Here is a 71,135-nt window from a genome sequence, read left to right on the forward strand (position 1 = left end):
ATGATTATGAAATCCCAAGAATCAAACGGTTCAAATGATGTGAGCATTTTATCGGATAGAAATCAAGGTACCATATATTAACATAGTAATTTTTATTTTTATGATATATATGTTTCTTCTTCTTGATGATCTATTATTCAATGGATCCATGTGTGCCTTTCTCTTCACTCTAGAAGGTAGATATTAATAATGCAAACCCTCTCTCACACTTTTTTCCTCTCTGCCACTCCTTGCCATTTATAAATTATATCTCAAATTGATGAATTAATGAAGAAGCTTCATAGAAAAATATTATAAAGAAAATAATCCTACAGGGCAAAAACCCAAAAAAATCATTGAATCATACAAACTGGTATCTTTACCAAAAGGCCTTTTCCCCTCTCCAGTTGTTGCATCTCATTTTCTTTCCCCCCATCAGGAGAAAATCATTGAACCATGTTATACGATGACCAGACCAACTGGATAACTGCAACTAGTCACCAAGCTGGAATGAACCGGTTCTACTCTGTTAGAAGCCTTATGTCACAAAGAGAGAATGAGTCACAGTCTTTAACTGCCAATGAAGCCCAGCCAGTGAAGGACAATTGCCAAGATGAGCATGCATATCGCAAGAATCATTCCTTGTCTTCCCAAAAGCCAGTTCTTAGTCTTCTTTGCACCTTCAACCCCTCTCTGTACCCTATCTGCCCACCGCATCTGAAAACAAAAACACACATCTGAATCTGCAAATAGCTAGCACTTTAATTATCAACACAAACATACACACCCCATGGGTGAACCATCAACCACTAATTGCTCCCATCGATGGATTGTGTACGTTTGTGTATGTGAAGTGTAAAAACGTACCATTCTATCCAAGTTTTCGGGTGATAAAGAAGACATTGCTTGTTGTGCCCTTTCTGCATCCTCCCGTGAAAGCTTTACTCCAAATTGTTCGCTCATGCTTGCCATCGTTTCTGGGCTCATATTCTTGATCATTGATGTAAAAATCTGCCCATTTGAACATGTTCTAAGAGTTTAAAACAAAGGAGGAAAGAAGACAGCCAAACTGATTGAAAAATATTAACCCACACATACCTGACGCATTGCTGGATCATTCATTTGATTTCTCATCTGTTCTTGCAAATCAGCAGTTGAGTTTGGAAAATTTAGCAAAGGAGATGACCCCATTTTAGAATTTGCATGCAACTGACGAGAACTACTTTCTCCTACATCAGAATTCCCATTAATTGCGGAAATTCCATTGGCCTTGGAGAATTTCGACCCATTCTCTGATCTTCGACCATTTGTATCAACTGCTTTTGCTGTTGAAACAGAATCTTTCCCTCTTAAAGAAGCAGCAACTTCAAACATATTCTGAACCTCCTCTGGTGACATCTTACTCATCAAATCAGTTGCAGTTTTGAGCATGTCAGGTGACACATCTGGTGGAAATGATCCTGATCTGGAACTGTCACCTTGATTCTCTGTGGTCCCTCCAGGAAAATATGAACTTGTCCCCTGAAAAGATGAAGCCATGTGGAGCATTTTTTGAAGTTCTTCAGGTGACATTTTGCCGATCATACTCGAGGCACTCTTAAGCATGTCTGGGGGAACCCCTCCAGCACTCAAACCGGCCAGAGTCTCAGGGTTGGTATTTGAAATAAAATTTTGAAATGACCTACAAAATATAGATAATATATTCACAATCAGGTTCACTGGATTTACTGACACTGGATAGGGTTCAAAAGCCAAAAAATACATTAACAAGGCAAGAAGAAAGGGCAGGGACCAGACCACAGTAAACAAGTTCAAAGTGTGATAAGAAAAAGGTCCAGTTGAACCAGATGATCATTAGAGAGCCAGCTGCATAGTTACTAGAGTTTGCTAATCTCAGAGGTTCAAGATAAATACCAAACTTCCCATTTGTAGATGTCAGAGCGGTATTGTTAGAGTTAGACTGAGTTTTTTCCCGATAAATAACAAATTAATAAAACAAGCAGAAAGTACAATGGAGGATCAACACTCCACCCACAACCAGGGGAGAGGGGTAAAAAAAACAAAAGGAAGCAAAGTCTGCACCCTAAAATCTCAAAATGGTATACTCTCTTCAGTACATAGGATGAACAACACCCTGGTTTGCTAAATCATCGAAGCCAACAATGGACATTTGCTTCCACTGGAATACCTAGGAAAGCAAGGAAAAGAAACAAAGAATGTGTCTAACGAGATATAAATGATGTCAAGGCCAATCAGTTTTTGCAGCCAATGGCAATCACTGAATTCCCTTCCATTATAAGTCATAAGCACCCCTATTGCCCTACAGATTGCAGTGTCCAAACTGGAAAAAAGTGCCAGTAACTCAGCTCTTACGCTCTCCAATAGGGCCCCAACAAGCTCTTAGGATTTGTACTAGATCATCTCAAATAACCACCCCCCAAAGGGCCTCTCACATTGTGAAAGGAACAACCATCAAAGTGGAGTATAAATTTCAGTTTGAATGATGTTGAATTAGTTAAGTTTGTGTTTATCACTGTTCGTTTTGGGTTATCTAAGGTAGTCATGTTCTGGATTTTCAGTAGACTCTGATTTTTAGAAATTCATAAAAACTTCAGAATTTGTGGGAGTGGGGGAAATGATCCTGCAAGCCTATCAATAGGGCCTCTTGAACTCTATTTCCATGATTATTGAGCAGGGACTACTCTTCTTTTGACTTGCTGGGTGGTGTGGATTGAAATACTCTTCTTCTCCTTTTAGGCACCGAAGCATTCAAGACCTCTAGACCTGATTCCCAAAGCCCCATACATGCTGATATTAGTGAATCAATAGATCTGCTTCCATTTCAGATTTTTCCTCATCTTATCCCCAGCTGATTAATTCGATTGTCTCCCTAATGGCATCAAGGACCTCAATCAAAAGCATGCATATATTGAATACCAACAGCCTTCACTTCTTTCAAATCCCATCACCTATACACCTAATAATCCACCAGTTCTCCGCCTCTTTACTTGCTTCTCCCTTTTCAGTGTATACCATCAGAGTATCCCATATTTAAATCTCTATACAATTCCCAACATATTGTGATGTAATGATTAGAACTGCTCTACAGTTCTTGGGATTGGCTTTGGGCCTCTCTCCTGCATGGCTTAGGCAGAGGTTGAGGGCCTCCTATGGGCCCAAGCAATTACTGAGAAACCACTCTGTAAGAGAAACAATATATAAAAGCTGCACTGCACCTAAAAGTAACATATTGTTATTATAATTGGAAAAATAAATTAATAATACAATAAGAAAAGAATTAGAAAGCAAGTAATAAATGTTCAAGACCCAAAAACAGAAAGAAAAGAAGTGTTTTGTTACACTCAATAGGGAACTCCACATTTCAGATACTTGAGCAAGAGGATATTCGGTAGTCAAAGAGTGCAATAAGTTTAGATGCTTCACTAAGAGAGAAGGAGAGAGAAGGGAGTGCATAATTTTCAAACAGATGAAAACAGACCTGATGGCTTCTGGATCATCTTTCAAACCTTGCAAACACTCAGCCTCAGTAGTACGCCCACTAAAGTTGGAAACACTTTGACTTTGAGAGCATTCACCGGCATCCAATGACTGTATCACAGAATACTCTGTTGATGTCGAGCTTTTGTGGCTTTCAGCAGGGACAGTTCGCACTTCTTCTTCAGTTATTTCTTCAATGACTAATCCTGTGAAAAGATCAAGGGTCAAAATATAAAGATAAGGAATAACAATGGTCTGAGACAAGGATAACTGCCTATTGCAGTTGGTGAAGGATGGTGCGCTAAGCCCATGCTTACCGGGAGGTCTCGAGTTCGAGCCTCCTGATCCTTACCTTCCCCACTCCCCCTTCCATATAGTAGGTACCGATAAAAAAAACAAATTGTTCTAAGTCTCAGGAGTCTGATTATTGATTAAAAAAAAAAAAATAAAGAAGAATGAGAACATACGTCCTGCTCTTCGTTGCCCTCCACCTTCTTTTGCCAATTTTTCCTCAGCATCACTGCACCAATTGATACCTTTAATTAGCACATGTCACAATGGAAAAGAAACCAGATATATCCTTTTTATTTTAAGAAAATGACAAAATGACAAAATTACAAAAGAAAGAAATCAAGAGGCAGTATCCGGATGGCAGATGGAAAGCAGCAGATGTATTCAGGTAACTAGTCTTCATATGCAGCAGATGTATTCAAGTATCGAGTATTCATATGCAGCAAATGTATGCAGGTGTCTAGTTTTCATATGCAGAGACACAATAATCAATCTAAACTTCCAAATGCCAGACAATTTCTTTGTATTGGTGTTACATTTCTTGAAAGAACTTATTAGTCTTAGAGGTAATATTTGGGACACTTTAAGAGGGGCCAACAAAGCACAAGAATCAGTCAGGCTACCCAAACAATCATATTCCCATCAAACAAAACATACCTCAGAGCACCTGCAATAGTTTCATCATGTGGAGAAATCGCATGCGCCTTCTTCAAGTCAGACACAGCATCCTAACATGTTTCAGGAATTTTAATCCAATGAGAAAGCAAACAATCCACTAAATGTAATACTTTCCATAGTCACGGCTGATTCTATTTATGAGAGAGTAAAAAACGATGGTGATTTTGCAACACAAAGATAAACGCAGGTTGTTGAGATAAACTCACTTCTAATTGTCCTAATTCTTTATATGCCTGACCCCTCCGGTATAAAGCTTTGACATTGTCTGCATCATATGCCATCACCTGAAAAACAAGTTCATTTAAAAAGTAAAGAACAAGTGAATTAAGGATGGTCCTGAACATTAAAGGATCCCACCTCACATTTACTTAGTAACCACCTATCTTAACCACTTGCAAGCACAAGGGAGGTTGAAGGAAGAACTAATTTCCACTTTCCAAAACTAGATGTCAACCAGCTCCAATATCACCTGTCTTGCTTCCTATTTTCTTTTCCCTGTTAACTGTTAAGTACTCATTCCTATAGTCATATTTTTTAAAATTTATCATTGCACTTTCACTTTCCATTTTCCTTTTCGTGGTCTTCACCCATTTATAAATTGCCCAATGATAGAACTGGACAATAACTAATTCACCAATTCATGACCCAGAAAAGGAAAAAAGGGGGAAGTGTAGCCATACCTCAGAACCCTCCTCTACACAGTCATCATATTGCTTCATCTTCAAGTAGCAGGACATTAAATTCAGAGAACATGCCAATCGGAGTGCGCTACCTCTAGAGTCTGGAATTCCCTTTAGGTTGTTCTTTGCCTAAAGATGCAAGAGGAAAATGGGGAATTCATTATCCTGAAGGGTATCTTCCACAAACAGAAAAATTTAGGGAGGAAAAAAAAAAAAAAGATAAGACCTCACTCCATACTTACAAGTAAATACTTCTCTGTAGCAGCACTGAACTTCCCCTGGCTATGAAGCTCATTACCCTGCCAAGTTGGTTGAATCATTATTACAAAGTACATGCCCATATGTCACTGATGGAAACAAATAAGCAAGAACTGAATCAGAAATTTTAACACTCGGCTCAATATTTGGAGTTTAGGTCTTGGTAAAATATAAGTATATGACAAGGAAAAGATAGCTCCTGACGTCATTGATTGGGGGCAAACATACATTCATAAACTATATGTTTTTCTTTCTTCAATCTCCCTGCTTTGAGATCTCGTTTCTAGCACCTTCGTTAAGCAAGCTGCGATCTTCCAGGGTTAAAATCTTAAGTTTACAATACAACTGAAGAGATCTTTATTCCTTGTCCTCTCAAAGAATGTGCAAAAATGAAAGATTAACAAATTTTCATTTGTCTGCCAAATGTGTCAAAATAATCTGTTCTGAGAAATGTGCTAAAAGAATCTGTTCTCGTACAAAGTACTAAAAGGCCTGGAGGAATCATGAAATTTCGATTAGCTAAAGCAAGGAAACAATAATTAGAAATTCTCCCCCGTCCCAAAATTTCAGGAAAAATACATTTTGCAATGCTTAAGATTTAAAGTTGCATTACAACTACTGTGATACCTAAAAGTTTCTATCACTTTCAAGCAAACCAAATCAGTGATTTAGGACTTCAAGCTTGAGAAATGAGTAATACGAAAAGATAAATGATGCTACAAAAGGTTTCTAGTAACTTGTTCAATTCTAGTATCTGAATCATGAAGTCTTTTTAGAATATCTTAAAGGTTTTGCTTTTTTCTGTCCTGCACAAGTGGTTGAGCAAGAGGGAATAGCAAGGAGGCAACATGCACAAAAAACTAGACAAAATTTGTGGAAGCAAGCACAAATGATGTAATCTGAGTCCACCAGGGAACAGAACTGCCCAAGCAACCCATTCAACATCCACAATTCGCCTGGCCAAACCTGTCCACTATAACAACTACACCTGTACTCATGATTTGGAAAAGTAAAACAAAAAAATGATTGCTATTCTAGGATACCTGTTTCTTTAGCATCTGAGCACCATTCAACTCATATTTAATCTGTGCATCTGCACGGGCACGCATAGTTGCCATCTCTTCGGGTGAGGCATTAGCCATCTTCGAACCCATGTCTATCATATCTTCTGTACGAGCATACTTCAACTGTTCGGCAGCATTTCGCAAGTCTTCTGGCCTCATGTTCTTCATGCTCTCCGTGGCCATTTTCACCAACTCAGGATTGGACATCATCTGTCAAGCCAATATATCACCAATTCTCAACATAAGACAGCAAAAAAAAAAAAAAAATGGTGTAAAAAGGAAAACATTGTAATCTTAGGCTAAACAAAACACACATGAGCTACTGAGTTTCAGATTTAGGATGCTATACTAGCAGAATAAAGCATTATACAAATATGGTGAGGCAAATCTCTCATTAATTAGATTTTGGAGCCCAACCCCACCTTTAAGATACAAAATAATCTAACCACAAAGTTCAACCAAAATCTGCTTGATAAAACAATAACATCTGAGTTCCCTGATCTCCATATGAAAAAGGTGCATACACTTGATAAACCTTAGCTAGCAAGATAAGTGAACAAGTCAAATTGAAGCATGGTTTCCACATCCAATTCCAAACCATGAAAATACCATCAAAGCAATCAGGATGAGATAACTATAAGAGCCGAAAATTCAAAATTTACAAAAACAAGATGATCAAGTCATGGAGAGAATTTTCTGTTTCAGATTTGTAAAACAAAAAATATTGGTAACAAGGTAAAACGAACAATGAAACTTTTCTTCCTTTTTTCCCACCTTTGGAAGGGAATTTTCGGTCTATAGTTTGAATTATTCCTCGACAAAACACGAAATATGATGAAAATTGAGGGAAAAAACAAAAATCATTCCTCGGCTTCGGCGCAATAATAACAAATTGAAAGAGTAGGCTCTGTAATTTAATGAAGTTTAGAAAAACTAAACAGAAAGGAGGAGCCGAAGAAATCCCACGATCCAAAAATTTGGGGAAAAAAACGAATACCTGCTGTTGGATTTTGGCCAATTCACTTGGGGAGATTCTACTCATCTGTTCTTGAGCTATGCGAATCAATTCAGGATCCATCATACCGTTGTACATTCTCAACTCTAAAATCAAATCCGAACTGCACGATGCAAATCGCCAAAAGGGAGGAAAAGAAAAAAACACACAGACAAGGAAAAGCTTTTAGCGAATCAAAAGAAGACCCAGTTGCGAAACTAAATAGGGTTGTCGATGATTTTCTCGAATATGAAGAAACCGGCTAAAATTTATATCGAATCTGGTCGTTAAGAACTTTTATAGAACGCCCACCAAAACAGAAGGGAGGCGAGAAGTGGGAGACCAAGGAAACGAATATACGCAGCTTCCAGGGAACTAACTCTATAGGAAATTAGCAATACCACCCAAAAACGGGAATTTTTTTTTCTTTTTGGGTACGAAAAACGGGAAAATTTTTAAATGGAAACGTTATGGTGGATTATTGGAAATCGGAAGGTAAATTTGAGGAGTTACTGTCGCTATTATTTTTCTGTTTTACCATTAAGTGTTTTAGCATGACTGACTGAAACTGTGAAAAGCAGGCCTGCCCAACCGGTGACGAAGTGAAGTAATGACGTGGCATGTCTAGAACCTTCATTTGACACAGAAAATAACTTTATTTATTTATTTAATTATTGATATGAAATAGTATCCTGAATTTGAAGCGAGTCCAACACAAGGTGTCAAGGTACATTGACCAGACAGCCAAGACATTGGAATACTGATCAATAACCTTATACGCATGAGACAAGGCCTTTCTGCACAGGGAGTCAGTTATACTATTAATCTTTTTGAAAATATAGTACATGAAATAAAACAATCTATGAAATATGGAGTCAGATGTTTGATGTCTTGAAGAATGCTAATAACTGCCAAAGGAGGGGAGGTTTGTTTTACACCTATACAATGAGGGTACGTCCCATAATTTTTTTTTTTTTTTTTTTTGATAAAAGATGGAATTCATTTTTTTAATTGAGAAACATGAGAATTTCCTTTGAAAAAGTTGATTTTAATATTTTATAGAATAAGGGGCCTATGGTTCTCTGAACAGGTGCACCTATATTTGGAGGGTAGCAAAGTCAATTCATATGAAGAGGAGAGAGATAAGACCTAAAGAATGCTTGGGTACCTACTCAACTGCTCATAAAACCTTTTCCCTAAAATAAGGTTTGATTTGGTATAATTTCTAGTTCAATTTCATGGGATGATTTTATTTCGGAAATTATTTGATTTGAATTTTGCAACTTATTTCCAGTGAAATATAAATTAAATGGAATAGAGATCCCGAAATAGTTGAGGAGATGTTTTAATTTTAAAATTGAGATTGATTTCACTCTTGCTTTTTAATGAACATCAATTTGATGGGCAAAGTAATAATTTCACATTAAAAATAAAACATCACCCTTCTTCTTCTCTTGATGATCTCACCACCACCACAACCACTTCCCTCGCTACCACTACCACCATCACTACTGTCGCCCCCCCCCACCCCACCACCACCACCACCTTCTCGGCTCCATCCTTGCCCACGCCACCCCTACCCTCTCCCTAAGAAATATAGAGAATCTATTCTCATAAATTGAACTACCAAATGGATTCTTATTTTTTATATATTTTCAGATTGATGAATCCAAAACAATTTCAATTTCTTGACCAAAAAATCTATTTTATGAAATCAATTTGAAATAGAAAATAGAAATCATACTAAATCTAGCCTAAAATATAGTCTTTTTTTTTTTTTTTTTTTCTAGACCAGCAAATGGCATCTGTTACCCAAAAAAAAATTAGATGGCATCTTTAGACTATAACATTAATATTTTGCAATGGAAGGCTGATCTAGCAGTTCAACCATATAAATCTTGAGGAAATAATCTAGATTGACCATTTATCTAAAAAGTTTGTGCACCCTCTTAGTAATCCTGAAATAATTTCAATATTTTTTATTTCATCACAAACTCAATTTTTCTGGTAAAACTTGGCACAAAGTTTCAGCCCCATCCAATTTTGGCAATCGTTCAGTCGAAATTTTAAAGGAAAAATATAGATGTCACTTATTCTTAGTATAAGGTAATTAGTCATTGTGAATGAGGAGGAGACAAGTATCTCATTGGTACAATTTCAGATTAAAACGAGTAAAGGAAGCAACTACAATTACAAAAAGATGTTATTTTGTATTTTATATTCATTTTCATATGATACCATCTTCATAAAATTTTTGGGGGTAATTTTTTTGCATATTGGATATTCAAAACTATACACAGAGAAGAGCATGTGAGGAAACAATTAAGTTTGAAAATAAGAGAGCATTATCATAATTTTACTTAAAATTTGAATCAAAGTTTGAGCTACTTTCCTTATTTTGAACTTAAAATTTGATTGTTGTAAACATGAATTTATCCATGAAGTGTCAAGTGGTAAATAACGAAGCATTGTCCTTCAGTATGCATAGTAATACCTAGAATGACTCATCTTTTAAATTGGGCGGGTCTCTTGTTCTTCTCCCACTTCAACTGCTTACGTGATCAAAATCCAATAACATGTGACTCCAAGAGTTGTATTATTCCCTTCTTCGATGATCTTTCCAATGATTAGGTTCATAGAAAGGCAATCACAAGTTTAAGTAAAGATTTTTATATCTAAGGTCTAACAAAGGATTATTATTCTCTTCAATTCCTTAAAGTTCGGCAGTGCGGCAGTACTAGGTGGAGATGCCGATATGTGGCAGATTAGACATCCAACGGTCCCAACTCAATATAATCAATGAGTTCGAACCATTGGATGTCAGAACTGCCACGTATCAGCATCTTCACCTAACATTACCGCACTACCGGACTTTAAGGAATTGGAGAAGATAATTTTATTCATTCTGGGTTGTATGTTAAATTTACAATAAAATGTGGGGCCTCACCCTCCTCCCCCCAAATTATTTACAGGAGCCAAGGAGCCACCACCCATTAGGAAATATGGATTTCCTAAAGAATGACAGGATCCGGTCGAAGAGTTTCAACCCTAGCCTTGGATTTAGTGATGGTGGAGAGGTGGTGGCCCAATACCTATATGTTCCACCTAATTGGTTATGAGAGTACAACTGTTCTTGTTGGAGTTTGGATCACCTACCATACACGTTTATTTGCGTTTACATGATGACTTGTGTTCTTTTGTTTCTATATAACCATTAAAGTATAAAGAGACATTTATGAAAGTAAAATCACAGATATCATCATCTAACCATACATTTTTGGAGGTAAAAGTCACCTGACTGTACATAAAGTATACATGTATGGATAGGTGATCGGGTTCATTATTCGGATCAGATTGCCAGATTCATTTCATGAGATATGAATAATCTGGATTGCGGATCTGAATTACAAATTTGAGTTGAGCCGATTCCACCAGTCTGATTCAATTCCTTCAAAACCATGGTAGCCCGAAAACAAGCACATTCCCGCATGAGAAAATATCGGTCCTTTATCTGCTCCATTTTTTCAAGTTTTTCTAATAGAAAGAAAAGAAATGATCATCCTACTCCTGCCTAAACACACTGCCTAGGTGCAATCCACCCCCTCTATTAGAGGAACTTGAGGAATGGAATAGATAAAAATACGACAATGTCACCTTGATAAGTATTTTTATCTGCTTCATTTCCTATCCATTCCATTTCTCTAAGTTCTTCTAATAGATGGATGGACCCCACTTGGACAGTGTGTTTGGACAAGAGAAGGGGCAGGATGGTCATTTTTGCCCCCTCTATTAGAAGAACCTGTAGAAATGGAGCAAATAAAGGTCCACTTGATAACGCGTTTGGCCTAAATACAAAAGCTGCCAAACATCCACTGACTCATTTCGGCAACCGCATAAGACAGTGATATGCTGACATGGCGTACACTATTCCAACCAAAGTGGACATTTCCTCATCCTCAATATGTATTAGACACGTTACCTGAAGCTGTTAGTAACAGTGAAACTGAAACCCACCCCAAGGCCCCTCAGGAAGGAAACCGTTATCTCTCTCTTTTCTGATGGACAGTCTGGACTGGAGACGAGTATGATTTTAAGAACTGATTAGCGAGCGAATAATCTCTCCGACCAATTTGTAGAGGACGGAAGATGCTTGCTCTCACCATCTCTCCCTCCTCGTCAATGACCGAGCTAGGGTTTCGCTCTGCCTCTCCGCGACATAAATTTCCGCTCTTCCCTCGCTCAAATACACTACAACTCTCTTGTTTCAAGCCGAGGAACCAGAAGTTAGGGTTTCATAATGGGCGTAGGAGCGAAATATTGAAGTTGTCTGTGAACCTGAAGTCTCTGATGAGTGTTGAGAAGCCGGTCGAGAAAGATGGGAGTAGGGGTGCGAGTGAGGAGAAATATGACGCTATTGTCATCGGGTCCGGAATTGGTGGACTGGTTGCTGCAACTCAGCTGGCGGTGAAGGGAGCGAAGGTGCTGGTGCTAGAGAAGTATGTGATTCCTGGTGGGAGTTCAGGGTTTTATCAGAGGGACGGGTATACATTTGACGTTGGATCGTCTGTGATGTTTGGATTCAGTGATAAGGTGATTTTTCTCCATAGTTTTCTTGCTAATTCCTTGAATTTTTTTTCTTTCACGATGGATATTCTTCTGGATTACGCTCGAGCTTTGATTCGATTGTGTTTGACGATTTTGTGACTAGGACTCCTGGAGGGTGGAATCAAACACTAGGAGTGAATGCCATACAGTTGAAAATAAATTTAAAGATGTGATATGGAAACTCTAAAACATTAAACTGGAGTGCGGGTTTTCTCCAATGACGTTATAAAACTGGCTCGTGGCATCTCAGCTGTAGAGGATCCACACTTCCATAACCATTTTTCATGTTTCAGACCAAGAAGACTTTTCCACATTGCATTTAAAAATTGTTGAAAAGTCAACATTTTAAAACAGTCGAACCATTGAAAATGCAGGGGGACGAATTATATCATTTGTGTAAGTTCAGTTGTGAATTTTGTTTCTTCAATGAGATAGAGTTAGAGTTGTAGAAATTCTTCATAAGTGACGGGAGCTTTTTACTTGTATGTCGAGAGAAATTATTATTTTGAGAACTGAGTAAGAGAATTCCCTTGCCTTAGGAGAATGATGCAGTATCTAGACACCATTAACAATGAGAATAAGAATAGCTCGCAGTTTCAGGAATTTCAGAATTCCTGGTCTTTCTAAGAATCCTAGTCTGATTGGGAATCTTGTTCCTAGTCTACTATGAAGATCTATTTCGGTAGAGTTCTGTTTTCAGTTCTTTTCCTCTTTTGATTTTGGGAAAAGGAAGGCTGCTAGGTTGTGTTGCCCCTGTGCCAGCACGAGGCCAATGTGATCGCACACATAGGCATCCAACAGGGATGGACGCACGGGGGCAGCATGGTCATTTCACCTTCACTGTGTAGGGCGCAGGGGCCATGTGACCTGGCAGCGATTCTCTGCCCTTTGATTATTTTATGTGTTCTAGTTCAGGCTGGATAGGAATCTATAAGTCCAGTTGTGCTATAAAATATGAATTGAATTTCTTTCATTATGTAAAGTCTTGTTATAAATTGTTTTAAGTCTTTTATTGGTCAATTAAGTTGTTAGTTGGATTACTAGTTGTTTAGGCTATTTCTAGTCATATTTTGAGAGTCTATATATATATAACCAGCCATTAAGGCATAAGAATTTGCTGAATGGAATTGGCTTTCAACCCTTTAGTTTTGTGAGATTCAGAATACCTATTTGTTGTGATATGAAGCGAAGCCCTCGGTGGGAGGCCAAGTTAATGATTCAAGTGGGATTCTTGAAGCACATATCATATCCAGCATTCTTCTATTCTTTTCTCCTGTATCAATCAATCGAAACCCATGTCGGTACTTACTTTCCATTTTCTCTGCACCATCCTTTTGGCTTATTTCTGGATGCTTGATGGCTAATCTGATTTGCTGCATTACTGCTTAAAATTCTCCATAGTTTATGGATCTGATTTCAGCATACAATTCCAATATTTTTCCTATTTCTTGAATTCCTACTTCAACAAGGAATTCTCTGAAACTTAACTACTAACCTTTGGATTTCAATTTTGTTTCCATACAAGCCAATCTGTTATTGTGTAGTACAGTTCTGTGGATCCAAATTTCATCTTTGAATTGTTTTTTGGTTTTCCTAATTCAAGTTGGATTTCAAGTTCAGGTTCTGTTTCTTCTGATTTCAGATTTCTGCATATTAAGACATATGTTTTATTGTACTAAATCTGATTCCTGAATTCGATTGTCCAGGTTCCCCCTTGATTTTTAGAGTTTAGAATTTGTTCTTCGACTAGGAATCTTCAGATCTTAAGAATCTGACCATTGGATTGGGCCTGAATTTTAATATCATATTCTTCTACTTAGACAGAGCACTAAACCTGAGTTTCTACCAGATCAGATCCTCTGATCTTCTGTTGTTACAATTTTCCTGAAATATGGTTTCTAAACCTGTCACTGCTTTTCTGGTTTCATTGGATTTCTGAACCTAGTAACCTTAGGCCTCCAGAAACCCCATCAGAGAATGGCTGAGCACGCCATAGTTTTGTTGAATTGGCCAATATGAAATCTTATTGTCCTCTAGAATAAAGTTACATGGAGGACTTGGTCAACACTTCTGGGAGGATTAAGTATGTATTATGTGCAGTTTATGATCTCATATAACTTATTCAAAACACTTGTGGAAGCAAATATGGTCCAGGTTAAGTAAAGTTTTGTAATGAAAACAAAAATTCTGAAGCCTTTCAGATGCCAAATTCTTAGGTTATGCAACAGTGTAGTGTTGAGATTGGTTCAGATTGAGGACCCTAATTTCTACTAACTTCTGAATCCCAAGGGGAACATCCCAAATTCACCCATTCCTGGTGCTAATATCTTCCTACCCCAAAACAATTCTATCTGGTTATTATTCTAAGATTTTGAATTTGTTTACTCATTACTCTTCTAAGCTGTTGAGCTCAAACCATGTTTTAAACCCTTAATAAGATATTCTTTGGCTTCATTATGATGAACAGGGAAATTTAAATTTGATAACCCAGGCATTGGCAGCAGTGGGGTGTAAGATGCAGGTGATTCCTGATCCAACCACTGTCCATTTTCATCTACCTGATAATCTGTCCGTACAAGTACACAGAGAGTACAATGACTTCATTGCAGACCTCACCAATAAATTTCCCCATGAAAAGGAAGGGATCCTCAAATTTTACGGCGAATGTTGGAAGGTTTGTTCTGATTGGTTGCTGACTGCAACTTTCTATGGCCTTTTGGGCTCTTATTGGAACCTTTAGTGTACACTAAACATTTATTTACATAGGTCTTCAATGCCTTGAACTCACTGGAATTGAAGTCACTTGAGGAGCCACTCTACCTTTTTGGGCAATTCTTTCAGAAGCCCCTGGAATGCTTGACTCTGGGTAAATTACTTCCTCATGGTTTTATTCTGTGTGCGAACTTATGGACTTATGGTTGAATCATAAACATACTGGCAAAATATGGCATGTGGGGCTGGAATTGCTGGCCTGTTTGATAGTTCTCCTTGGGACTGGTTTGCCTGATTAAACTGTTGTCGCTAATAACACAATCTTTTGGGTAGTCAGTAAAATGTGGTGACTAGTTGGCGAGCCTTGTGCAATGGTTAAGTTGTGCTATTGCAACCTGTTGGTTAGGGCTACAAAACTTGTAAACAGCCTCTCCTCCTTTGCAGGGGGTAAGGCTGCGTACATTTGCCCCTCCCAGACGCTGCTGTAGTGGGGAGCCTTGTGCAGTGGGACACTCTTCTTCTTCTAGTAAACTGTGGTGACTAGCCCAGAATTTGGGTAGCACAAATAGTTGTCACTGCCTCCCTTTGGTGAATTCTTGGTGTTAGTCAGTGAACGGTGGGTTCTGACCCTCTGCAATTATGCCATGGCCAATGGCAGTATGGCACAGAAAAATGTGGTGCATGGTCCAGAAAACTGGTCTAACAAAAATAGTTGAAACTGTCTCCTTTGTTCAACCTTTGGTGTAAATAATCAGTGATCTGAGCCGGTGACTGATGATAGTTGCTGAACCCCATGGATATGTGCCATGTGGAACAGTACAATTTTCTAGGCTATTAAGGGTATCTCAAGATTCTTTTATTTGTAATGATTTTTTGTTGGTGCTTATCATGTGACTTTATTTATTTTCTTCTGTTACTTCCTCCTTGTTCGATTGTCTCTGGACTTAAATCTTAAATGATTGTACATTCTTTTGGCAGCTTACTATTTGCCTCAGAATGCTGGAGACATTGCTCAGAAGTTTATAAGGGATCCCAAATTGTTGTCTTTCATAGATTCTGAGGTCAGCTAACATATTTTCTCTGTCATACTGAGTTTTTCTTGTTTTTAACTTTTTTAGCTTTGTGATTTCTATGTGGCATGTCTGACCAATCTCACAAATGAAAGATGTTTTTCGTAGTGTTTTATAGTGAGCACAGTTAAAGCTTCACAGACACCAATGATCAATGCAAGCATGGTAAGCTGTCTTGGTTGCTTTTTCTGGTTTCATTTACATAGACACAGAGACATTTATTGTTGTCTGACACGGATATGAGGGGTTTGACACGATAGCCGTAAAAATTTCACATTCCGACACTTCAGTTTATGTAAACTACTAAACTATAGTTCCATCTTTCCTATGAGCAATCACCTTAGTTTGACTATGTTTTGTTGCCTCTTCATGTCATTATATATAATTATTATCTTTTTCCTGTGGGCAATCCTTCTCTCCCTTCCTTCCCTCCCTAACCTTCACACTCGTCACATTCATTTTCTTCCCCTGTCAAAAAAGAAACCAAGGTGTTCACATGCATTTCAGTATCTGTGTGTAAAACAGCAGGCTGCAAATAGCCATGCACTTACATATGCATTTCATTCTTATCCTGTTTTTCTCATATATCACTTGTAACAGGTTCTATGTGACAGGCATTTTGGGGGAATCAACTACCCGGTTGGTGGTGTTGGTGGAATTGCAAAGTCCTTGGCAAAAGGACTGGTTGATAAGGGAAGTAAAATACTTTACAGGGCAAATGTTACCGGCATTATACTTGAGCATGGGAAGGCTGTGAGTGCAACCTTAATCTTGTCACATCGATCCCAATATTAATTTGCTATGTAACTACATATGTACAATCAAGTATCTCTTTCATTTGGTGCCTAAGATAGTCGTTGTTAATGAGTTTGCTAGGGGTGGGTTTGAGTGGGAGTTTATGTACGTCATTTTCTGATTTAGTTGTGGGAGGTACCTTTATCTGAATTCTCTCTTGTTCCCTTTTACATGGTTTGGATGTTCTCTTTTCTGGCTGTCTTATGGGCTTCCGGCTCTGTTGTCGTGTCATTTTTGTTTCCTTGTTAGTAAAGGTGTTAGACACTACAGGTGTAAAGGTTTGGGGGGGGGGTGATGCAGATAAGTTTATATAAGTTTGTAAGGGAGGCCAGCATTGTATACGAATTTGAATGAATAGAAAAGTTGCTTATGCAATGTTGAAATCCTGAGATAGGATAAGTGAGAGGCCTAGGGTGAGATGCCCATTCCATTCCACATCCCCTTCCATCGGTTCTTTATTCCGAACCCTAATCAGTCCAGTCGATCTCAAGAAGTCCTTCAAGTTTATTGGGAATCCTCTGCAAGTTGTTCACATCAATCTCTTGGGTATTCTTATCAATTTCAAGTTGCTGCCAAGTCCAAGATCCATTGCCACTGCTGGGATCAATTCCCCATCATCGATTCTTGGAAGGAATCTTGGGTTTCAAAACCCTAAAGTGCTGATCGGTCTTCTTTTCTGGCTATCAATTGTGATCTTCTGATTTGAGGTTTCATTCTACAACTTCAAGATCATTCAACTCCAGTTGCAGCTTCAACAACTTATTATCTTTGTAGGATTATTTCTTTGGTTATCTTTTGAGATCTCATCATTCTTCTCCAACCAATTTTGAGATCCCATTGTTCTCTTGGGAATCCCATTACTCTCTTTCTTGTTCTTTGGAGGTTTTCTATTTGCAAGTATTATATTTCTTATGCTACTTTCTTTTCTGCATTTTACAGGTAGGAGTAAGGCTTTCAGATGGAAGGGAGTTCTTTTCCAAAACTGTAATATCAAATGCAACTAGATGGGATACCTTCGGTTAGTTATCCTGATTATTAGAATTCTAATGTTCAAACAAGTCAACTGTCAACTGGTATTGGAATCTTGCTTTAGCGTGGTCTTATTTCATTGAGTTCTTGTGTTGGCAACTTTATTAAAACTGGACTTATTTCCATCATATTGCAGGTAAACTTTTAAAAGGAGAAGATCTTCCAAAAGAGGAGGAAGACTTTCAAAGAGTTTATATTAAGGCCCCATCATTTCTTTCCATTCACATGGGTGTGAAAGCAGAGGTGTTGCCACCAGATACAGATTGCCATCATTTTGTTCTTGAGGTAGCTGTGTATCTTAATTAGCTTTTATTTTCATGGCTCTCGTCAGCGAGGCTCCTTAGTTGGGGAAGAGCGAATGATGTATTCATGACGTTGTCTTTTTAATTATCCATGCAGAGTGATTGGACACGGTTGGAGGAGCCATATGGTAGCATATTTTTGAGCATTCCAACTGTTTTGGATCCATCGTTGGCTCCAGAAGGATGCCATATTCTTCATATATTTACAACATCTTCCATAGAGGACTGGAAGGTAATTTCTACTACAAATGGGGCTATATTATGAAGTTAATTGATTTGGATTTTGATGTTATCTTCCTTCCTAAATTCTTGCTCAGGATATGATAGTGTTTGCCCTTGTTGGAGCAGGACCTCCCTCAAAAAGATTATGAAGCCAAAAAGGAGCTTGTGGCGGATGACATCATAAGCAGACTAGAAAGTAAACTTTTTCCAGGGCTTAAATCATCCATTGTTTTTAAAGAGGTAAGAGTTCATAGTACTACATGATTTCAAGGCAATTTGGAATGATTTAATTGTTTGCAATGATGATAAGTTGCCATATGAAATTGAATTCTAGGGTTAATGCAGTGCTGCTTATAAATTTCAAATTGACTTTTAACACGTCTGAACGGGCCAATAACTATTTGTTGGTGATGCACTGAGTCGGCCTTAAGTCTTATAATCTTGTTCTTAATTACATTATTCTCTTCTAGGTATGCTATTTATATGAAATTTGAAATCCATTGCTCTTTAAAGTGTACGCTGATGCGACATTTCTCCAATATTTTCTTGGACCAACAATATAATCCTGCTTGTCCCCTTCTTATGGTGGACTGTTGGTGGTGGTATTGTTTTGAAAACATGATAACTGCCAGTTAGGTACTCGGGCATTCCTGCTGCTTCCAATAATACGAGGGTTGTAAACTTAATGTGCTTTTGGGTCCGGCTACCATGGACAACTCTAATAGAGCTGGGGTCTGGCTTATTGGCTTTCTTGCAAGGTCTTACATTCTGTCTGAGTCTTAGTTTATTTAGGAGTAATATTCTTGAGGGGAGCTTAGAGGGCGGGCCTCGGTGCAACAGTAAGGTTGCTCCATTGCCACCTAGTGGTCGTGGGTTCAAGTCGGGAAACAGCCTCTCCGCAAAGAGGGGGGGGGGTAAGGCTGCTTACATTATGACCCTCCCCAGACCCCGCAGTGGTAGGAGCCTCGTGCACTGGATAGGCCTTTTTGTTCTTGAAGGGAGCTCAAGTAACATCACTGGGTACCTCCTGGATGTTAGGGCCTTTGGTGACATCAGCATATTTGGAAAAAGTCTGTATGCTGACTCCTTATTCCTTCAGTTAGTCAAGCTCATCATTTAGGTTAAAAGAAATCATTTTAGCTATTTCGACTTTCCATTTCTTTTTTGTTTGCTTGATTTCAATCCAAGTCATTTTTCTGTATATTTTTTTGTAACCATTTAGTTTTAAAATGTGTGGCTCATTTCATCCCATATTCATCATGGCAGGTAGGGACACCCAAGACGCATAGGCGATTCCTTGCTCGTGATAATGGTACCTATGGGCCTATGCCACGTGAAATCCCTAAGGGCTTGTTGGGGATGCCATTCAATACAACAGTAAGTCATACTAACTGCTGACCGATTTTTTTCCCTTTCTTTTTCTGGGGGTGCCGCGGGGGGGTGGGCGCTGCTGATAAAAGTCAATGTCTTTCGATAAACTTGTTTGAGTTGAAGCTAGAATGCTGAATTGGGACATGCAGGCTATAGATGGACTCTACTGTGTTGGTGATAGCTGCTTTCCAGGGCAAGGAGTTATAGCTGTTTCCTTTTCAGGAATCATGTGTGCTCATCGAGTAGCTGCTGATATCGGTTAGTAGGTTTTTGGAGCCAAACTGAAATATATCACACGTGCCTGCCGTCAATGACTGTAATAGTAGTAACATGTGCCTACTGTCAATGACTGTTAATTCTTCTCTCTTTGACTAATTGTTGATTCGAAGGATTAACTCACTGACCCAGTGACCTGGCCTCTACAGGTTGATGGACTGGCCTGGTTTCATCTCATTGGTTAGGAGTCCATCAATCTCCTCAAGTTTTAATTTATCTCTATTAGCTTGAGACTCATAGATCTCATTTGAAAGTCTTGCCTAATGGTGAGCTTGTTTTCCTTTTTACAAAATTGCTGCTTAGACTTTCTTCTATGAAGAAACGACAGTGAGCAGCCTTTGCCAAATCATTGGTTGATCATCAATTTACCAAACGTTGGTTGATTTATTACCTTAAAATTATTGGTGGTTTGTTCAGATATATTATTTATGTATTTATGTTTGGATTGTATTTATTTATTTATTTTGGAGGCTTTTCCAGGGCTTGAGAAAAGATCTCCGGTATTGGATGCTGCCCTTCTTAGACTTCTTCGCTGGTTCAGGACAATTGCTTGAAAAAGATTGGCTTCACCTGGGCCGATGACGCCTATAGTTTTGTGGAAGAATAGAAGAAGATGGGAACACTTCTAGGGCCTTTCTAAGCCACTGACAAGACATATAAACACAGTTTACCTGCTGAGCAGGTGTTCTACAGCAAGTGATAGCACCTTGGGTAGCAAATGGAACAATTTGGGTTGACATTAGAAGGTGACACCTACCCAGTATACATCATAGGGGAATTGGAAGTACCAGACATGTCAGATAAAGTAGAAATGCCATAATATAATGTAAGCATCCACCAATGGTGCCCTCTCAAATTATAAACACTCGAGGCTTTGTAAGGTAAATAGTGAATACTATGGCATCTGAGTAAATAAATTAGAGTTTTTATGCATAAGAAATTCCATGCATTTAAAATTTTCTGCTGTCCTGAATGCCTGGTAACATAATAATTTGTTGGAAACTTTGGATTATACAGCCTACCATGTGTATTTAGATACCTGATATCGTGTTAAATATTAACTCAATGTGGACAGTGGACCCTGAAAATGATGGTAATCCACCTCTAGAACCTGCCATCTGGGTTTGAACTTATTTTAAAAGGCAAAGGTTGAAGACCAAGCTTCAACAACCAATTCAAGGAGATCAAGTGCCTCAAAGCTTTAAGTGGCTAAGGCATCTCAAAGGATGTTAATCATCGACGTTGAAGACTTAGGAATTAGTTTCTAACGTACAAATGTTTTTACTTTCCTAAGTTGTAATTGAATTCCTTAGCTATTAGAATAATAGGACAAATTATTAAGTGGTTTAACTTTATTTGGTGACTTTGCCATAACCATAGGGGAATTAGTTTGATTTAAATTAGTATATCAGATTAAGCATTATGACCAACACATTGTGGAGGTCATATTGGCCAAGTCACAAGGTCTCTGGCCCAAAATAGGTCATCAGCCAGATGAAGTTGGGTTGACCGGCTTTAGAGCAACTTAATAATTGAACTTCCAAAACTTTTTAAATAGATTCCCTAGCCTTTTTACAAATTTTTCTACTACAATCAAAATGATCATGTGCAAGAGAAGTAAAATTGGATCAGGATCGTCTCCAGGGAGCCCAGCACTCAGGGGGCATCCAACGGTGAAGCTGTGCTGCACACATCTCGATGTATGCCTAGGGATGTGTGCAGTACAGTCCAACGGCTGGCAGCACCCTGGGCGTGCTGGGCTTCCCGAAGACGAGCTAAATTCAGTATAATTTGGGTAGTCCATATGTCCATATTAGATGTAGTTATTTTTTTAAAATTTTTTTTAAAGGAGAAACTATTATTTTCAATAATGATTGTAAAATTCTGTTTTTATTTTAACTTTACATTACAAAATTTTACGTCGAACCAAATTAAGCTGTATAGTTTTTGGGTTCCATAATTTTATCAATCTCAAAACCTCCTTCTTGTTTATTCTCTTTGTTAGTTTTAAGTTTTCTAATCTCTGGCTTTAGAATTTCTTGTCTCCTATTTCTACCTATTTTACATTTTATTTTATTTTTTTTAATAATCTTATTTTTCTGGTGTGTTCGATCGAAAGGGTCAAATTTGTTTTACGTCGAAGGAGGAGTTGGCTTGGCACTAGTTGACATTCCATATTAGCTGCTGCAGGTATGAGCCATTAACGTTCTGAACTCTTTCTGCTTTGGAGAATACAATTTGGTATCTAACATTTCTAACGACTATTGATTCCAAAAAATTATCTGTTTAATTTGATACCTGAAAATAATTTTATGTATTTGTTTAGTGGATATGAATGCAAAGCCAATTTCGAATTCATTGTGGGTGTCATTGTGTCGCAAAGTTCAAATTGTTGGATACTTTAGAACGATCCTCGTCTGAACAAAGAGGAGACCTAGAAAATAGGTCTTTTTTGTTTTAATTAGTATTTGGGCTTGTTGCTCTGTTTATCCCTTTTTTTTTTTGTTTAAATTTAAAAATATTTGTAATTTGCCCAATTCCTTTTCATCCATCATACAAAGTGAGTTCCAGGAATTCATATTCAAATTCAGTACATATGGAGTTACAACTGTAAATGGAAGGAACGAAATCTGGAAAAGGATAGAGAGATAATCCCAAGACATCCTAAAGGTTCTTTACCTTAAAAAAGACATTACTTTCGTAGGCTGTGACCAATAATATTGTATCCAGTTTCTCCAATACAAATTTATACCCATTATCAGAAAAAAGCCTTTGAGAGTTGGATATCTACTACTACTTGGTGTTTTTTTTCCCGCTCACTCAACCCTCTTCCATAAGGTCACTGAGAAGCGAAAATGTGAAAGGTGATTTCAAATGATTGTTCATAACTCTCTATTGCTCTTAATCCTAGTTCATTCAAACTCAAAATCAGAGTTTCATTCTCCGCAATGAAAGGTATGCCAGGATACGGTATCCGAAAACCATGATAACCAGGGCAACTACTTCTGTCAAACCATTGTCCAGTTTCATTCCATTTATGGCAGGAGTGATATGATTGTACTGCACCTTGAGAAGAAGCCTATAAGTATGGTAGTTGAAAGAAATGTAACGGATCCATGACACAAAATCTGGAACTCTCTGCAAAAATATACAAATTTTTTCAGAACAATAGGTAGCTTCATTCCATTTTATTTTTATTTTTTATGAATCAATAGAAGGTGGCAATTTTTTGTCTTGCTGTCCAGGTGACTGGTTTAGTTTTAGACCAGGTTTATAGAAAAGTTCCTGTCAGAAATCTGGTTAGTGGTCAAGAATGTCTGAATGTAAAACTTTGCCATCTGCCCTTTTCAAACTGGGGTAGGTCCACAGACAAATATGTCAGATTGGGTTCTCATCATTTCTTATGTAAGCATCTCTAAAAATTAGGTCAGGATCTGGCAGTTAAAAATGCCTGCCCATTGTCTGTTTCCCAAATCTAGTCTGATTTTGGGCCACCTCTATAGTGAATCATTTTTTCCATTCACCGGGCCTTGGAATTAGTAGCATTTAAGAAATCTTTAGGATTGCTTCTGCATGCTTACCTTAACAAAAAAGCCACCAGCCAACATGAATGTCATCACAGTTACAGAAGCCAGAGTTGTTGCCTTCTTTACATCCATCAGCATAGCACCAATAGCCAGTCCAAGCCCCTGCCAGTGTACCCCAAGTGATGATTTGTGTGATATGTTCTACTTTCTTGGAGTGTACGTGCAGCATAGTCTTCTAATCCAGCCTGGTGATGGAATTGGAAAGGACCAGGCGAAGTGCACTCAACAGCTTTGGCCTGGCTTTGTTGAATTTGTAAAATAAGAGCTTCCTCATTTTACATATTCAACTGCGACAGTCAGAGCTGTTCTAATGACTATGTGCAACAATACACCTGAGATCTTAATTTGAACAATTAACTGTGAAAGAAGCATACCTGAGCTGCTATAATGCAGAGGAACACAGTAAGCATGCTTAGGAAAAATGGACCAACACTCAATCTCAAGCCTGCCATGAAGTAAACAACGAGAAGGAAAGCTAGAGGTAGGAAGAGGTCAAGTGGCAGGTCGGTAGTTGTCCTAGCAATAAAATATGCACTTAATCTGTACATGTCAACTGCTCGTTCCTTGTTTATCATGGCTCTTTCTTGAGGGAATGTGAAGATTGCTGTGAAAACAGGAAAGAAGCCCCAAAAGACAGCGATGAAGAACAGCAATCCTGACTGCAATGCAAGATGATTGGGTAGCTTAGACTTGATCCTGTTGCTATGTATAATGTGAAAACTACAAAAGATAAATGCTTCATTCCCCTACTTAGTTCACCAGAGAATTGTGAAACTTAACCCACAATACAGAAATTTAGACTTATGGTTGCGTGAATAATCTTATTTAGCGACCATCTAGCTTTAGGGCCTTGTGTTTTTCAGGCATTTCAGGTTAATGCTAATTCTCAATTTCTTTATCTTCCTAACAAGTATGGAAGGTGGAGCCAGGTTGAGAATGTTGAGAAATATAATGAGGGTCTCCAGGTGAATCTTGTAATATATCTATTAGGTACTTCTGTCCCCCAAAGACTGTCTTGTTTGAAAAGACCCACATTTTAAGGAGGGTGTCATTACTGCATCAAACATACACTACTCCAAACCTGTTTTCCAATGTTCCCCCATTCAATTGTGGTAAGTGGGTGTAAATAAATGTATAGACGACTTAAGAAAATTTTAAATCTTGATTCTTACAAGTTACAATAGACAAACATTTTGGGACATGGAAAAACCTCAAACAAGAGGCTCTTTGTGGGACAGAGGGAGTAATAATGATAGATTCATGATGATTAATTTTGGCCAATGTTGGAATTGGTGAGGACAACTTATCTGATGCAGTTTTAAGGCTTTAAAATGACAAGAGGGGCTGAAAGAGGTGTTAATTGAGTTAATAAAAGAAGCTTCGAATTTATTTGTTCTAACATAAGATACGTGTTGAGATAGAGTGGAGGAAGTGGAAAGGACTGAGTATAGATGTCAATGAATATTTTTTAATGACCAAACTTTTAGCATGTGCTTTTATAATTTATATAAACTTATTTACTGATTGTGTCAATGAAATCTTTGCACATTAATATATGTAGAATGTATCTGCCATCCCTGTCTTCATCCTAGTTGTAGGCTGTGGTGTAGTGCTTCTGAATTCTGTAATATGAGCAAGAAAACAGAAGTGAAACAGCACCTTGGATAGAAGTTTGTGCAGTATTCTATCATGGTCAGTCAAATTGGTGCTCAATTTACAAGGCAAATCTTTAGTACCTGATCTTGGAGTCCTTTCAGGGTAGTACCATCTGACTGCCACCAGAGCAAACCCAAAATAATAGCGGTGGCGACAACTTGGGTGATTCTCAACCAGCTTAAGTAATCATGCCGCCTTTCTTTGAGGCCTCTCCAAAACAGGATGGAATACTGTTCCCACCAGCTTGCCCCCCATTCTCTCATTGGAGAAGATACCTTTGACTTGATTTCTTCATTGATGGGTATCGGCATCATGAGCTTCTTCTTCTCGTTGTCCGCCACCCTTGTCTCATAGGCCTCAACAAGGTACTGTTAATACAATAGTGAAAGAGTAAGAAGCTGGAGCTTGCCAGTTACAACAAAAATCACCTTGTAGTCCTGTATTCTATTTCACATATTGTGAAAGATGTGTAAGTTCTATTCTTTATGTTCCTAATATAAAACGGATGTGATTAGGATGATGTTAGGTACATAAACAGCTATATAAATGGCATGCAGAGAATAGTCGACACAAGGCAAATTTGGATTTTGATTGCTAGGTGGATAATAGGAGGGCCAACAATCCTTTTCCTTTTACTAAATAAACAAAAAAGAACAAATTCTTGTTCCTCCTACATGAGATGTTTCTGTGTATAGTGATTCCAGAAGAAGGAAACATTACCTCATGCACAACTGTTGGGGATGGCTTCCCATTTCTTGTTTCGGTGTCTGAGTTTCCCATCTGTACTTTATCATCTAATTCTGATGGTACAGAAACATCATTGATATTTCCATTTGCTAGATCTAGCAGGAATTCTGCTGGGTTCATGGCAATGAGAGGGGAGCATCCTATGGATGAGAAATAAGCCATTGCTTCTGATGCCTTTCCGAAGTAGAGTAAGCTCCCTTTCCCGAGAAGGATCAATTTGTCAAACTTGTGGAACAGTCTGCTGGATGGCTGATGGATAGTAGTCACCACTGTTTTGCCAGCCTGCCATTAGATTTGGAGACAATTTGGTAACAAACTAGCTAAGTTAGGCTCTTAGCAGATCAGATTCTCACATAAACTTCTCTCAAAATGCTTTTATAGAATAAATTCTTGTCTTTCTAGTATAATCTCCAGTCATTGAGTTCAAGTTAGTAACTCGATGACTGGAGGCTATGAGTGCTAGCGTCCATTTGGACTTCGATAAGGTTAAGACTGAATTCCATGTTTTGAGGTGAATTAAGTACTCTGGTTTATACTCCTTTCAGTCCTAAGAAGTTTGAGTTGCCTTCTGCATTCAATACAGCTTTTGATTGAGTTAAGTTAGCTGAGAGCACAAGTTTGTTAGTGGATGTTGCTTTTAAAATCTGCATACCTCAGCAATGTCTTGTAACATCTGAACAATTCTAAGAGCTGTTGTTGAATCCAAGCCAGAGGTTGGCTCGTCGAGAAACAGAAGTGAAGGGTTGATTAGAATCTCATTGCCGATACATACCCTTTTCCTCTCACCACCTGAAACTCCCCTCACGAAGGACCCTCCAATCATTGTGTCTTCACACCTGCACACACCAACCTCCAATTACTGGGCGTTTCATTCAGGATGCAATTTTATCCCATACATTTGTTAATTTGTATTCATATTGGTGTTTTTTTTTACCTATAGGATAAGATTTGTTAGCAACCGTCAATCTACTAAAAAGTGATTCTGAGATTTCATAATGGTTAGAGGAAAAGCGAAATACCTCTCCAAGCCGAGCTCATAGATGACATCCATGGCTCGTTCTTCTTTCTGTTGTCTTGTCAGTATTTTTGGCAATCGCAGAAGAGCTGCATATGTTAATGTTTCTCTCACTGTAAGGTGAGGAAATAGAACATCGTCTTGGGTCACGAATCCAATCCTGCATACATTTCATGTTAAGCACTGGTGGTTTTATCTCCCCTTGATTTTCATCTCCATGTTCATGATTGGATCCACCGGTTGGCCTCAGAAAACCCTTCAATCATGAACATGACCATGTTTTAATTCTTTTAAGATCTTTATAGCTCCTACTGTCAAATGACTACCTGAGTTCTGTGTACATATTGAGATTCATACCTGCGTTTTAGGGACTTGGAATATGGCTGATCATTGTAAGTGATAGAGTCACGTTGAGCAGGTAGACTTAATCTTCCACCAAGGAGATTAAGGAGGGTGGTCTTCCCGCTGCCTGATGGTCCCATTAATGCCAAAACTTCTCCTGGACTCACTGAACCTGTAATGCCATTCAAGATTTCCTTCTCTACTGTTGTCCTGACACCTTTAAGAACTAATTTGTATGCCACATCTGTGAACTGCAGAATGCAGGAAGCAAAGTGACATATGAGTTTCCAGTTTCCATCCATGGACATCTAAACAGAACTCCCCATGATATCTTGAAATGCAGTTGGATGATGGAATCGTTGATCCTTAACAGTGTTAATAGCAAATCATGATAATTGATAGTAAATCATTTGAATTATGCAAAGCTTGATGTGTTTAGGCCACATTTGGTATCACTTCTGATTCTTCAGGGTGAGTTCTAGGAAGCACATCTTATTTCTTACAAGTGACTCATCAAGTGAATGTTTCTGGTACCAACAATAATGTGGAAGTGATTCTCAGGACTGAAGAGTGAACTCACTTGTTCACTTCAAAATACCATAAAAAAATTTATGGCAAACCTGATTCTGGCCAAAAGAGTCTGTTACTTGTTTTCAGGATTTTACCAATCAGTTCTATAAGAATCGGGAGACAGGAAACTGAAAAGTGGCCGGTTCTGTTCGAACCCGGCTTAACTAGTTGGATTCATTTTAAACAAGGAAGGAGGAGAATTTGTGTTGCAACTGTTATTACCTTGAGATAAATTGGCCATGTTGGCTCTGGAGGAACCTTCTTGCGAGTGCCAGTCTCGATATCCTCCGCTACATTAATATGCATCATTTGTGAGTATTATTAAATTTTCCTATACAAAGTTCTCTTCAAAACGAAGTTAATCGTAGTAACTTAAAGATTATAAAGAATTCATCAATGATCCATCTAGTGCAAGTAAAGGGGAAGTTAAAATTAAATTAAGTGCAATTGAAATTTCTAATGTTGTAAGATAGATGGCATCTCTAAGATTAATTACTGTCAAATTCGGTGGCCCGTCGCCATCTATTGGATTATTACCGTTGAATATTTTACTATATAAACTATTAAAAAAAATAAAAATTGACTTTTCAAATCTTTATATTAAGAAAGGGATTTGAGTTCTGAGTTCTGAGCATGGCCTACGCCAGCACTGCCTTAGTTTATCTCTCCCCTAACAGAGGGTAGAGATGTCATTTCTGACATAGCTCCCGAATGGAGAACATTACCCCTTTAAGAAATTAAGTCTTATTATTTTCATCTTATTTTAACTTATGGATCCAGTTTTTATACGTGACTGTATACGTCCAGTTCCACCATCCAATGGTTGAATGCATTACCGTGTACATGCATGGTCGTGTATAAAACCTTTTGCCCTTTAATGGATTTACTAAAATTTTTCTTCAATTAAAACTGCAAAAGGCAATTATCACTCTCAAGCATGGTTAGTGGTATCGGTATCAAATTGCCCGTAGTCATCGATGTCGATATTGTGCTGATATTGTATCGGTGAAATGGCAAAAATAAACCCGATTTTTTTTTAAAAACCAACAGCGAATTTGTCCATACAGATTGATCTATATCGGTATCCTATTGGTTTTGAAGGTGACAGATACCGGATCCGATACTTTGCACCACAACCATGCTCTCAAAGCTTTGAAATTTCCCTTGAGGATATTAGTTAATTGTGACTAAAGACATCAACTTAGCAGTCACCGAACTCACTAAACCCTGGGGATGGCCAACACCCAGAAAAGCGATGGGTTAGGAAGGATGTTGCCATGCTCATGCTGTGGTCATGTACTCATTTGCGCACGTAGTCTTCTCGAGGCTGTCACTTCCTCCTTTTCTTGGGGTCGTCTTCTTCTCCAGTTGGCAGTCCGCAGTCCTCAGTCCTGTTCTACCAAATGTTCTCATACTCTGTTCACACTTATTTGTTTTTAAGGAGAAAGAATACACCCGGTCGCACCCTGATTATTTCTGAGGTTTCAGGGGGTGCAGTGGTCATTTCGTGCACCTTTGTGTCAGGGCATTGGAGTAGCATGCGCCGCACAATCGATTGGTGTTCTCTTAACCTTTAACTTTGTATCTTTGTTGCTTTTCTCTTTTCAAATTCTAAACCTTTTTGACCCTTGGTGATCAGCCAAACACAAGCGTGTTTTCCAACAAAGGCTTAACGTCTAGAATATAAAATGAAAAGTTCCCCATGATTGATGCCCTGTGCATCCCCCTGTGCTGGTGCAGGGGCCATGCGACTGGACATCGTTCTTTTTCTCTAATTATACTAATATCTAAAGTTTTGAAAACCCAAAAAAAAATGAAATTGAAAACCTTAATTTGAATTGTTTTAATCTATGATAAGGATGTTTATTAGTTTGGTTCCGGTTAAGCGGTTTAGTTTCGATTAAGTTCACGATGCAATAGCAATCAAACTTAATACTATTTGTTCTCAATTTTGTTAAAGAAAACAATGTTATTCGGTTTGATTTCGGTTTCAATATGAATTTGATTCCATAAGTTCTATAGGGTAACATTGAAGAAGATGAAATTTACAAAATCATTGGTATGCCCTATATAATATCATATAAATACATTAGAAATATAAGCCTTAGTAATCGATGAGTTATATGGGATGTAATGATTTTGAATTGGGAATAGATGCAGGGAGGGAAAGATACTAAATCACTATCTAAAAGGAAGGGTCAAGATGCAAAACACAGAAATATAAGATAGACAATCACAAATAAGTTTAAGGAAGGGGTTCAGATGCAAATAATATATTATATAGTATAGAAAAAATCCTTCACAATAATATGGGAGAAAAGGAGGGAGGAGTGATTGATTATGGAGCAATGATGAGAGAGAGAGAGAGAGAGAGAGAGAGAGAGAGAGAGAGCTTACGGATGATTTCATCGTCGCTGAAAGCTTTAAATTCGGCAATGTCTTCGGGAGGGATGGTGAAGCCGGTGAAGGAGAAAGAGAAGCCCAAGCTGGCGCTGGAAGCCCTGCTGAGGGCGGCGCTGCTGCTCACCTCGTCCAAATCCACTTTCAGTTGTGCGCTCCTGGACTTCCTTAAGTGGGTTCTGCTGTTCCCTCCGCTTTGCCCCGGCGATGCTGCTGCGGAGAAGCGCTTCCCATAACTCGACTTCCTGGAAAGGGTGGCACCACTCTCCAGCACCACTGCTTCACTCGACAGAGTTCTGCCTGGCGACTTCCTCGTCACTATCTCCACCAGTTGATCTGATTTCGCTCTCGCTAGTCCACCCGTCGTCGTCGTTGGCGTCGTCTCCATCTAAAATCCCAACTCAGAAATATATCATTAAAACTGTTACAGAATATATAAATAAACAGAAAGAAATAGGGAAAATCGCAACTCTTAACCTTCCCTCTCTGAAACCAAGAATAATGGGTCTGGTTCCATTGGAACTGGAACCCATGAAATGAAAAGAAAATGTGGTTAAACCATACAAATTTTTAGCTACATTTTCTTTCAAATTTGTCCTCTATTTCCTGTCTTTTATCTTCCCTCTCTAATTGGTAACAACTAACAAGAGAGAGAGAGAGAGAGAGAGAGAGAGAGAGATAATACCTCTTTGGGAATTACAAGGAGAAGGAAGAAAAGAAGAAGATGATGAGAATTAGAAAGTTTTTTTTTTAGGTGGAGGATCGAGCCGTGCATATGTTGCAGTACAGTTTTAAGTGGGTTTGTCCTTCTATTTATAGCGAGAGAAGCCATTAAGAAGGAAGACTTGAGAATGTTTTAAATTACGAAACTACCCTCTATCAAAATTAAAAATTTCTAACTAAAAGCTTTTGAATTATTGTTTTAAAAAGAAAGAAAGAAAAAAAAAAAAAAAAAGGAAATTTTGAAATGGATAATAAATGGTCCGTCAATCAGTCCATCATTTCCAAATTAGTCATACATACGTGGGTCCTTCCAAGTTGACGATGAGAGGTACCCAGTACCCACGTTTGACGTACAAGGCTTTCGGGTAAACTGGGTCTAAATTTTGATGACTTAAAACGATTGAGTTCTTAGGGCTCTCAGAGAATCGTTATTTTCTGCTGTTAATCACCGTATCGTGTGGCACTGCAGAGATCATGTGGTATAATAGACTTCACATGGCGCACATGGCTTTTGTAGCGCTGCACGATACAGTATAGCACCGTGCAGTTACAACATAGGATAAAAATTCGGTTCTCATAATAGGATTATTATCCTCTTCAATTCTTGAAACTTGGCAGTGCGACAGTGCTAGGTGGAGATGCCGACACATGGCTGTTTGGACATCAAACGGTCCAAGCTCTTTGACTATGTTGAGCTCATCCACGTGTCAGCATCTCCACCGAGTGTCATGGCAACGTTTCTATTAAACATGGAAAAGAAAAAACTATTTCTATTAATACAGAATAACAGAAACATGTATGAAATGCATCTTCACAATTGTCTATTTTCTTGTGGTGGTTGTGATTGTTTCATGAATGTTTTTGTCCCAGTTTTCTATTTCTATTTTTGTTATTGGTCCAATCCAAAAATAAAACAACCAGGCGATATATACAGGTTTGTTCCATTTTTGTTAAAAAAAAAAACATCAAATTTTTTTTTTGAATGTTACCATACAAAGCCTAGGTTTCCAAAATAGTGCAAGAAGAAGTGCTTTGACTCGTTCCCATTTGATTCGGATCTATTCTAAAACAATTTAGGTGTTTCGAATTGTTTGTTCACACAGATAATCTCAGGGGAAACCATTAATTAAAATGATTTCAATATTAGACTTTGGACATATATAATTTGGAATCGAATCTCTTTAGAAAAAAGATCTTTTGTTTCATGATAATCTTTTCTAGTCTTTTTATGAAACATTCGTTATTAAGTTAAACCACACACTTCAAATGTTTCTAGCCATTCATATTACATCATCAAATGGATACAAGTCTTTGAATTTAGAGCGTATTAGAACACCATTGTTAATGATCATTAACTCCGTTTCTCGATTACATAATAGAATATGGGGACAGAGCATTTACGACCTTAGATGAGTGTACTTTTCTTTCACCGAAGGTATGAGAAAAAAAAACCTTTTCCTTTCTTTCTTTCTTTCTTTCTTTCCTTCCTTCCTTCCTTCTTTCCTTCTCCAACTAAATTGGAATTGGAATTGGAATTGGAATTGCATGGCTGTTGGAACATAAGCCGTCAACCAGTACAGCACTAGTGCAGCTCTGCATGATCAATAAATAAATCAATCAAAAATCGAATTTTCCTCTTCTTTCTAAACCCAAAGCAAGTGGTGGAATATTAATAATGTCCACTAAACCCGGCAGCCACCCATGGGGCACTTGGCTGGTAGCTTATGGGGGGGGGGGGGGGGGGCCTTTTTAATTTTCTATACAAAAAGACAGAAGGGAAAAGTCCTCTCTTGGTTTCATCCGTTGTGTCCTAATCTCTAGGGTCCTTTGGTCAGCTTTCTCATTCATTTTCCGAAGAAGAAAGTTACCTGCGGAGAAGGGAATTGAGTTTTTAGGTGGAGGTCTACACAAGGTGTTTATAAGTATTGGATGGATCATCTATGCATCACAATGATGCTAAGAGATGAAAGCTATATATACTTCAACATACATTTTCATATGATATCCATAGAAGAAATGTTTACTATACATATAAAATTAGTGTGTTTGTTTTTAGTATTGAATAATATATAGGGAGAGGGATCTACACGACTGTTCTTATAGACACCTTACATGTCAAGGCAATAGCGAACAATGTAAGGGCATATTTAATGAAGAGAGAGAGAGAGAGAGAGTATTTATGTAGTTCGAAACTTTATTAACTAGTGTAATATCAAACGGATTAGGATCGTCTCCAGGGAGCCTAGCGCCCAGGATGCACCCTGGGCGTGCTTGACTCCCTGGAGACGAGCTAAATGCATACTAAACCTACTAATATTTAATAAGACATAATTAAGCAAAAATATTTGAAAAAAAGAAATATCTATATGGTTCAATTCTTTGTTGGAAATTGAAATAGTTTTACTTGTGTAATCGCTAGGACATTTTTCGGGTATAAATGCGATCCACTTAGATTTTGACTAAAAAAAGGGAATTTTCTTTCAAAAATTGGAATATTTAGGTTTTGACGACCTATGTATATTGTACCAATTTGTATTGATACTTTATTGATCTATATCAATTCAATATAGTTATTTCCATAAATATATTAAGGGAAGGGAATTGTTGTCAGGCTGTATGGGCCCCTGCATCAACGTAAGCACCAATGAGAATGTGCGTGGGCATCCAACAAGGGATAGCTTTTTTCATTTAAGGGGGATGGGGTGATCATTTCACCCTCCAGTGTTTGGATGCGGGCACCACATATTTGATTATGCATCATGACAAGACTTGAAACCATGGACCTACATACTTATTAATTGGTCTAATTCATGTCTTCTCACATTCCCCCCTCCTTTCGTACAGCCTTAACAATGACATAGATTATTAGAATTCAAAATTTTGTAAACAACCTTCTGAAGGGGTTAAATATACCAAGACATTGGTTTAACTAGGAAATGATATAGAGAGAGAGGGGCACACTATTGGTGTGGCAAATTAGTGGGCAGCACAATGGAGGTGTTAGGTGAGATATAATACAGAGAGGCAAGAGTCATTTCAAAGGAAAAAGAGAAAGATAGACATAATAGACGCTAGCTTATAATTTATAATTGAAACAGAAAACACAGGAATGAAAATTAAAAAAAATGAGAGTTCCCTTCAAAAAAAATTAGTGGCTACGAGAGATAGAAAGGCCAGGAATGGAAATTAAAAAAAGGGTAATGAGAATTCCCTTCAAAAAAATTAGTGGCTACGAGAAAGAGAGAGAGAGAGAGAGAGAGGGTGTGAGCAGCTGTAAAAGAGTTGGAGACAAAAAAACAGAAGGGGACCAAACCCAAAAGGACTAATTTGGTGGTTTCCTCTGACTTGTGATAAGGCAACTCTCTCTCTCGTCAATGCTTCTCTCACTCACTATTGCATGTTGGCATGGATGGAATTTTGTGGTGGCTGAGCTCGCCGTGTGTCCATCCCCATTTTTCTTTTTTTTCTTTTTCTGTCCTTTCTTGTTCACTAAATCTTAAATCTTATCCTTGTTGGATTTTGAGAGAGAGAGAGAGAGAGCTCTGTCGTGTGTATAGACTGTAGGGTCGCTTTGTCCCAATCAAGGAGGAGCGGTGTATAATAAAGTAGTCGGACTCGGGGCGGTTGCCAAATTCGACCTTGCACTGTTCAACGTATTGTATTGCTGCCCATGAAACATATGTGTATGTGGGACAGAAACACCTCCAAGCTTTAAAAAGGTAACACGGGCTAACCTAGAATTCGGTCATACCAAACGCACCCCATTAGGGTAGGGTTGGGAGGCAATTTTGCTGCAACCTGAACTGTTTCCAATCGCAGGTATCAACTTGGAATAATTCCTTTTCCCTTTGGGTTTACAAATGCCCCTTTAGTTTTCAGTATTTTCAAAATTATCCTTTGGGATTCCAAGTTGACACTTGCGATTGGGGCATTAGGAACATTCTTGTAACCCGGGCAACAACACAATTTTGTTCAGAGTGGGGTTGGGCAGCCAGGCTGGTTTTATTTATCTTTTATTTATTTTTATTTTTTATTTATTTTTATATATATATATATATATTAATTTATTGGGTAGAAGATAACTGCCAGGCAGCATTACCCCTACACATGCATGGAGCCAATGAGAGCACAAGCAAGACATCATGGGGGTGAGATTGTTTTCATTTTAGAGGAGTAGGGTGGTCATTTTGCATGGCCCTATGTTTGGGCACAAGCTACACGCAATCTAGGAAAGATCTTTTTCCCTAATTTATTTTAGGAAATAGTTCTTTGTCGGGGACTACAGCCTACGCTAGTGCTCCTTGTGTCTATCTTTCTCCTCCCCAAAATAAGTGACAGCCATGTCTTTTTATAGGGGTAGGGGATAGATGAACGTATGGGTGCACTGGCGTAGGCCATGTTCCTCGACAAATTTTGTTTTCCTTTTATTTTATTTATTTTTATTGTACATAACAAAGCATATTTTCTTATGGTTGATACATGAAATGAGTTGAACCTTATCGTGAGTTAGTGTTCTCAATTGTTCACAGTTGTGTGAATGGCAAAGCATAGTTTTAGGTATTAGTATTGGATCGGTCTTCATATCAATATTGGTGGTGATTGACTCAATATGTATCGTTGGTATCAATAACAGATATCGATTTTTGAATTTGCAGCTGATTTTGATTGATATTGTCTAATACATATCATATTAGTATCGACAATGAGCAATACTAAATCTGATACCATGAACTAAAACTATGTGACAAAAGCATTATCATTGTTTTTTTTTTTTCAAAAAACAAAATCCAGAAATGTAAATTAAAAAAAGAAAACTCTCGTAAACATTGAAATTTGACACTTAGATACGAAATGGGAAAAGGTTGCACATGCCATAGGCTTTCCAAGAGCTAATTGCTGCGCCCAATAAAGCGAAGGGAAATAAAGGACTGAGGGATCATTTTCATGGGGTGGGGAGATAGACACTCTCGGGTTAGGCAGGACTTGGATCCACTCCTGCGTGGGAGGGGCATTAGCGTACATCCAATGGCTGGCTGCTGTGGTGTGCATCGGGATGCATGTTGGTGTGGGTATAATGGCACCCCAGCCATTGGATGCGCATTGGTGCCCCTCACGCACAGGAGAGGATCATTTTCTGACTAAGCACAGTGTCAACATGCCCAACCTTTACCTATAAAGAATAATCAAATCCACACAAATTTTGGAACTTTTTTTTGGGAAATCTCAGAGTTCTCTCTTTTGTTTCCATAAATACCTCTTTTCACTAATAAATGGTATGTGTTGGTGCCTAAAATGTAAATGCTGGTGAATGCATATGTAAGTGTTGATTTCGATTTTAGCCATTCTAAAATCTAAATCGAAATATTAGCCCTTGAGATTCCTCAATTTCTGTCCTTTTAGGCCGATTCTAAGGTTAATCGGACCAATCTATTTTAATCTGAAATGACATTACCAAGGACCGATTCTGTCATCGAGTCCTAATTTTAAAACATTGATGCTAAGCTGTGGCCACTCCCATTGCAAGTGATTTCACTCTTTCAATTCTCATCAGGGTTTTAATAATTGATATAGATACGATACCGATTCAGATAGACCCATATCCATTGATACCAATAAAAATCAATCGATCCAAAACCGATTCCTCAAACCATGGTCACCACTTAGCCACTCCCATTGTGAGTGATATCACTCTCAGTCCAAGTCTCGAATCCCTACCGATGGCTTGACGGAGGAAGGGGCTGAAGGGATGGAAGGCAGTGGTGTCCCGTGGCGGTGCCAGCTTTTTTTCAGGCAAAATGCCACGTGACAACGATACGACAGTTGTTAGTAGATGAGAGAAAGTCGTGACAGTTTCGTCCGTCGTACGGTCCAAAAAACCTGCTAACTACTTACCGGAAAGAACCCTGTTGTCCCATCTCTTTCTGACACGTGGATCTCTCTCTCTCGGTTTTATGCGCCGACGAACTTTCTTGTGCTCACCACGTGGCTGGATAAATTTTCCCTTATTTACGCGCCAACTTCCTTTCTTGTGCTTACCACGTGGCAGGACAAGAAAGAAAATCCAACAGAGCGGAGGAGAGGAGTCCAAATTGGGAGATACGTTACTTGGGTATCAAATCTCCTGTGTCTTGCAATTCCTGTGACTTCTTTATCAAGTCCTTTCCAATAGTTATCATATAACAATGGAGGTTTGATATTTTCAATAACCATAACATAAATTTGAGTTATTCCTTTTTCTATATTTAATATTGATGGGTCAAGAAGCCTCTCACTGTGAGAACGAGCTGATGAATACGCAGAGGACGAGCAGAAGCCACGCACGACTGGCACGAACCGATGGGCTCGTCCAGAACGAGGCTAAATAAGCGACATGCATCACAAGGCACGGTGCTAGAATCCAACCCGTACCATAGCATGGGCTCGCCCTACCCCTATCCAAATGACAACGACCTGGCCCAAGTCAGTAAAGAGGGGACGACCTCGATACTTCGCATCAATAACCCGAGACTCGCCATGAGCCAACATGGCCCGAGATTATCGCCCCATGTTGTGCCTAATCAGGCGCATGGGGAGTTATGGATAAACATTATCCCCCATATCTCTCCTAAACATTCTCACTCCACTCCAGGAATCCAGCTTTCCTATTAGGGCACGATTCTACCCATCACCCACCTTAAGTAAGGGAGGTAACACCCATTACGGGGATCTGAACTCTCCTCTGATTATCTGTTGCTAAGGATTCTGACTTAAGCATCGGAGTGAGATTGTCGACGTAGCCCGGTCTTCTCTACTAATCTCGTTTTGCAAGCACAGGATGCTCCGATGACATTTCTGACGCAATATATATAATTTTTGCACAAAGTTAAGAGAGTGCAAAATAATATCTAGAGTATCGATATACACGAGATGTCTATCAATGCAAAATGAGATAATTGATTGAATTAGACACAGAAATTTGACGTATGACTAATCTAGACCACATCCTCTTCATCCAATGGTTGGACAAATTTTTTTTGATAGTTCAACCCCAAGGATTTTTTAATTTACGATTTCTTAATTATGAGGTGGTGGTATTTGCCAACTAAACTACCTCTTGGGGTTACAAATAATGAAGTATTATGCTTGATTAAATATAATATCTCTGAAATATTCCCCCATAGCACACCCATAAAATGGGACTAGAAATTGCAAAGGAGTAGGATCCAAAGAGGCACTTGCTACAAGAATAGTAAGGTAAGGTTTTTTTTCCCCCTCCTTACTAATAATGGGCTTTTCGAGCTAGGGCAGCACATTCTTTGCTCTAGAAGGACCCTATAAAGAAATAAAAACAAGAGAAGCAAAATGAATTATCCTTGTCTATAGTATAATTTAGCTTACTAATCCTAGCCTTCTACGCTAGCCTAGTAGCTAGAGAGACAATGCCAACATCTTTAAAAGGTAGGGCTGTTGGATCCGGCTCTTCTCCAGCGCACATCGTGCCGCTGGGGGGCTTCGATCTACAGTAGCGCACGCATCTTGGTGCAGTGGCATGTGGATTGAAGCCTCCCCAGTCAGCGCGGAAGAGGAGCTCAATCTAGGGCTGTTATGAAACAAAGATGTAATACACAAAAAAAGACCCAACATATCTAATTAAGGCCAACTCGCTTGATTCTTTTGCTTTAACCATGAAATTAGAGCATCATTATCTAGTCAAACCTCTATTTCCTTGTATCTTGTTCCATTGCAAACTCTAAACCTTACATGATACTTCTAGCTTTTGGTACTAACATGTTCTCTGAAACACCATAACTCATAAAAGTCAAAGTGAATTGAGAATCAACGAATTGGGCAAAGGCCCAACAAGCAAAATTAGTACTAGCTAGAATCAAAACCGCCATTACAGATCAAGATAGGATGATCAATAGTCGGTAAGGTTTGATAATCAGTAAAAGACATGTAACGATTTGATGAGGAGTAGGTATATGAATGTTGGAATGACAAGCATGGTCATTAACCCATCTATAAATGAACTATATCTATGGTTGCCATGGGGGATGGAACAACATTTTGGAAAAAACATTTATTACGCAACAACTAAATAAAATACATAAGCGATAGCTAAAATAGATAAAATATGTTTTCTATTAGATTAAAAAAAACGAGGAGGAAATAATAATAGTAGTAAACAAATCAAAAAGAGAAAAAAGAATATTGGAATTCTGTACGGATTCTCATTGGTCTAGCAACCCAAATATGTTTGAAAAGTTACATGATAAAAATAGATGCCAAACAGATTCATTATTAGAACGATGATACCATGAAGGGATCCTCAATTGTCTTAAAGAGAGAACCCAAGGTTCATTCCAAATAGACACACTAGTACCATTCCCAACCCACTACAAACCATCTCAGATAAAATTGTAAGGACTTTAGTCACACTTTTCCACACTAGAGAGCTCTTTTTATTTATTGTAGATTGACTCAAGAAAGAAGAATTGGTTATTGTTATTGTCACCTAACATAATTCTATAACTATATTCAAAATATTTTAAATTTGATCATAAAATTTTAAGGTGAGGGGTAACTGGTGGTCACGACTCATGACCATGGTGAATGGACTTTAGGGGGCATTTTGGGCACAATGTAGAAAGTTTGAGGACATTCTAAAATAAGGGTCGTGGGAGCAGTAGTGATTCCAACTACATGGTTTATTATTGTGTTGTCGCTCACGAAAACCCTTATCTGAATAGTCGATTAGTAAACTGTTCACACTGAAATTTTATTACATTTTTATAACTAAGTTTTTTTATTTTAATTAAAAAAAATAAAGATTTTATTTAAAAAAAATGATTTCTAGAATAAAAGTACTTGCACAATCATGATTACAAAATTTTCCTTTGCTCATATGTTAACTTGCACATATATGCTTCAAGTGGCAACACCTGTCCTTTTTTAGCTTTCTTCTTTATCTTTTAAATGACTGAGAAATAGGACAGGTGTTGCCACCAAAACCGTAGGTGCAGAGGAGCCAAGTCTGATCCTAACTACCCATACACCGTCCATATTGGACTTTGTAGTAGTCAAGCACACCACCTATGATTGATGGAACATGTCTCACCCCACCGTTCTCAACAGGTCCAATCTTAATTTTGCGTACTCCCAAAATAGTTTTTGATTATACCTTCAACATTCTCTAAAATTGCCATATTTGTAAATTTTACACTCATGTATCATTAATGAGCATTTTTCTTTTCATACAAACAGAATAAGTCTAATATTTATTAGGGTTAGAGATCTTAGTAGAGGTATCAACATGGATAAGATTTTTTTTTTAAAAAAAATTTATAAGGGATGGGACAATAATTTCACATGCTCTTATATGTGGGTGTAGGGGCCAGGCGATCAGGCATCGTTCTTTTTCCCTGTTTATTATTAGGGCAAAAGATCATTGTCTAATCGTGTAACACCTGCACTAATGCAAGGGCTAATGAGAGCATGCATAGGGGGGATATGCTTGAATTTGATTTTTATTACACTAGGTTGAACGGTAAATTCATGCGATCTTGTGTCTAGGCACAAGAACCACAGGATCAATTAGCATTCTTTTTTACTTATTATTAATAAAAAAAATATTGGAGTACTAAACATAATGCTTAAAGCAATTGTACTATGTAGTCTACAATGTAGTAATTCAATTATTGCTCAACTTAATTACACATATTGTTAATATTTTCATCAAATCATGAGAATCATTCGTTGAGGTTCCAAGTAAAAACAATTATCTCACATTGGATGCTGAGTAGTCTGATGCGAAGATTTATATATAAGGATTTAAGCAATTATCCCGATTTTAGGCGATATCGATCTGATCCGAGACATTGATCCAATCCTGATACCGAGATTATGAATTATAGTTCTTAACAAAAAAAAAAAAAAAAAAAAAAATTTGTGTTGTGGTTCAAAGAACAAGTTCCTTTACTATCCATCAATCCACATGTGGTCCTGGATTCTCCTTTTTGCAATTTTCTCGGGAAGGTAGGAGGAATGGCATTGTCAGGAGCGAGAGAAGGGAAGCTATCAAAAAAAGGTGTGGGAGAACTTCATCCACTAAAAAGCTTTTCTCTGGTCTTTGTGCTTACATGGAGAAGAGGAAAAAGCCCAATTAATTCAAGAAAGGCAAAATAATGGAACGTGAGAAGGTACAACTTGTTGGGTCTTGGTGTGTAATTTGATTTCAAAAGGAAGATTGAAAATGAAAACAAGAGACAAAAGAAAAAAGGGGACCATCATGGTATGATACTGCGATGGGTGTCTACAGAGAAAGTAGGTTGGTGGTTGTACTTAAAAGCTAAAACCTAAAAGCCAAAAGCCAAAAGCCAAAAGCCAAAAGCTGATGTCTGTTAGGTTTAACTATCATGTGTTTGGGGCCTTTTGTCAAGGGATGGTTTTCCACTTTTCCCTTGTTTTTCTATAAAAATTTATTTTTTTGACATTTTTACCCTTGGTTTGAACTGTCATACCGATACAGGATCGATCAAGTATCGAGATCGATAGATGCTGATACTGATTCAGATCGGCCAATATCCATACCTCAAACATGTGAAGGGGAGGGGGGTTTATACTTACTAACTAGGTTCCCAATACCGGAGGAAGCAAAAGGTTCTAAGGTACCCTTGCACTTCCTCATTGAAAATCCTTCTCTCTCTTGCTAAGATGAGAGCAGAATTCCTTCATTAAGGTCATCTGTATTTGTATATTTGTAGGTGATACGATGTAAGGTTTTTGTTATAGATAAGAGTGAAAGGTGACAAACACACCAAGTCCAGAAAGCAATGCTTTCCTTTTGAACCCAACACCCCATGAACAACCTTATTGATTTGTGCCCTTCTCAACTCAACCTTATTGATTTGAGGCATTAGTTTCACCTGTGTCCTCACAGGTGAAACAGGGGTGCACAGGGGACCAAAACAAAAGGAGTCAAAATGTAATGAAAATAAGATCCTTGGTTCATCTGCAAATTCCTGGTTGCTTTATTTTCTTGATAGGTATCCATTATATATGTTGCTGACAGTGTAATTTCTTAATTTTCTAAAGTGATCGAATGAAATGTTCCGCCATAAGGGGGAAAAACAAAAATTCCAATTGCTTGCTTTGCAGGGTTGGAAACATTAGTAAGTACATTTTCCTTTGTTTAAGTCCGTTTCAAGCTAACTGAAAAGAAAGTAAGCATCGAAAATCGAAGAGACAGAAGTACAGTTTCATACAAGAAAAGAAAATAACCTAATCTATTCCAATTTGAATTCCAACTAAAGAACCGACAGTACATACAACATGCCAAAACTAAATTGGACTGGATTTTGTTCCGTATGAGCACTGGTTTTATCTTTACAACTAGTATGTCAGCTTCAATTCTAAAAATCATGAAGACAAATTTATATAGAAGTACATAATCAGTATCACATATCAACCTATCTTTAAAGCTTCTCTCAACCCAATGCTTGGGCTATCCTGCAGACCCTTCTTGCCAAAACCTACTCTGTCTTGCATCATTGCCACGAACTCACTGTAATCTATGCGCCCATCCTTGGGGGAAAGGAAACAGAATTCAGTGAACATTTGGAGTCAATAAAACATGAATTTTTTTTTTTTGGGGGAAAAAAGAGGGAGGGGGATTCTTACATTGTCCTGATCCACTTCTCGGATCAAATCGTCCATGGTGATATTAACTATACCGAAATCCTCACATGCTTGTTGGAGCTCATCTTTTGTGATGTAACCACTTCCATCTTTGTCAAAGTATGAGAAAGCCGCAAATAAATGATCCTCCCTATCAATTTTATTCAGATGGAGGGTTGCTGCTAAGAATTCACCATAGTCTAGGGTACCACTGTTGTCAATATCCGCCTGTAATTTTCAGCACAATATGAAATTCACATAGCATCAGTGTAACAGCTGCAGTTTCACTGCTCACGTCTAAAAACCTTTACCCTTTCCCTTAAAGACCAGAAAGCAGAGAACAAGAAGTTGATTGTTCCAATGGAAAAATGACCCAATAACCAGAACATGCTAAGAAGCAAAACAGAACCAACCAGGGGGAACTTTGATTGGAAGTTAAGAGAGTGAATCGGTTCAAGGACCCCAAAAAGGTCATTTTAGTCAAATACAACAACTTATAAAAACAGATCAGAGGTTAGTGAATAAAGATGGGTTTTAACAGATTAAAACAGGTCTTCTTATCAATATGTAAAAACTTAAAATAGCTCAGTGAAGAATAATGCTTTGAAAATTTTTTGAAAAAGCTTTTCATCCAAAAAAAAAATTTATTTGAAGAAGTCAATTATGTTTGAAGAACAGAGACTGTCAGGGAGGAGAAAAGGGGGGAAAGCCCCATACATAGTGGATGATACAGTTGAGATAGGCCAAAATTTGAAATGTGGCCTACCCTTCTGCATCTATCCAACAATGAGAATGACCAACAGACACTGCCATATGATAGAAATAACCTTCTTGTTTTTTCCCCTCTTCCACCCCCACCCCTTCTTTTGTGGTTCAGCACCTCTGAATATGGTCTGATATATTTTCATTTAAGTTTAGTCTCTAATCTGTGCAATGCTGTGGAAACAATGAGGAACATGAAGGAAGAAAAAGGAAAGAGAAAGTTCAGTTATTCCGCTGGGAAGGCCCTGGTGACACTGCTTTCATCAAAAAGGGTGTAAATCCCTTCGTTTTCTGTAACAGTAGGACTATCTTCATGATTTACAAACCCCAAACCCACCCCCCCCACCCCCAAAAAAAAAAAAAAACTGTCTTCATGAGTTATCAACATACAGATCATTGCTGGCTGGTCTCAGGATTAATAATCTTAACATGGTATGAAATTTATAACTTATTCCAGTTTTCCACTCATAAAGGGAAAAAGAGAGCTATTTCAGTGATCAGTAAATGAGAACTCACAGCCTGCATTAATGCATATATTTCAGACTCCTTGAGATTAGCACCCACTCTTTCCAAGCCAGCCTTTAGTTCTTCAAAAGTGATCTGGCCACTATGATCTGTATCTATCATATTGAACATTTCTTTTAAGCCAGCAATTTCCTCTTCAGAAAGGCTCTCAGCAATGACCTATGAAGAATAACAAAACACTGGGTTACAACATGAAGTTTTCTGACTTTCTATACAACATACCATAAACCTCCAGACAAAAAAGTAATATTAAACCCGAATCTTATAGACAATATTCAAATCTACAGAATAATCTATCCAAGATGTTCAATTCCTCTACACACAAACAGATGAAAATAGATGAGACATTTATTGGATATAACAACATTTAATTTGCTTCTGTTCGTTTAACAAAAGAAAATATCAAGCCCTCCACTGCTGCTTTGCCTAAGGTCTAAAATGCCCAAGATTTGGAAGTCTCATGGTACTCACTCTGATTGCCATTTTCTTGAGTTTGTTCATGGCTGAAAACTGCTTCAAGCGAGTCAGGACTGCGGAATCAAGAGGCATATCAGGAGCAACACCATCAACTTGTACCCATGGGTGACCTGCCAGAACACATACTACTTGATCAAAAGTTGTAACATCTCCATATTTGCTTCCTGTAAACCATGGACAAACCATTGTCTGAAAAAGAAAAGCTACGTTTCTCAAACATAGCAAATTGGCATATGGAATATAGACTCATAGGAATAGTTCAGATACAATTTGATTTGGACAATGGAAGGTTCAGCAGATAAATTCATTTAAGAAAAGATACCATGGAACATAAAAAATACAGATTTCGGAACATGTTTGTCATATGATTTGAAGAGTAGCAGTTCCACAGGCCTTTCATTTGATTCTAGCATCACAATTAAAGTTTATATTTGGAATATCTGTAAATTATAAAATAGAGATGGGTCTCATCACAAAGAGTCTAAGATCTCCAAGTCCAAAATTTGACCCAATAGAAATCCAGCCTTGCATGTGTCAAGAAAAAGCTCCATTGATTCTAGCAGTAGAAGGTAAAGATCATCTGATGGGAAACAAAACATAAATATATAGTATAAAAGAGATTGCCACAGCATACGTATGCCACTTGCATGTGTGCTATGAAAAAGAAGTTACCAGAGTTGGCTCCATTTGCAGACCTATTAGTTCATCTGATTAGGATTTCCTTTAAAATAAATTGCAGTCTTGCTCAACAATTTCAAGAACAGAAAGAAAAGAAAGCTACTATGATTGGGAATCATGATCTGATTCCCTCAACCACTGGAATCTCTGAAAAGCACATCCGCGGAGAAAGGTGCACTTACAAAGAACCTCATGAGCTGTGAGCCGCTTTTTTGGGTCCCTTACAAGCATTTTCCTGACCAAATCTTTTGCACTATCAGAGATACTGGGCCACGGATCTGACACAAAGTCAAGTTCACCTTTTAACACCTGCTCAAATATTCCCTGCTCCGTTTCTGCACCAGCATAAAGGTTAAGAAGTAACAACAAACAATGCAGATGGTATTCCTAGATTCACAGTAACCATAAAAGACATGGACACAGACACAAATGAATAACAATGTGAGAGGACAGTGAACCATGAAACCTCACCATCCCAAAATGGTGGGACCCCACTCAGTAAAATATAAATGATAACTCCAGCACTCCAAACATCACATTCTTGACCATAATGCTTCCGTAACACTTCTGGAGCAACATAATAAGGACTCCCAACCACGTCAGTGAATGTTTCCCCTGAAGAATGAATTTTTCAGTTCCTGATCAGATAGGCAAGGGACTCAAATTGACAAAAGTGGAATGAATATAGTACGAAATAAAGGGCAATGAGTCTACCATTTCATTGAACTAATATGATATCTTGATTCTTCTACATAATAATGAAACAAAATAGATGGAAATTATTTGGTATCAACAAGGATACTAGGTCCTTCTATATAAAATTATTCTTTATCGTTCTTTTTTTTTTTGGGTTGGGGGGTTGTGAGGGTGGCGCAGGTGATTCACAACATCATGCTCCTATTCTGCATGATGTTTTTACCACAAACAGAGAGTTAAAAAATCAACAGACAAATTCTCTGTGCTGGAGTTCAAGTTCCAGTTTTAGAAAGAGAGTGACTTTGTTCTTTACACGTATGAAGTGCAAATAGTCAACATTCAGAAATAGTTAATAACCCATAATCCCATCCTACTTTAGGTTACCTAGTTAAGTGTGTTGTAGAATCACAAATTTAACATTTTTCAAACTAACTATAGAGTAACTTTTGAATTTTAATAAAGAAAAGAAGTGAGAGGAAATAGAGTAGGATAAACGGAAACAGAGTTGAATACATGCAGTTTGTCATACATAGGTTGATACTGATCAATACACTTGATACATGTCTTATAAATATATGTTACATATAACTTATTTATAGTGTTTTATGCTTCAAAATAGTATTTCATATGTATCCTAAACATTTCCATGTATATTTTGCATCTCTTTGATACGATACGATATGTTTCTTAAAATCACCCTTCCGATACGATACCCGATACCGATACTTTAAACCTTGGGAATCACTTTTAATATCACAAAGGGGATAAGAGATTCTAGTGTGTCTAGAAAATTCACACACATCACAATGAAGTTGTTCCAAACCACAAACTTTAACTAAATCATGAAACATAGAATGCAAAATATGAAAAGAGGGATGTCCTAGATAACTGTGGCAATGGTGGAGTTTTGTCAGAGCGCTATCTGAGTGACGGGTATGAGCTGAAGTAGGGAAGGTCACCACTGGTGTAGATTCCAAGTAATAGAGACCATCACGGACCCGACCATACCCAATCGTTGCACCCATTACCTGATCCTGAAAAAGGCAATGGGTAGAGAAGAAGTGAACAGAACAGTTTAATTCAACTGCCCAACGATAAATGATCAACAAATTGGCACATAATTTTGGGACATTTAAAACAGACAAAAGAGAGATTGTGGGGGAAAAGAAACTGAATCTTTACCCGAGATAGAGGACATAGACCTATCGGCAACACATACCATATCCCGGCCAGAATAAGGAGAATAAGTACGGAAAACCTTTGAGTTACTAGTCATATGGTCTGTAGCACCCGAGTCAAGTAACCATAAGGGACAAGTAGTAGAAAACACATAGAAAATGCTTGACCGAGCAAGGTTGGAGATAGGAGAAGAGGAAGCGCCAAGGGGTTTTCGCAGCTGCGCCGGCGGCGGTGAGGCATAGCAACCAAGTGAGTCACGGCGAGGGGGCAGCTAAGGGAAGTCGCAGCAGGAAGGCAGCGGCAGCGACAACGGCAACGGCAGGCTGGCAAGACGGTGAACACTGTTCACCAGAGAAGGTTATCGATGGAGGAAGGCACGGTGAAGAGGCGCAATGTTGTTAGCAGGTTAGTGAGGCATGGTTCAGGTCTAGTCTACCATGCTACACGAGGAGGCTGGAGCCCCCACGAGTGGCGGTGCCGGCGGCGGCAGAAGAGAACAACACGAGAAAAGAGGAAAAGAAAACTTTCTAGGGTTTTGTGCTTTGATACCAAGTTGAGAATCAGAGGTTTAGGGAATGATTGACTTTTCATTAATGATAGAGGTCCCCTTTATTTATAATGAGGTTACAATCCTAAAGGGGTAAAAAGGTAAAAAAAAAATAAAATTAATAGGATGTAGGTAAGGTGACCGCCAAGACAAGTATTGCGTAATGTCTAAGGCATATCTACAACATACTTGTCAAGGCGTCACCTAGGCGTCCAAGTGCCTTCAGGGTGTCAAGGCAATGCCTCACTTTACTGGATGTAGGTAAGGTGACCGCCTTGGCTACTTGGGCTTTGCCTTGAATGCCTTGGTACACCTAGATGGCTGGGCAGGCGCCTTATGCTGTGTTGTGTTATTATTTTATATAATATAGATTCTTTTTATAATCTTTTTATTTGGTAGTATACAAGATTATAATGCATGCGATACATGGAATCATTGAATCTTAAACCTTGCAATACTTTTGTATCTGGTTATACCGTTATAGTTTATTGTTAATTCTCTGTTAGAATCAATTCTGTTCCTATGTGACATATCAAATATCATTGAACAGAATTACTAAAATACCTTTTGTGTTCAATTTATATTTAACTGCTGGCTTTTACTGCTAGTTTGTTGCCGGGAAGATCAACAACATAAGCTATTTATTTACTTAGGAGACTCATGGAAAGACGTAGAGAATGTAAGAAGGATCTCCATATAGTCTTTATTAACCTAGAAAAAGCTTATGGCATAGTCCCTACAGAGCTAATTTAGCAGGTTTTAGAGAATATTGTGTTTTAAGTAAATATGTGGACATAGTAAAAGATATGAAAATTTGTGTGGTGACTAGTGTACGATATGTGGATGGATAGGGTAGTGAATTCCCAATTACAATTGGGTTACAATAAGGAACAGCTTTAAGCCCATATTTGTTTGCAATAATCATAGATAAATTGACTAGACATATTCAAGATTAGATTGCATAGTGTATGCTTTTTGCTGATGATATTGTTTTGGTGGATCAAACTAAAGCAGGGATAAACATCAAGTTGGAATTATGAAAATCAACCCTGGAGTCAAAAGGTTTTAAGATAAGTAGAACAAAATGGTGTGTAACTTTAGTAACAATAGGACGGATAATGAGCTGGTGAAAATTGATGAGAGGGAGATACGATACAGTGATTATTTTAGGTATTTGGGCTCAATCATAAATAAAGAAGGAGAAATGGGGGATGATGTTACAAGAGAATTTAAATAGGATGATGTTACCAAAAATTTAAAGGAAAATTTTATAAGACAGTCATACGACCGACAATGATTTATGGAGTTGAATGTTGGGTTATAAAGAAACATCATATAGATAAACTTAGTGTAGCTGGGATGAGGATGTTGAGATGGATGAGTGGTAAAACTAGAAAGGTTAACATAAGAAATGATCATATTAGAGCTGACATAGGAGCAGCTCCGATACATGATAAACTGTGAGAATGTCGTTTGAGGTGGCATGGACATGTGCAACGGAGGCCTTTAGATGCTCCAGTATGGAGAAGTGATTTGATTCAGATTAAAGAAACTAAAAGAGCCAGGGGTAGACCTAAATGACTCTAGAAGAAGTGGTGAGGAAAGAAATGCATATGGTGCAGGGTCGGTTCGGAGAAGAGGGGAACTAGGGAGAAATCAGAGTTGCAAGGGGTAAAGAGAGAAGAAATCGCATAAAAGGGGGGGGGGGGGAGAAGAGTGCACTCGCACACAGCCCTCAGGCTACTAAAACCATAAATTCAATTCATTCTTCAAATCTGTCTCCAACCATGGGGAATTACATCATATATGAAGAAAAATAAAAGATTCTTAATTACTTCCTAAAACTTAGACTAACTAAAATAGAAACTTAATAAAACTCAAATTGGAAATTTCCCTATAAGTCTAATAGGTACCCCAAAATATAAGATTACATATCTTTCCAAAATAAAATAAATTCTAAATATCCTACTGAACCAGAACATGGTTGGGAACGGGTTCATCTTGGTTTGGATACCCAACTGGGTTTGGGTCGGTCCAAGGTAGTGTATCTGCATCAACATAGCTTAGGCTTTGTTACGAGTATGGCTTTGAATATAGCTGATTGGAGGGAAAGGATCCATGTCGCCGACCCCATTTAGTTGGGATAAGGCTGAGTGGAGTTGTGAAAAATCGATCAGTCTTGCAATGGATGTTAATTTACATGTAACTGCCAGCATTTAATCTTGGTTTCTTTAATGGGCAGTTAATTTACTTATGATGTGTCTATACTAAATATATGGGATAGGGGGGAAAATACTAGAGCGCCTTGTCTCCTATGCGATGCCTAGGCACCCCTCCATCATTTTGGTGCCTTGACAACTATGACCTAATGTGATAGACACCATATCTTTATATACTACCAATAAGAGGGAGAAAAAAAAAAGACAAATCCCACCTAGATAGCATAGATACAGACAAAGGTTACAAATAAATGATATTACTATTTGAAAGCATAGTAATGGATACCTAGAAATACATAGAAGGGAGTATTTGGACACGCTTGAAGATAAAGCATGTGAGCTCACCTGAACGCTACAGTAATGGATACCATTTCGGAATTTAGAATACTCTTAATTTTTTTTCTTTTAGATCAGATAGCGATCATTAGGTTTTTCTTTTTCCTAAACAATCATCACATGGGCACCGATATGTCAGGGATCTAGACATGGACTAGAATAATGAAGTATGTGATTTTTCTTTTGTGTGTGTGTGTGTGTGTGTGTGGTGGTGGGGGGGGGGGGAGGTCAGTGTGGTTAAGTCCTGTCATAATTAGATCAGGTTTGACCATTGTTAAGTTGTGTACATATACCGCAGGGGTATGGTTGACAAATCCCTGCAGTACTCTATTATTATTAGGATTAGTTGTTGATCACGATAGGGAGAGTGTCCCTGTCGTGATGTGCTTGTTTCTTTTCCTTATTTGATTGTAATTAGTCTATTACAAATCCCTGCGGTACTCTTAGTAGAACTCCTACTAAGAGTATATTGCTGTTAGCTAGCATTATAAATAAAGGTACACTGTCCACGATAGAAGCACAGTTCTCTTCTCTATCGTGGTTCAATTTCTCCCATCGTTCTCTATCCTCTCCTCTCTCTTCTGCTTTGCAGGTACTGGTTTCAGGTCCTGGTTTTATTACATGGTATCAAAACTGTAACCAGTATCTGTTTTGAGAGTCGTACAAGGTTCTCTGGTTAGTGGTGTACAGCCACCTGTCAATTCCTATTTGTGAAACCCTAGTTGATAGGAGAAGAACAACTAGGGTTTCCATGAAGATTGAAGCATTTGAATAATATACCTGAATCAGTTTTCTGATTTGCTTGCTGCTGGAGTTCTTTGAATATTATTTGCTGCTATTGTTGGTGTCTCTAAAGATTTATCGCGAAGTCGATTTGCTGATGGCGTTTATTGTAGAGACGCCTCTGATTTTCCACCGGTTGAAGACAATAATCGGGTCTCTTATGTTGCTGATTGCTGATCTTCTGCTATCGTTTGCTGGGTTTGCTGATTTTCCTTCGGCTACTGAATCTTGCTGCTGAAAACCCTCATCGATTTCTGTTGGTATCATTTGCTGGTGTCCTTCGGTTGCATCTTTTTGGTACCGTTTGTTGCTGAAAACCCTAATAAATCTCTCATGGTATCAATTTGCTACTGTTTCCCTTGTTTCTCAGCCTTGTAAGTTGTTAGCTACTGGTTCGAAGGTTGAAGACAACCTTCATCGTTGGTTCCTTGGTTGCGATTCACACTCTAAAATTCCAAAGCCTATCACTTTCTCACTATGAGGTCAAGCATTGTAGAATCTTCTCAGTCCTCCCGCCAGCGGAACTGTTCAGAACTGGGAAACAAAGGAGAGGTTGAAGGAGTACTATGAATACCTGAGTTTGAATTTATAATTGCAGCTCAAGTCCTTGCCTCCCTCTTCAATTCTGTATTACATCATCTGCATTATTTGTCCACGTGTACTGCTACACATGAGGGGGAGATTGGAGATTATTATAATCTGAAGACTATTATCTACTTGTGTCATCTGCTCATCAGCATAGCGTCGTCTACTTATTTGAAAATTATTATTATTTGCTTGTTTGTGTAATCTGCTCGTGTCCTCAGAAACAGTTTTATCTTATGAAGATGGTTATTTGTGGTTTTTAGCAACAAGATTCTTTTATGTAGTTCCCATCAACCTTATGCTGCTACTTTTGGTTTCGAGCAACCTTATGCTACTACTTGTGGTTCCCACAAACCTTATGTTGCTACTTGGCCCCCACCAACCTTATGATGCTACTTGGTCTCCAACAACCTTATGCTGTTACTTGGTTCGCAGTAACCTATATTGTACTTTTACCAGTGGTTCGCAATGACCTATACTGCAATTTTATCTATGACCTCCATTTGGGGCTCATAAGTGCATCTGATCTTTACTAATCAAATCTCTAATCATGTGATCGTTACTAATCACATCATTGCTACCCTATTTTTAGTTTTCTTTTGAATACCTTGATATTTGCAATTTTATCTGTCTTCTTTGTGAAGAGTACCACTTACTACCTGCCTTCCTTGAGAAGGGCTTGTGATGCTGTTGTTGCTGGCTTGCTGCTATGATATTTTGGATTGCAGTTGGTGTTCTCTACTGCTTATATTGTTCATTGCTGGCTGGATTTATTCAACACGAAATTTTTCTCTACTATTGCTGCTGATGAGTGATGTGCTTGAGTTGATATTGTAACCTAAATGAAGTTCTCTGTACTCATTGGCGTCTACAATTACTAATTATATTCAAGACTGGTGCTGCTTTTAATATCTATTCTTGTAGTTCCAAGTTGTGTACATATACTGCAGATGTATGGATGTCAAATCCCCTGTGGTACTCTATTATTATTAGGATTAGTTGTTGAGCACGATAGGAGGAGTGTCTCTATCATGATATGCTTGTGTCTTTTCCTTATTTGACTGTAATTAGTCTAGTACTCTTAGATGGAGTCCTAAGAGTCTATTGATGTTAGCTAGCATTATAAATAAAGGTACACTGTCCATGATAGAAGCACAATTCTCTTCTCTGGTTCAATTTCTCCCATTGTACTCTCGGTCTTTCTCTGTTCTCTCCTCTCTCTTCTACTTTGCAGGTACTAGTTTCAGGTCCTGGTTTCGTTACAACCATAAAAAAAGTATTATTAAGTGTTAACAAAACAGGAATTTCGTGAATGGCTTGAATGATCAATGAGATCAGTCAAACTCTCTATTTATAATAATAATAATAAAAGAGATTACAAAGGGAAACACTGTTCATGACACTATTCACGATACTGTTCACGACACTGTTCACGTGAACAGTGTCACGGCCCAAATTACAATCCTACCCTTGTTCAAAAATACATAAATAAAGCATAAATAAAAAACCCAAAATACCCTTATAATATCGGGTAACACATCTCAACATTAAGATTTCACATAAAGAAAACAAGGAAGACAAAGACAACCAATCCAAGGGATTCATATCCAAGAAATTCTTGTGGACACAGTTATCAATCTCAGTAGGACTGATTCTAATCCTGCTACTGAATAAAACATTGTCTTATTTGATGTCATAATTCAGTGGAGTGCACAAAAAAATCCTAACGTTGGAAAGAAATTACACTGTCCAACACATATTAGGTACTGGTACTCTTGGAGCAGGATCAGAGTACCTTTTACCCTTTCTATTACACAAAAAGGCATATAATCATGTTCAAATAACTCTAGGTCATACCTAAAAGAGAATCATTTCTTGCTCTATTCTCTTGTTATACTTGGGAAAAGAGGAACTAAATCCACTAGTTGAAATTATCAGTCACTAAATTTCACTGTGCCTCTTGGCATCAAGTCTTCACATTCATAAACTAAAACTGTACTGTTTTCCTAGTGTCTGACTCATGAGGAGTCCATATCTCTACAGGGTAGTCAGTAGTAGCAAAGCAAAGTTCTTTGCTGATTGACAATTACAAGGAGTTTACTTACCCTTGGTGGACACCTAGCTTCCAAAACAGTGGGAATGATTGCGTAATTCCCATGTTCGTTGGTACTTTGACTTTACAAAGCACAATTATGATTGACTTTGCCATCGAGGATTGGGGGAGCTGGCAGAGAATAATGACAAGCTTTATAATTCCTTTAATCATTATTAAATGCCCCACCATCCAACATGCCCTTAGAACTCATTTGGAAGACAATGTCGGCATAAAAGTGCAGTTCTTCTTGTGGACACACATGAAAAAGGAAATCGTTAGAATGGATCAGGTTATCAACAGAGGGTGATCAATCCCAAACATATGTGTTGTCTATCAAGATGAAGGAGAGACAATAAACGCCCAATTCATCCACTGGTCTTACCACCCAAATATGTGGTCTTAATGTCTCATAGTCTAACTGAGCCTATACTCTGGTAAAGCAATTGCAGGATATGGGTATGGCACATGAATTATCTTTAGTACATTCTCTCATTTGTTAGCCGATCCATTTAGAAAGAAAAGAATAGTAGGATTCCAAAGGCAAAGAATTCCCCAAGGTGAAATTAATAGGAAAAGGCATCCTCTTCAGGTCTTTAAAAGGATTAGCAGGTTGATCATCGTAAGACTGCGACGATAACATATAATTCAATTTGCAATTTGTACTTTTGCAGATCTCCCTCACTTGCAGTTTCTTCTTTTTCTATTATGGTAGAGCTTCTCAACAGACCACCCCCACCCCCAACCCAAAAAACAAAAGTTGTTCCCACACATATAATAATATTACTTCAGAAAAGGGTTAAGAGAATCTCTCATTTGCACAGTTTCCACAACCCATACAAATGACATGATAGTTCAATGTTAACATGGTGCTTGCCACCCTTGAAGTCTTGAAATTTTCATATAAAAAACTTCACTTTGCTGTTTCTTGTTTTAGAGTTTAAAGATGGTATTGAATTTCTAAACGTGCTTACAGGGTACCCAACATCCAGAACCAGAACCTTTACTTAAATTTTAAGATGATCAACTCCTTCAAGGCAGCCATAATGAATGACAGTAGACACAAAATTAAAAATAATTTCTTTTTTTCCTTTCTCCCCACGCCCTTCCAATTTTGATGGATTGGCTGGGCACAAACACTAGCCAGCATGTTCATCAAAATGCGAATATTTTGAGAATTTTCTGGTCATCCCGAAGTGGTACTTCGATATTTGAGTATCAGATAAACAAAAAGGAAGGGCTTCCAGAAACTTACCAGGCCTAAAGAATACGGAAAGGCCAAAGTCAATTGTTTTAAGAGCCGATTCCTCTTCTTGGTTGACAAAGAGAAAATTTTCGGGCTTAAGGTCACGATGAATGACACCTAAAGAATGGCATGCTTCCACAACACCAACTATAATCTTAGCAAGTTCAGCTGCCTTCCGTTCTGTATAATGTCCCCTCTGTATAATCCTGTCAAATAGCTCTCCACCTGCGCACAATTCCATTACAACGTGAACCGCCACTGCATCCTCATAAGCACCGGTGATCTGTATGACATTAGGGTGCCCGGCCAAATGGTGCATTATCTGGATTTCCCTCCTTACGTCCTCTACATCCTCATCAGTTGTCAATTTCCTCTTTGCGATTGATTTGCAGGCATATTCTTTCCCAGTTCCTTTTTCCAGACAGTAAAAGGTCGTGCCAAATTGTCCCTGCCCAAGCTTCCGACCCAAACTGTACTTCTCCTTTAGATTTTCCGTCTTCCTCTGCAACACGGAATCTGCCTGGAGGCCAGCACTAGACACCCTCCTGATATGTGGAGGTTTTTTGGGCTTCGCTGCCTCTGCTGGTTTACTTTCCTCCTCTTTCACAGCTGGCTTACTGGGCATGGTAGATTCCCCAGGTATAGGCTCTTGGGTGATTTTAACAGGTTCTGGAGCTGTGCTTTGAACGGGACCTTCGGATTTTTTAGAGGGCGTCTCAGGTGCGGGTGCGGGTGCCGGTGCTGGCACGGATGCAGATGACGGTGCTGGCACGGATGTAGATGCCAGTGCTGATGGTTGTTTTGCTGCCGCTGCCGATTTGCTGCTATTTCCCTCTTCTTTAGGAGAAGGTAGCATCTCCTCGGGGGTTTTCCCCCGCCACACCGCAGCGGACACACTTTTTAAGAATCCATTGTTCCCCAGATTGGGTCCTACGCAAGTGTTCCCCATCAAATAACAATCTCAAATCCGTCTGAACCAGCACTCTTGGCTTCCAACATTGAAATCAAACCTCACCATCCACATAAATAGAATCCGCAGAACATGCAAGATTTATCACGCCAGACACCTCACACAAACACCAATCTTCGTCTATTACTGAAATGCAATACCTCCGTCTATGAACTTGAATAATCAAAGCTCAGAATGCAAAACAGGACCAATGTGAAGCAGGTCCGTAATCATAGTAATTGATTAAAGCGAAACGCCTCTTTTTTTTTTTAATTTTTTCTTTTCTTTTCCTGTTCCTTTCCCTCTAGCTCAATAGGCAATTAGTTTTCATTAAAGGGAAGATGGATATATAAACATTAAAAAATGGAGGATTCCTTCATCCGAAATCGAGAAAAAGCAGAGGAAAGAATTCAGTAAATTCCAAATATTGAAGATGACCGTAAAAAATGTTCTTCAAAATCTAATCCTATCAATGAAACAACAATAACACAAACAAAATCCCCCAAACTCTGCTGCAAAAATTTTAGAGGAAAATCCCAAACTTTTTCCCCGTTTCAAAATGTAATAATTCATGAACGATTAGAAATTGTTCGGTTTAGCGTCAAAAGTTCAAAACTATAGCTCAAAACACCGATAAGAGTAATGACAGAAATTTCAAGATTGAAATTGTAAAAAAGAAAAGATTAAAGTCTCAAATAAATTTTTTTTTAAAAAAAAAAAAAAAGGTAAACAACAATAGAAATGCGAAGGAATGCAAAAAAATGGGGAATAAAACAGTGATTTAGAGGAGGGGGGATGGAGTACCAGACTAGAAGCAGATCTCTGTGTCCCAAATCCAAAGTCCGTGGTGAGTCGAGAAGGAGAAGAAGAGGAAAAAAGGAACACAGATTTCTCTCTCTCTCTCTGGTTCTTTTTTAATTTAATTAATTTTGCTCGAAAATGAAGCGAGGGTCATTTTCCACTTCCTCTTCCAGGCAACTTCCGCAAGCGCAACAGACCTTTCCGATCCGTTGGAAGTTAGAAATCTTTTTAGAATTTAGTCCACTCCGACCCGGACTCGGAAATGAATTCCCATGCAGCCATAAATAATGTGACCATAGGGAGGTTTAGATTTATATCCTATGAATTCCCATGCATGCATAAATAATGTAACCATAGGGAGGTTGAGATTTATATCCTATGAATTTCCATGCATGCATAAATAATGTGATCATAGGGACTAAGAATTTATGAAATGATCGGCGCACAATTGTGCACGAAATGACTGGCGCACCCTTGGTCCTTTTTAGGGGTGTGTTGGTCATTTTACGTGCAACTATGCTTGGGCGTAGGTACACATTGCACTACAGCACCGCATAGCGTTCTTTCTCCTATATTTTTTTTATTAGACCAATTAAATACTGATAAGAGAAATAGAAAAGAGATCAGATCAAGAGTTCAAGACCAGACTTATAGTTATCGGTTGCGACTTTATTTTTGGGTCAAAAAACATTACCTATTTGTGCATGGCATTGCGTCTAGACAAAAAAACACGCAAAATTACCACCCTGTCCCATAAAATAAAAAACCTATCCATAGAAATGCACTTGTGCCATGCAATTAGGCAACAATCTCATGGTCTTTATTTTTCAGACCAACTAATTATCAGATCGAATTTAGACCGAACCAATCATTTGGGAAGTTTTCATTTGGAAGTGATGGTTGATCACAAAGGGATCAATCACTTTCGCCTCCAAATGTAGGTGAACGTAAGAGAACAATTCACAGCCATTCAGATGGAATCCATTCTATATGGGTCCCACAAAGTGCATTCCATCTGAACGACTGTGAGCCATTCTCGTACGTGAACTTGAACTGAGCTCACGGATTAGTCGTATCAGTCAATCTAGATTGGTATTGAGGTAATCCCAATTCTTAGCCAGGGCCGTATCAATGTAGTGGTACAGATAAAAGGTAAATAGGTTTTTTTTAAAAAAATCATTTTTATTAAAAGAAAAAAAGGGCAAATCTATCTGTTCCCAACCGATATGGGACGATTGGGATTGGCATTGGTAGTTATTGATATTGTGTGATTGATTTGAGGTCATATGTAGATTGAATACGAGGCGGGATCCCATTCTCGTACAAGAATGGTTCTTGTACACTTTAAAGGCGCACATATGGGAATCCACCATGTGGGACCCACTTGATTGGATTCCATTTGTGCACCTCTGACCATACGAGACCCATTCTTGTAAGAGAATGGGAGCCGAACTCATTGAATACATGATGGACCCCGTATGATTGATCTAAGGCCGTATGTAGATTGAATACATGACGGACCATGTGATGGATTTGAGGAATGGTTTCAAAATACGGTATTAGCTATCAATGTGATATTTGACCGATTTCATACCAGTGTAACGGTATCTAGTAAGGGTAAACGTGTTCAAAAATCAAAAATTTTCATAAAAGTGAACAATCGATATATATCGGTATTGATATCTACGAGACTAATACCATTCCCAATACTGATATTTTAAACCATGATCTGAGGTACATCCTCTTTGGGAATAGCCTTGTCTGCCGTTTGATATTTTTTCCCCTCTAAAAGTTGCATCCGTGCCGTAATTATCTTTTGGAATTAATATTTGGAATATCCATTCAGTTTTTGGCCAAAATTTTGAATTAATGACCAATTCAGAAAGTCCTCTATCTATCTAATAATTAAAATGGTGTGGTCATACGATTATGGTGGTTCTATTAAGGCTTTTTTTTTTTTTTTTTTTTTTTTTTTTTTCCGATGATGATGAAAATGTAATCACACAAACTACACACCAATTCCAAAAGGTTAACTGACTTTTAGGACCCCGGAATGACAGATATACACAAGTAACACAACACACACCCTCGATGTGGAATGGTGGTTCCATTAAGTTCATCATTGGAAAACTAATAACTAAATTGATAGAATATTGTTGGTTGTTGTTACACGTAAAATTAAATTTTGTGATTTATCTCCTTTACCAAAAAAAAATAATTTTGTGATTTATCTCAACCATTTAGTGGATTTTTCCCTTGGGTTGGAAATTTTTAGTCCAAAATCAGTTCCAATTGGACTGGGGTTGAGGCATCAGGCCAAAGCCCACATAGCCTAAATTTGTACAGGAATCGGGTATGATATTTCAAAACATTTTAGATACTTTAGTTAGGGAGATCATATTGCCCACTACAGTAGCTTTTCGTTCCCGTCAACGTTGCCCACCACCAATATCACCTCTCATTAGGGTTTTCTCAAAACCTTAGTTTTTCTTCACATACTCATGCAAGGGGAGACGGAGATTTCGATGTGATTCTCAAAGGACAGAGAAAGTGAGTGAGATTGGGTGTGATGATTTTGCTTATGAAAACCCTTTAAACATTTTTAAGAGATATGAGGTGATATGGCTTTCCATATTGGACCCAATCACTAACCAGCTCCTAAAATCATGCCATATATTGATCAAAATCCCATAATAGCATGCTTAGCAACTTTAACAGGTAGGATTCCATTGGGGTTCCACCTAGCATGTCATGTAGTTAGTTCATTACCACATTCTCAATATGGAATATCAATAAATATACAATAAAGTAGGTGTAACAAAAAACTCCCAATTTTAGTAGATAATTATGCCTTAGTCCCTCCACTATACAATATCACATAATAGACTATTGGGCATCTATTAATTTACCGTCAAAACCTCATTCTATAGAAAATATAATTTCAGAGATTTTGCAATTCCGGTTGGACCTTTAAAATAGTTTTAAAACAAAAAAACATTTTTAAAATAAATATTAATAAATAATATTACTTTTCAAAACCTTGCAAACAATTTTACCAAAATACCACCGGATTTGGATTTGTGTTCAATCAATTATAGACTCTCTCTCTCTCTCTCTCTCTCTCTCTCTCTAATATTCTCCCAATTAGGATAGTAAATTCCATGTTGGAAGTCTCTTTTGAATATGACCAAACGCTTCAAACCAAGTACACCAATCTAGACATGAACCATTGGTGAGTCAAAATTTACAGTGCATAACCACCTTGGTAAGGACATCTTAGGTCAAGTGACCAATTGAACATTACTTACAAGAATTTCATTCCAAATAAATCAAACGCAATGTGCATACAAATTCTCGTATGATATGGTTCAATGTACACACCCTGGAGTCTTTCTTCCTAAGAACACACTCTTCGACGGCTATATGAACGGGGGGTGTCTTGTCTCATCCCTAGTCATGAACAGTTTAGGTTAAAACTTAAGGACTACCAAGGCCCTAATCACACTTAATAATTAAATAAATAAATTTAAATAATTGGGTTATATGGACACACTTCCAACAAAAGTGTGTCATAGAGTAAGAAGCATCAATGGAGCATTTCCAACAAAAGTGAATGGAAGATTCAAGATTTGTAGAGATCATCAAAAGGCTCAAGTGACTTGGAAGTCAAGTGTCAAACTCTGTACCAAGTTTCATTGGAATTCAAGTGTCAAAGAGTAGCTTAGGCTTCTACACTTGGGATTTATTTTACATAATGCAATATCTCTTGTATTCCTAAGTTGTAAGGTTGTCACTAGTTAATTGACCTTAAAACATTAAATGGTCAAATGATCCAAATTGGACTAACTAGTAGAAACCCTCCTTGCATTGGGACTTGCCTAGATTTGACCAAGTCATATAGAATGGTTGACCTAGAATTGGATTAATCAAATTGGCCTAACATCTCTTAAAATGTATTAGATTTGATAGGTCAAGGCTTTACAGGCTCTAAGGAAAAACTTGGGGTCAACCTCCAACCGTACGTGGACAAATGGTCCAGTGGCTGAGGGTTGTGTTTACTTAGTTGATATCCCCAATGGAATAAATTTTGGAAGTTTGACATCCCCAATGGAGTTGCCACTGTAAGAGTAGTGATTTTCCATCCTCAATGAGAATCTCCTCCTCTTGAGAGAGAAGGAATAAGGATACACCACCTAAATTAGGGTTTGGGACTCACATTAAACATATATGTGTCTCCATTCGATCCGGTTTGATTGTGAGATTGAGTTCGAGTCAAGTTGCGGACCAGGGAATGTGTTAGGTACCCTGGTCCATTCAATTAAACCAATATTCCACTTGATTTCATATTTTTATAAAATTATGAAAAATTTTAATTAATACATGATATTCTAATTTATAGATATAAAATATAAAAATAAATTAAGGGAAAAAGATCTCTGTTCGGGAGTGTGGCCTATGCCAGCACTCCCATGAGCCTATCTCTTTCCTCCCCATGTGAAAAGACACCTCTGCCCCTTATTTTAAGGAGGAGAGAGAGATAGACACATAGGAGTGCTGGCGTATGCTACACCCCCGTACAGAAAACTACTTCCCATAAATTAAATAAGAAGAAAATGAGATTCACCTCGATGCATGCACTATAAACAGAGTTAGTATATATAAATTCGTATGAAATTCACTAATTAATTTATAATAGAACAAAATGATCCTAAGCTGCTGTTTTTTAATAGAACATAAATTAAATAAAAACTCTAATTAAAAGAAAGATGATTTACAACAAATAAAAGAAACTAAATTATCAATAATTGCTTAATATCCAATAACAACAGTGGATAATCAGAAATTAATATACAAAGAATATATCATTCAATAAAATTGATAAATTTTTTATTTTATAGAAATATGCATAATGACCTAAATGTTGTTATAATGCACGGAAACTTAGAATGCTAGTAAAAATTATTTAAATACAATATAACCTTGTAAATGAATCTATCCAAAAAAAACCAATGTAATATGTTTCCCATGATTTGAGTAAATAATATATTCCAGCTTAACATAATCATAACTTTGTTATTTTAAATCAAATTTCCTTGATTCTTGATGCATTGAAAAGCTTATTATGAGTATTATTTAATGAAATGAAATTTGCAAACTAATTTGACCAAAAGTAGTTGAAGAATTCTTTTTAAAATTGAAACACACAATATAAAATAAAAAACACAAATGATACATCCAATATTCGGCTAATCACGCGCCACGTGTCAAACCCCCATAGCCAAGGGCGAACGAATTGGGCGGCCACTACCGCGGCCACACATCGGGCGCTCACCGCGGCCTCCTCACGCCTACCAGCGCGCCTCTCACCTACGCGCGCTCACCTAGCGCGCCTCCCACCGCCTCACCAGCAATCATGGGCACCGAGGTGGGGCCACCCATCTCGACCCGATCGTATCGCTAAGACTCATGTCCTGGACTCTAGACCCTTAGAGTCACGCATCCACGATTCAAGCACCAAGGCGTTATCACACCGGATATCTATCCACCAAGGATCCGATGCCACGGACACTCCCGGGATGGACGATAGACCGTACCGGGCCTCTATCCACTCAACGGCATCCATCAACGGACTTCCACCCGCCATATGCTATAAAAGGCAAGGTACACACCCTATAGGGGACATCTAATCTCATATGAATAATCACTATTCATCTATTTGCGCGAAATCTAACTTTATCGAGAGCCCTAGGCGACCACACGGTTCTCGTGACCCCTTGGTCCACTTGCGGGACTCAGACGCTCGCGATTTCTTGCCAACAGTTTCTATAATAAAATGAACATAATACTGAAGCTTGGTCTGATTTCATGATCATTTGATCAACTTTTGATGCTATCAACCCTTCTAGAGATATTTTGGTCTTTGCCTAGGGCTACCTCTCTCGTCCATTTTGGAATGGTCTAGATTATTAGTTGAGACATCCAAATCCATACGATAGATCACACGCACGCACACGTGATCTAAAAGCATTCAATCATCATTACTATGCACACCTCTAGGTTCACAGAATGAGATATCTACAAACATATTTCATTCTTCCTCTGTTTCTCTGTAAAACTCCCTCTCGATCACCACTCTCTCCTTGTATCCCTACCTCCATCTCGGAACCTTCTCTTCCTCTCATCCCTGCTCCTTCCTTCTGTTTCTCAGCAGTAAATCCCCATCTCTCTCTTTGTCCCACTCTGCCTTAGGCTTTGGAAGGACTAGTGTGATCTAATGCAAGCATGTCCAAGATCTCATCCACAGTTTTGATAGATTCACTCTGGAGTCGTAAAGTTATCTCTCTACAGACCTATGCACTAACACCAGCAATTCAGAGGTGTTTTAAGAGTTTTTTTTTTTTGTTCCTTGAAAGGAATCTATTGAAGTTACAAGGCCGTCGTAGACATAATAAAATTAGGGAGTACCCAGTGCACGAGGTTTCTACCACTGTAGGGATATGGGGAAGGTTCAAAATATACGGAACCTTACCCCTGCTTTCACAAAGAAGCTATTTCCAACCTAAATTAATACAAGGACAAAAAACAAGAAACATAAAACAAAAAAGCAGATTCAAACCCTCTTGTACCTGACCCTAATCAGCCATTCTAATCCAAACACATCCTTATTAAACTACTAAATCTGTTTGATCTTTCAAAATATACAATAGACCATAAAAGAAAATAGAAAAAAAAAATTTCAATTATTATATATAATGCATAAAATTACACTAAAACAAATTGTGTTAGGCCATACAGTTCCAACAATGACTACTTTAAATAAATGTCTCATACAACCCATAGATTGTACAATTACAATAGTAGATCGAACACACAAGAACTAAAGTATTGGGCTGAATTCATGCCATTCAGAGTAGGTGATCATTGGAGAAGCTGGTAGAGAGAAATTTGCAGACATTGATGGAGGGCTAGCAGACCATGAAGGAGGTAGTTTAGGAGCAAAAAGTGAGGTACTCACCTCAACCTTATTGTCCTGAGGGTCCCTGATTGAATCAAAACTTCTTGAGAAAATCTCAATCTCATCGTTCTGAGACGAAATTTCACAAGGTTTGCAGCTGGAGTCATCAACCAGATCAGCAGCAGCACTAATAGATCCAGATGAAACTTTTTTCCCAGTTAGATTCTGAACAAGAGCCATAAAATCCTGTGGTCTAGTATGAATAATCTCTGGTGACTTTAGGTGTATCACCACCGGCCCCGGCGGACGACGTTGATCAGCTACTGGCTTCTTGATCTTACAGGAATCTGTTCCTACTCCTACATACAGAGGTCGAGGCCTTGGACCCCTAATTTGCTCCCTTCTAGGGGATACTCTCTTAGTGCTTTCACCTGAAGAAGACATATATCAACAGTTCTCTGTTCTTTCTCTTGGGTTGTTATGGATTGAAGTTTTGATCTTTAAGAAGTATGTTCTCACTCTTTCTCTCTATAAAGCTAGGTTCTCCACAGATACAGTTTATATAGACCATGGAGAGACCTCTCTCTCTCTCTCTCTCAGAGGATTAATGGGGGAATACAGGATTCATGAAATAGTCAAGGAAATGGTCTTATTAATTATGCATAGCTTGGTCATGGCATGAGGACTTTGACTGAAGCTGGTTTTAGTACAGACCGTTGGATGTGTTTGGATTTGGTCCTTTTTGTGAAGTATCAGAAAATAGAATTCTATTCACTCACTTTAGTTTTCTGGATTCTGATCCTCTACGGCCGGGCAGATAGCTGTCTTGGTGTGGCCCACATCTAGACACGGGCTAAATGAGGATCCAGATCCTCTATGGCGCGCTGCTCGTAGACGCAAAGACCGCCTTATCCCTGCCCAAACTCCTTGCCCGAGCAGGGGTAAGGCAGTCATTGCATGCACGGCCCAGTTTGGACCGCACAGGCTGCTACGGGCAGCTACGCCGTAGACGATCTGGATTGGCTAAATGATCACCCTACCCACTGTCCAAGAATTTAGATCTGCTACCCACATGGGGACGGATGGGGACAGATCTGACCCCTCCAAGGGGGTGTGGGTGGGGACAGATCTAAATCCTCTATGGGGGTGTCGGACCCACACCCCATGGAGGAGTCAGATCTGTCCCCACTTGTCCCCATGTGGGTAACTGATCCAGATTCACTGTCCAAACACCTGCCTGAGTGGAGTCCACACCCCTGTTTGGGTGTGGGCCGCTTCCTGCCCGGCCGTTGAGGATCCAAATTGTTTCTGTGCTCCAGCTTTTTTTCTTCTGTTCACTCAATCTGAGACATTCAAGGGTTTTCAACAAATGTGGGCTCTACAAAAGACCCGATGTTATGGAGTAAAGTCCCATCATCCAATAGACCCTATAAGAGTAACTTCTTTTTTTTGATAAAATCCTATATGATTATCTTGATTATAAGAAAGTCCTAAAGTCACCGTTTTCCTTTTGGATGATTGGACTGATCGAGCTCTACAGGATCCACAATTACAGGAGACATGTCCAAAACCGTTAGATCAGAATCCTTTCTGTCACGGGCATTTGGGTATTTTCTATCACAAGATTGCTCCATTGTGATTAAGTGGTCACGGGTTCGAGTCTGAAGACTGTCTCTCCCCAAAAGCAAGAGTTAAGTAAAATTACGTACATTATGACCCTATCTAGACCCTGCAGTAACGTGAACCTTATGCACTGAGTACTTCCTTGATTTTTTCCTTTCCTATGAATCACAAAGGGAAAAATATTCAATTCCTCTGGCTTTTTTCATGGAAGCAACAGCTTTTACCCCACGTTTTGCTGTGAAACCTTGATCCAATCTATTACTTAATATGTTGTGTGTGTTGATTTATCTTCTGGAAGGAAGGATAGTAGGAGAAGAGGCTTTCTTCTCTTTAATATTTTTGGTTTTTTTAATCTATATATATATATATATATATATATTTTGTTGTTTTGACTTAGGGAGAAGAAAAGGTCAGGGTCGTTCGGATGGAGACACGATTTCTGGACTGATCCAAAATCTAAAAACCGAAAAGTAAAAGCAAGACGAAGATAAGCAAGAAAAAAACATGTATCCGTCGTTGGGTAATTAAAGAAGAGAAAGCAAAGTTTTCCAGATAAGTTAGACATTTCATGGTTTGTGGAGCAGGGAAGCCTTCGGTTCGGTTTTGGTTTTTTGGTCCCATTTTTTTTGGTTCGATTCAAGATATAACATATAGAAATTCAAATCAAAATAAGAGCATGTGTTTTCAAACCATAATCGAACCGATATGAATTGGTTTTGAGTCCTTATGCGGTTTCATATTCACTTTGCTCTCACTTTGTATTCGATTTTGGTCATATTTTAGGTGTTTTGACAAAAATTTTACATCTTTACAACAAAAGAACTCTTTGTTTTTATTTTGTTAGTCACAATCTGCTAAATTTTTTCAAACATTAAAATGTAATAAAAGTTATCATCCACGTTGATTAAAATATAAAATATAGAATATAACTTATTCGATTTGAAAATAGGTATTCTGGTTTGATTTGATAGTTTCAATCATGAAACCAAAACCAAATCAAACCGACAAAAGATTTTATAAACAAAAATGAATTGATTAAAGCTGAGCCGATGTTGATTTTGGCTCACGATATACACTTTTTATTTTTGGGGGGTAAAGTCCACGATATGCACTTACCACATGACAAAGAGGGTAAGGAGGTAGACGTGTCTTTGGGCACCGTAGGTATTAAAAAGGAAGAGATCAAGTAGGGGTGTAAGTTGGGCCTATCAACCCGAGCCCCACCCTGGCCCGCCTTGTGCTTGAACAGCATCTAGGCTAGGTTTTTCAATCCTAAGGGTAAGTTAGGGTTGAAATTTTTAGACCTAGGGTCAAGGTTGGAATACGCTAGGGTTGAGACCTTACATTGAGTCTAGCCCGGCCCTGTGTTAAATTATGCTTTTATAATTTAGTGTTTACATTCTTCAATTTTTGTTTAGTATCTAATTATCTATTTGGTTTATCATCAATAAAAATAAAAATAAAAAAAATCGAATTATCTATTGAACAAATGTATTTAAAATTTTAAGACTTGATTAAGTTTTTTGACCCAAAGAAAAATCTAATAGTCAATTTAGTATGAAACAAACCAATACCCAATGTCAAGTTGATTTGTGTCATGAAGAGGCATAATACAAAATGAAAACCTCCAAATATTAAATTAAAGGTCATTACATTCGTAACGTAACACGGTTGTCGCTCCTTCTCACTTCTGCTTCATCATCTCGATCATCACATGAATATATACACTTCAAATAAATATCTACATCCCAATGAAATAAATCTCATAAAACTAACGTACCATTTAGGCTGCCTAAGGGGAGTACATAAATTTCTAGAGAGAGAGAGAGAGAGAGAGAGAGAAAGTACAATTATTCAAAACATGCATCTCATACACATTGAAACATATATTATTGTCTCACATACACTTTAAATTAATTTAAATCCCATAATCATGTTTAGTCCATTTATTTAAAAATGAATGCAATCCTTCAAGTTCCAAATTATAAATTAATAATGTTAGTAGGGTAAAGTAAGATCCCAATTGCATTTCCATAAATAAAAAGATCTCGTAGTGTGTTTAAGAAACAATTCTGTGGGCCCCAACATATATCCACAAACAAGCCCAGAATAAATCCCCAATACAAAGTCACTGTGCGTCCACAACAAGAAGTCACAATTGCCTGCCCACCATTTAGGGTAACAAGGTCCGTAACGGGTAGGGGGTAAAGTCCAAAAACATTAAGTTTTAAAATTATTAATTATTAGAGGCCCATCGTATAAAGCATATCAATTATTAGAGGTTTACTAAAAAAACCCTAAACCTGGCCTAGGCTGGACACCCCCTGGTTTCGCCTTGGGCATGACCCTACCATTTACAAAATCCACGATGGCCATTTAGCTATGAGTTTAAAAACTAATGGGCCTAAGTTCACCTACCATATAAAACAAAAGACTTTAAGCCAAGCCCATGGATCTGGTTTCGTTCACCGACCATATAAAACAAAAGACTTCAATGATAAATCCACTAAAGGGCCAAAGAGTCTTTTAATAGCGCCCTCAGGTTTAAAAATTTCTTGTTTTGTTTTTTTGGTTTGGTAGAAAAGGTTTCAAAAACTTAATAGGACGAAAAAGCAAACTTCTCATTCATCTTTCCCATTCTACCCCAACCGCCAACATGCAACTACTTGCGGGTTGGTCTTTTTTTATTTATCATGCACCCACCCACCCTATTTGAAACAGGGAGGAGGAGCAGTGGAGCACCCATCTTCGGAGCTGCGGCCGTGGGCTGGCCAGGCACTGCGGCACTGCGGCACTGCGGCACCCCAGAAAGAAGGATGGGATTGCTTATGCCTTGTCGCAATAATGGGAGGCCTGCAGCCGCAGGCCATCCATGGCCTACAGCTTGAGTACAAAAGCCAGTAGTCGCGGGCCATGTTAGGTCTGTGTCCGCGGGCACGGGGTTGAATTGAGGAAATTAGCAAATTGAGGTGATATTTTTTCAACTCGGATCACCCTGATCCCTATCTTCCTGCGAAGAAGAGATGGATCAGTTCAATTCAGATCTGTTTCTCTCCTCTCAGGTGTGCTCTTTCCAACTTTTGTTCCCTATTTTCCTTTCCTGTTCGTTTTTATATCTTCTTCTTCTACCTGGTCTTACCCCTGTTTTTAAACCAATTTTCAGTTAATTATTTTTTCTCATATATATTTCATTCATTACTCATTCTTGCCCAAAAAATAAAAAATAAAAAATTACTCATTGGTCATTAGTAATTAGTTCAGCCCAAATTGATTAAAAGCTAACTATAAACAATAATGGGCCTTGATGTACAATATGTGTCTTAATGGCAAAAATAGGGTTCAGCCCAAATTATTTAAACCCACATCAACATTATCATTTACTTTGTTCACCACATTTTGTCTGAATCTAAAATCCCTTCAATATTTCATGTTTTTTTAAAAAAAATGTCCAATTAAACAAAGGCCTTTAAACTGTCATGGGCCAAGAATTGAACCATCCTTATTCGGGTCGGGTCAAGAAGAGAGCTATTCTTTTAACAGGTCCTTGGGACTTAAAAAGGCCCAATAGTTCAATGGGCTTCATACTTGGCCCAGCCATTAAGATATGAATCATAAAGAAGGTTTTATCTTATAAATGACCTTAACATGAGGGCCAAGCTCATAAGATATAAAGCTCTGAGAGAGTTGGCAGACCAAATAGATGCTCTACCAAACCCAATCATCCCCTTTTTTATGCTAAATCCAAACATGTAAGTGATGTCAAGCTTGATTATCTTCACTAAATGAAGCAATTAAAGAGCGTTGCTGCCTTAAACAAACACATTTTATTAAAAAAATTCTCGAATCAATCTTTATAGGGAAGGTTGTGAGGCACTAATTGGGAGGTTTAGTAATATAAAATCATGATTGCATCATTATGACATTGTCACCCTTGTTTCCTTTATAATACAAACGAAAAGCAACTCTTACTTTCATTAATGGTTAAACAGTTAAAACTTTTTTTAATAGTTAACAGTTAAAAACTTTTTTAAGTAAGGATCACTATTTTACTTTCCAAAATGAATGAGAGTGTCAAATTTTAATTAAGATAGTGCCATATTATAAAACCTTTTTTTTTAGGTAAACCATTTTATTAGTGAAAAGTGAAAACCACTACACAATGGAACAGGGAATAATTATCATCTCCAATTCGTTATCTGTTCCAATTCCTTCAATTCCTCTAATAGGAGGAGTGGACCCTACTTTGGGCAGTGTGTTTGGATAGCGGATAGGACTCGAACACGATGTAACAATTCACATAAAAAAGATTAAGCATATTTTATACCGTTCGTATGTTGGTGAAGAATAATCAAGAAAATCCTCACAATACTCAACGATCACACTTTTGATCTGAGTCTTCCACAGTCTATTGCTAGTCCTTGTTTCTCTCCTTTGTGGGAGGAAAAGATGAATGATGAACATAGACTGCAGGGACCCAAGACTACAGTATTTATAATACTGTCCCGACCCTAGTTCACCTCTACAATGAATAGGATTGCCTATCTCTATCAGTGACGACCCAAACCGATTCATGTATGTAGACTCCCATGCATCAAACTACTAACTCTTATAATTAATTAAGCCGACATAATTGAGGACATCAACACGTATATGTAATGTATGTGTTTTTGTTGAAAAAATTACACAATAATGTGGTCAAACATTGCCAAATCTAATTATGATATTTTAACATGTTTTTCTGACAAAATAACATAAACAACGATGAATTTAGCTCGTCTCCAGGGAGCCCAGTATGCCCAGGGTGCTGCCACCCATTGGGCTGTGCTGCACACATCCCTAGGCATGCGTCGAGATGTGTGTGACACAGCTCAGTCGTTGGATGCCCCCTGACAGCACCCTGGGCGCTGGACTCCCTGGAGACAATTCTGATCCAACAACGATACCAAGGAGAGAGAGAGAGAGAGGTGGGAATCATTTCATGAGAACTTTATCTTACACCAAGATACTGTACATGTTTCACAAATGAAAGAAGATTAAATTAACAAAGGAAAAAAAAACTTTATGCGGAAGTGTAGGCCCAGCGCCTAGACACATGAGAGGCGGAAGACCGCCCCTTCCCGCCCCCAAGAAAAATGTGAATAAATGCCTCACTTGATGCCCCGTGCATGCATAGGAGCCAAGTTCTCAGACACAGAATACTTTCCCATTAATAAAACCTCCATGAATATGAGAACCTAGTAGAATCACCAATAATTTATGCTAATTCCTTTCTCTATAGAGTCGAGTAGAGGGGAGCCACCAGGGGAGAGGAAGAGGAGACCTAGAGCCAGTAAGGTAGGGGAGCGGAAGAGCCTATGTTGGGAAGGAGGGAAAGACAGAGATGGAGAGGAAGAGGGAGAGACCTGACCTTGCAGATGGCGGTGATGGGTGGGTGATGCAACAACTGTGGGAGTGAGATTTATTAGGTCTCATCAACATGGGTGTGATATTTGATTTCACAGAGGGTGAGACGATAAACTCACCGATCCGTGTGTCAAAGTGCAAGAACTACACGACTATGTAGCATTCTTTTTCATAAATCATTTTTCCTTTTTTCAAAAAAGTTAACTATATCATTTAAAGTGATACCCCTCCCCTCCTCCCCCACCCCCTCCAAAAAAAAGGAGACTATCATTCAGAGGAAAAAAAACCAATTACCTACAGTCTTACAGATCCAATTCCTCTCCAACGCACTTGTGCGCCATGTACAGCTCACATCGTGCAGCTGGGGAGCTTCGATCACACGGCAACACACATCTCGACGTGTTGGCGTGTGGATCGAGGCCTCCCCAACCGCATGATTTGCGTTGCACACCGTGCCGCTTGGGAGAGGAGCCCAATCCGAGTCCTACACCAACACTTCCCCTTGCAAATAATGGTAGAACTGACAACAATGAATTTTATTTTGGGAAGAATATTTTCTGCGCTCACACACAATAGGAGTCGGAATGACTGCCATGCCCCATGTATGAAGGAAATTCTGCTCCTTTTGTGCCACCACATGCACTCTCATTGTCTGGCACACAGCATGGCTCCTGCATCCCACACAGAAAACAACGCCCCTTATTTTGTAACATTTCTTTTTCGAATCATTTACGCTGTCAGTCCGGACTCCATCTTAAGG

The 71,135-nt window shown here is 38.3% G+C and overlaps 5 protein-coding genes and 1 long non-coding RNA gene across 7 annotated transcripts; 1 reads left to right on the forward strand and 5 right to left on the reverse strand.

Moving 5' to 3' along the window:
- Positions 1 to 433: 433 nt before the first annotated feature.
- LOC122643419 (outer envelope protein 61-like) lies at positions 434 to 7,613 on the reverse strand. Its single transcript, XM_043837043.1, has 11 exons — positions 7,446 to 7,613; positions 6,428 to 6,658; positions 5,369 to 5,425; positions 5,127 to 5,255; positions 4,653 to 4,730; positions 4,426 to 4,496; positions 3,945 to 3,997; positions 3,479 to 3,683; positions 1,078 to 1,660; positions 847 to 990; positions 434 to 696 (listed from the first exon to the last, which is right to left on the reverse strand). Exons 1-11 carry the CDS (start codon positions 7,539 to 7,541, stop codon positions 550 to 552), a joined length of 1,794 nt encoding a protein of 597 aa, XP_043692978.1. The 5' UTR covers positions 7,542 to 7,613; the 3' UTR covers positions 434 to 549.
- A 3,972-nt stretch (positions 7,614 to 11,585) lies between these two features.
- LOC122643407 (prolycopene isomerase, chloroplastic) lies at positions 11,586 to 20,393 on the forward strand. Of its 2 annotated transcripts, XM_043837033.1 has the most exons (13): positions 11,586 to 12,032; positions 14,515 to 14,721; positions 14,814 to 14,913; positions 15,738 to 15,820; positions 15,938 to 15,994; positions 16,430 to 16,582; positions 17,564 to 17,642; positions 17,790 to 17,938; positions 18,053 to 18,187; positions 18,304 to 18,417; positions 19,444 to 19,554; positions 19,698 to 19,806; positions 20,305 to 20,393. In XM_043837033.1, the coding sequence occupies exons 1-13, from the start codon at positions 11,589 to 11,591 to the stop codon at positions 20,376 to 20,378; spliced, it is 1,815 nt and encodes a 604-aa protein (XP_043692968.1). In that variant the 5' UTR covers positions 11,586 to 11,588; the 3' UTR covers positions 20,379 to 20,393. The 2 variants fall into 2 exon arrangements, with proteins under 2 accessions (XP_043692968.1, XP_043692972.1); XM_043837037.1 differs by lacking the exons at positions 19,444 to 19,554; positions 19,698 to 19,806; positions 20,305 to 20,393 and having other exon boundaries at positions 18,273 to 18,329.
- A 1,996-nt stretch (positions 20,394 to 22,389) lies between these two features.
- LOC122643397 (ABC transporter G family member 22-like) lies at positions 22,390 to 30,529 on the reverse strand. The gene is made up of 10 exons (XM_043837024.1): positions 30,139 to 30,529; positions 27,964 to 28,031; positions 27,187 to 27,422; positions 26,834 to 26,989; positions 26,467 to 26,650; positions 25,788 to 26,096; positions 25,148 to 25,435; positions 23,786 to 24,070; positions 23,406 to 23,513; positions 22,390 to 22,962 (listed from the first exon to the last, which is right to left on the reverse strand). The coding sequence occupies exons 1-10, from the start codon at positions 30,527 to 30,529 to the stop codon at positions 22,753 to 22,755; spliced, it is 2,235 nt and encodes a 744-aa protein (XP_043692959.1). The 3' UTR covers positions 22,390 to 22,752.
- Positions 30,530 to 42,104: 11,575 nt separating this feature from the next.
- On the reverse strand, positions 42,105 to 55,844 carry LOC122670929 (calcium-dependent protein kinase 20-like). Its single transcript, XM_043867973.1, has 7 exons — positions 54,654 to 55,844; positions 45,433 to 45,576; positions 45,144 to 45,296; positions 44,278 to 44,393; positions 43,798 to 43,965; positions 42,523 to 42,747; positions 42,105 to 42,426 (listed from the first exon to the last, which is right to left on the reverse strand). Exons 1-7 carry the CDS (start codon positions 55,591 to 55,593, stop codon positions 42,307 to 42,309), a joined length of 1,866 nt encoding a protein of 621 aa, XP_043723908.1. The 5' UTR covers positions 55,594 to 55,844; the 3' UTR covers positions 42,105 to 42,306.
- On the reverse strand, positions 43,015 to 43,785 carry LOC122670938. Its single transcript, XR_006334289.1, has 2 exons — positions 43,537 to 43,785; positions 43,015 to 43,093 (listed from the first exon to the last, which is right to left on the reverse strand). It is a non-coding gene; the product is annotated as an uncharacterized LOC122670938 (long non-coding RNA).
- A 7,427-nt stretch (positions 55,845 to 63,271) lies between the features above and the next one.
- On the reverse strand, positions 63,272 to 63,793 carry LOC122665509 (VQ motif-containing protein 8, chloroplastic-like). The gene has a single exon (XM_043861683.1). The coding sequence runs from the start codon at positions 63,791 to 63,793 to the stop codon at positions 63,272 to 63,274; it is 522 nt and encodes a 173-aa protein (XP_043717618.1).
- Between the last annotated feature and the right edge of the window lie 7,342 nt (positions 63,794 to 71,135).

Source organism: Telopea speciosissima, chromosome 1 (assembly GCF_018873765.1).
Source record: "Telopea speciosissima isolate NSW1024214 ecotype Mountain lineage chromosome 1, Tspe_v1, whole genome shotgun sequence".
In the NCBI taxonomy this organism is placed as follows: Eukaryota; Viridiplantae; Streptophyta; class Magnoliopsida; order Proteales; family Proteaceae; genus Telopea; species Telopea speciosissima.

What these genes read in the sequence shown, in the direction of transcription:
- LOC122643419 (XM_043837043.1), bottom strand. Translation starts at nt 7,541, where the DNA reads ATGTACAACGGTATGATGGATCCTGAATTGATTCGCATAGCTCAAGAA. An exon ending in ATGATCCAGCAATGCGTCAG is followed by an intron (nt 991 to 1,077) that starts GTATGTGTGGGT and finishes TCAAATGGGCAG; the next exon opens with ATTTTTACATCAATGATCAA. An exon ending in CCGAAAACTTGGATAGAATG is followed by an intron (nt 697 to 846) that starts GTACGTTTTTAC and finishes TTTTGTTTTCAG; the next exon opens with ATGCGGTGGGCAGATAGGGT.
- LOC122643407 (XM_043837033.1), top strand. Translation starts at nt 11,589, where the DNA reads ATGCTTGCTCTCACCATCTCTCCCTCCTCGTCAATGACCGAGCTAGGG. An exon ending in CCTGGAATGCTTGACTCTGG is followed by an intron (nt 14,914 to 15,737) that starts GTAAATTACTTC and finishes TTCTTTTGGCAG; the next exon opens with CTTACTATTTGCCTCAGAAT. An exon ending in TGTCTTTCATAGATTCTGAG is followed by an intron (nt 15,821 to 15,937) that starts GTCAGCTAACAT and finishes TGTTTTTCGTAG; the next exon opens with TGTTTTATAGTGAGCACAGT.
- LOC122643397 (XM_043837024.1), bottom strand. Translation starts at nt 30,529, where the DNA reads ATGGAGACGACGCCAACGACGACGACGGGTGGACTAGCGAGAGCGAAA. An exon ending in TCCAAGTCCCTAAAACGCAG is followed by an intron (nt 26,990 to 27,186) that starts GTATGAATCTCA and finishes AAATGTATGCAG; the next exon opens with GATTGGATTCGTGACCCAAG. An exon ending in CTGGTGGCTTTTTTGTTAAG is followed by an intron (nt 22,963 to 23,405) that starts GTAAGCATGCAG and finishes ATATTTTTGCAG; the next exon opens with AGAGTTCCAGATTTTGTGTC.
- LOC122670929 (XM_043867973.1), bottom strand. Translation starts at nt 55,593, where the DNA reads ATGGGGAACACTTGCGTAGGACCCAATCTGGGGAACAATGGATTCTTA. An exon ending in GGTCCCACCATTTTGGGATG is followed by an intron (nt 45,297 to 45,432) that starts GTGAGGTTTCAT and finishes ATGCTGGTGCAG; the next exon opens with AAACGGAGCAGGGAATATTT. An exon ending in TCAAGAAAATGGCAATCAGA is followed by an intron (nt 43,966 to 44,277) that starts GTGAGTACCATG and finishes TATTCTTCATAG; the next exon opens with GTCATTGCTGAGAGCCTTTC.
- LOC122665509 (XM_043861683.1), bottom strand. Translation starts at nt 63,793, where the DNA reads ATGTCTTCTTCAGGTGAAAGCACTAAGAGAGTATCCCCTAGAAGGGAG.